We start from the raw sequence: 72,089 nt of genomic DNA, 5'->3' as shown, positions 1-72,089 counted from the left end.
TATAAGGTGAGGGGGAAAGATTTAGCAGGACTTATATTACACAGGTGGTGGTGGATGTCTGGAACGAGATGCCGGAGGAAGTATTTCAGGCCGCTAATATCGCAACGTTTAGAGAATAGACAATAGGTGTAGGAGTGGGCCATTCGGCCCTTCGAGCCAGCACTGCCATTCAATGTGATCACGGCTGTCATCCCCAACCAGTTCCCCGTTCCTGCTTTCTCCCCATATCATCTGACTCCGCTGTCTTGGAGAGCCCTATCCGGCTCTCTCATGAAAGCATTCAGAGAAGCGGCTTCCATCGCCTTCTGAGGCAGAGACTTCAACAGACTCGCAACTCTCTGTGTGAAAAAGTATTCCTCATCTCCGTTCTAATGGCTTACCCCTTATTCTTAAACTGTGGCCCTGGTTTCTGAACATCCCCTACATCGGGAACATGTTTCCTGCCACTAGTGTGTCCAACCCCATATTAATATTGAATGTCTCAAAAGGATACCCTCTCATCCTTCTAAATTCCAGAGTATACCAGCCCAGCCGCTCCATTCTCTCAGCACATGATTGTCCGCCATACCCGGAATTAACCTTGGGAACCTACGCTGCACTCTCTCAATAGCAAGAATGCCATTCCTCAACGTTGGAGAACAAAACTGCATACGATACTCCAGGTGTGGTCTCACTAGGGCCCCGCATAAAGGCAGAAGGACGTCTTTGCTCCAGTACTCAACTCCTCTTGTTATGAAGGCCAACATGCCATTATCTTTCTGCACTGCCTGCTGTACCTACATGCTTAAGTTCAGTGACTGATGAACAGGGACACCCAGATCTTGTTGTACTTCCCATTTTCTTAACTTGACACCATTCAGATAATAATCATGTTCTTGCCACCAAAGTGGATAACCTTACATTTATCCACATTAATTGTATCCGTCATGCATCTGCCCACTCATCCAACCTGTCCAATCCACCGTGCATCCTCATAGCATCTTCATCACAGTTCATACTGCCACCCAGCCTTTTGTCATCTGCAAATTTGCTAATGTTACTTTAAATTTATTCATCTCAATCATTAATATATATTGTGCTTTTTCACCCAGAGGGTTCCGAATTTGTGGAATGCCCTGCCACAGAACTCAGTGGAGGCCAAATCACTGGATGAATTGACGAGAGTTAGACAGAACTCCAGGGGCTAGTGGAGTCAAGGGATATGGAGAGAAGGCAGGCACGGGTTATTGATTGGGAACGGTCAGCCTTGATCGCAATGAATGGCGGTGCTAGCTCGAAGGGCCGAATGGCCTCCTCCTGCACCTATTTTCTATGTTTCTATGTTTCTATGTTTCTATTGTACATAGCTGTAAATTTAGCACCGAGCTCGCAGCACTCCACTAGTCACTGCCTGCAATTCTGAAAAGACACGGTAATTCCTACTCTTTGTGTTTACAAAGTTTGGACAAATAGACTCATAGATTGAAACAGCACGCACACACCGGCCAACTCCCGCCAGCTACACACGTCCCACCTGTCGGCATTTGGTTCATATCCCTCCAAACCTGCCTAATCCATGTACTTAACTAACTGTTTCTTAAACTTTTGGATATCCCCAACCTCAACGACCTCAACTGAGAGCTTCTTCCATAAAAGCGTAATTCCAATATTTTCAATTACGATATCTGCACAGCCAATGTTTACCAAGCACTTTAGCTGCTGTTGTCCCTTCAATTCTCGCTTCTCTTTGCCTACATTTCATTTCACGTTTGGAATTCTAATGTTGGGAGCATGTCTCTCACACTTACCCCAACTTCCACAATTTTTTTCAGAGCACAAATTCAACATTTTGGCGGTTTTTAACAGATAGGAAAGTGCGTGTTTCTAGCATTAATAACATATACTGGAAGTGACGGATGTCTTCCAGATGGATTGAGCGGCTCCGTGCGTCAAGTCCTATGACCTTGTGACCTTACGTGCAACCCCCTATTCACACACCCACACATTCACGCACACATACATATATATTCACACACATATACATATATATTCACACACACATATATATACACACACATCTATCCACGCACACACACACACACATATATATGCGCACACACATATATTCACACACACACACACACACACATATACACACACACACACACACACATTCACACACACACACACACACACACACACACACACACACACATATTCACACACGCACATATATTCACACACACACACATATATACACACACACACACACATATATTCACACACACATACACACACACATTCACACACATATATATATCACACACACACATATATATATTCACACACACACACATACACGCACACACACACACACACACATATATATATATTCAAACACATATATATTCACACACAAACACACAACACTAAAATACACAGTGCAAAACGAATATTCAAATCCTGCTGTAGAGTCTTTTGCTGAAACAAAATGCTGCTTTTATATAACGTCCAACAAACACAGAGAGTTCACGGCAACCCCCGCCTGAAGCTGCCCTTGGCTGCACGACATTTACCACCCATAGGGCAGCGTCTTGAGGTGGGGGATGAGTCTGTGTATGTGTGTGTGATTTAGTCTGTGTGTGCGTGTGTGTGAGTCCGCGTGTGTGTGTGTGTGTGTGTGTGTGTGTGTGTGTGTGTGTGTGTGTGCGTGTGTGTGTGTGTGTGTGCGTGTGTGTGTGTGCGTGTGTGTGTGTGTGTGTGTGTGTGTGTGTGTGTGTGTGTGTGTGTGTGTGTGTGTGTGTGTGTGTGCGCGCGCGTGGGTGTGGGTATGAGTCTGTGTGTGTGTGTGTGGGGTTTTGTGTGAATGTGTGTGTCATTGAGTTTGTGTGTGCGTGAATGAGTCTGTTTGTGAATATGTGTATGAGAATGTGTGTGTGTGTGAATATGTGTGTGTGTCTGTGTGGATGTGTGTGTGTGTACGAATATGTGCGAGTGTGTGTGTGTGTGTACGAATAAGAGTGAATATATGTGTGTGTATATGTATGTGTGTTTATGAATATATGTGTGTGTGCATATGTCTGTGAGTGCTTGTGAATATATAAATGTGTGTGTGTGTGTGTGACAAATAATATCGTATTTCGTAGTTCAGAGCTTATTTGTTAAGTTTAATAGCGTGATGGCTGTCAGGAAGAAGCTGTTCCTCAATGTAGATGTCACTGTTTTCAGTTTACAAAAGTCGGACGAGACTCCAGAAGTCACGCATCGGTCAGTCCACAAGCCGTGAGAGTCAGTCAGTCTAAATGACACGAGTTAATCCCAAGGCGGTGAGTGAGTCCACAGGTCTTGAGTAAATTGCTCACTGCCCCCTCTCCTCCACTGACATCCCGCACCTCAAGATGCTGCCCTCCGTCTGGCTATAGGATGCACCCCGTATTGAAGCTGCCGTCATCCCCTGCATGAGCCCCCCCCCCCCTCATCAGCTGACGAGAACCCCCGCCTGAAGCTGTGCCTCTCCCTTGGCTGCATGATGTGTACCACCCCCCATCCCACCCTGACAGCCCCCACCTCAAAAAAATATGTTTCACAAAATCTTCAGTGTTCATTAACAACTGAAATTGTCTTTAGGCTGCTTTTTCAACATCATGTCAGGAAATGTTAGATGTCAAGGTGATGTGGCTATTGCTATAGTATCCTCTGGGATAGCAGCTACATTTCTGCCTGGTGGAAGAACTACACATTCTCGATTCAAGATACCCATCCAAGTGGCCGAGGATACATTGTGCAACATCGAGCAGAACTCTAGACGGCACATTTCACGAGGCAAGTGAAAGTCATTGTTTGGGATGAATGTCCAATGATTAGGAGAGAATGCTTTGAAGTTGTGGACAGAACTCTTCCAGATGTCTTCAGCAACACTAAGCATTTTGGTGCCCCTCTGCCAGTACAGGCCTCAGTGACTGAGCTGCCAGCCCAAAAATCCATTCCGTCCACAAACTCCATACTAGCCATCTGGAAACTAGTACCTTTGGCCCAACATACTAAATCAACAGAAATATGAAGGGAAATGTCAAAGGTTTCCTGAAGGATGGAACATCGCCCAAGAGTGTTGTCATTAATAGCGTGCTTCGTTGAATGATGACTTCTGAGATAAATTCTCAGATTTTCCTTCTTAAAATTTGACCGCTGACTTTCTGTATATTAAAATTGTGACTTTTTATCAACAGGAAATAGTGATCAGGAGGCAGTGAGCAGAAGAACACAACAAGATGCAACAAGACACAACGAGTAAAACCGCCAGCCTGCCAGGTCCGAGTGATTGTACTGCCAGGCTTCAGTGATTGAGCTGCCAGCCCAAAAATCCATTCGGCCCACAAACTCCATGCTAGCCCTCTGTAAATCAGTACCTTCGGCCCACAACACTCATACTAGCGCCACAGAAAGCCCCCCTCACACTGGCCAGCAATATTGGAATTGCTGCAGAGGTGGAATATTGTGTTGGGTGTCCAGCGCTCCCGTGTGATGCTGGGACCCAACGGGTCCAACCTAGTCTAGTATACACTGGAGTTTAGAAGGATGAGAGGGTTTCTGATTGAAACATCACATTATTAAGATGTTCTACTTGCTAGAGGCAAGACATATGTTCCCGATGTTGGGGCAGTTCAGAACCAGGAGAGCACAGTTTAAGAATAAGGGGTAAGCCATTTAGAACTTAGACGAGGGAACGCTTTATCTGACATAGAGTTGTGAGTCTGTGGAATTCTCTGCCTCGGTTGTCTGTATACTTTCAATGAGAGCTAGATAGGACTTTTAAAGGATATGGGAAGAAGGCAGGAACAGTGGTAGTTATTGGGAATGATCAGTCATGATCACATTGCATTGCGGTGCTGGCTCGAAGGGCCGATGTCTTTCTCCTGCACCTATTGTCTATTGTATATTGTGGCAGAGAATTCCACAGATTCACAAATTTCTTTGTGCATAAACGTTTCCTCATCTAAGTCCTAAACGTCTTAATCTTATTCTTAATCTGTGACTCTTGGTTCTGGACTCCCCCAACATCGCGAACATGTTGTTCTGCCTCTAGCCTGTCCTATCACTTAAGAATTTTTGATGTTTCTATAAGATCCCGTCTCATACTTCTAAATTCCAGTGAACGAAAGCAAAGCCGATGCATTCTTTCATCATATGTCAGTGGCGCCATCCCGAGAATTGGCGTAGTGAACCTACGCTGCACTACATCAATAGCAAGAATGTGCTTCATTACATTAGGAGACCAACACTGCGCATAACTGTCCACGTGTTGTCACACCAGTGCCCTGTAAAACTGCAGCAGATCCACCTTGAAGGCCGACATGCCATTTGCTTTCCAAGGCAGGAACGGGGTACTGATTCTGAATGATCAGCCATGATCACATGGAATGGTGGTGTTGGCTCAAAAGGCCGAATGGCCTACTCCTGCAACTATTGTCTAGTGTCTATTGGCAATCCTGCTGTACCTGCACGATTACTTTCAGTGACCGATAAACAAGACCAAAGTCCCTTTCCTAATCGGATACCAGTCGGATAATAATCTGCCATCACTGTGGACAATTTGCTGTTTCCCAGAAGTAATAATTGAACCTTTCACCCAATGCTCTCTCTCTGTGTGATGTTAAAATGGCATTCTGTTTTTTAACGTGTTATTGTAAATTGCTGATCCCAATAGATGTATTATCCTGGGAGGTTTTGACGTAACTTGTTTTTTTCTTAAACTGTAACTAAAATCAATTATCAGGAGACTGGTCTCGCTCGGGACATCTGTCCTCTATATTAAGAGAAGTGTAGACATCTCCTCACTAGTTTGGCACTGGGCTGCTGTGACACATCAAGCGTGGAATCGTCACTTTTGCGAAAAATGGGAAGTTGGATATTGGATCAAATAATGGCCATTTACTATCCCGTTCTGGCAGTGATTGGTGTTCCCGGTGAGTTGACCTTCACTTCTACTCATGGTCTTCATCTTGTTGACTTTAGTGATGCCGGCGTTTGCCGTCTGCCGCCCTTATGTTAACACCAGAAACTGCAGATTCTCAACCTTGTACAAAGCACAAGGTCCTAGAGGAACTCGGCGGCTCAGGCAGTATCTGGGGAGGGAATGGGGGTTGAGATCCGAAACATCGCCCGTCCATTCCCTCCTGAGATGCTGCTCCCTCGCTGGGTTCCACAGCTAACAACACAGTGGGATGAATATATATTGATTTTATTTCAAGTATACCCTGCATTCTGTATCTCTCCATTCCTCCTCCACACACCTCGTACCGGCTTCAAAATCGTTGTGTTGAGTCATTGGCTGTACTCGTTCTCACTTAAAAAAACAGCTCGCAATGAGATGTTTGCTTTACCGGCATTACATGTTTGCGTGTCCCTCTTTATTTTGTACTTTTTCTCTCTATGTCATCGTCTAAATTTATCGTTTCACTTTCCCCCGACTCTCAATCTGAAGAAACGGTTCGTCCCGTAACGTCACTAGTTCATTCATTTCTCTTGAAATGCTGAGTTACTCCAGTTTTTCTATCTTCGGCTTAAACCATTTATGCGGTTCCTTCCTAGACAAAGTTCCTCCATCACTGCAGAGATGATGTCTGAAATGCTGAGTTACTCCATTTGCGTCTATCTTCGGCTTAAACCATTTATGCGGTTCCTTCCTTGACAAAGTTCCTCCATCACTGCAGTTGAGCCATTGAGTGTTTTGCTGCACTCTCTCTTCATACTGTGATACAGTATTTTCTCAATACTAACGTTGCATTCGAGTTGTCTCTGTGTCATAATTTAAACTATGATCTCAGGCAATTTTTTTTATTGCATTTGTGAATGTGTGAACGAATGCTGGTGCCAGGTCGGCAGTGATATTTCGATTTTATGCGGTACGTTCAGGCAGTGTGAGGAGATCAGAATAGCACGGAGCTGATATAGTCTGCGGAGTAACCACTAAATTAAGACAGAAATTGAGGTCCTCGATTCCCCACCTGTCTGAACACTGACTGGAAATTAGCTTGCTGTACAAGGACGTTCCTTCCCTTTCAGGAAATTTAGATCAGACCACAAAACTGACCTTCGGAACATGGTTGTATGTGTGTTTTCCGCCACGTGCTAGCCTCTCATCTCTATTCAGATGTTTATATGTGGGCACTGTTGAACATTGCCCAGTCCGCGCTGCACCTTTACATTATCTAGACAAACTTCCCCTCACCTTACATAACTGAAGCTGCAGACTACCAGTCTCATCCCAACTACACACAACCCGAACCCCTTTGTATGCGCATTGACGGTCCATCCCCCACACACCCCCCCTACCTTCTGCACTTTGACATTAATTCCTCATGCCCCTCAACCCAATTACAAATGTATCTTGTCCATTCACCAGACTGATTCTTTGGAAGTCAGGACTTTCATATGAAGAAAGACTGGATAAACTCGGCTTGTACTCGCTAGAATTTAGAAGATTGAAAGGGGGATCTTATAGAAACGTACACAATTTTAAGCGATTGGACAGGCTAGATGCAGGAAGATTGTTCACGATGTTGGGGAAGTCCAGAACAAGGGGTCACAGTTTTTAGGATAAGGGGGAAATCTTTTAGGACTGAGACAAGAAAACATTTTTCACACAGAGAGTGGTCAATCTATGGAATTCTCTGCCACAGAAGGTATTTGAGGCCAGTTCATTGGCTATATTTAAGATGGAGTTAGATGTGGCCCTTGTGGCAAAAGGGAACAGGGGGTATGGAGAGAAGGCAGGTAAAGGATGCTGAGTTGGTTGATCAGCCATGATCATATTGAATGGCGGTGCAGGCTCGAAGGGCCGAATGACCTACTCCTGCACCTATTTTCTATGTTTCTATTTAACAGCGCGTGTAGTACTATCCAGTTCCATTAATCCTCACCATTTACTCTATTGATGTCAGCTATACATTTCTTCTTTTTTTAATTCGCTTGCAGTGAACCTGTTGACGATTCTGATCCTGTCCCGGGGGGAGTGTGGTCTCTCCAAATGCATCACTCGCTACCTGGTGGGAATGTCAATGGCTGATCTCCTGGTCATCATTACCGACGTCTTATTGAGAACAGTTATCCTTGAATATTTTCCAAGTTCCTTCTTCAACTTCACGCCTGTCTGCGCCACTAACCTGGTCCTAGCCTTTTCAGCCACGCTAACCTCTGTCTGGTTCACGGTCGCGTTTACATTGGATCGATTCTTGGCCATTTGCTATCTGAATGTGAAAGCAAAGTATTGCACCGAGAGAACGGCGACAGTTATTATGGGGATTGTGAGCGTATTTAGCTGTTTAATAAGTGTGCCTTGGTATTTTACAATGGGTCCTGAATACAATATGAACAATATACCCAGGGGCTGCGTCTGGAAAACATATTTCTTAAACTTAACGTCATGGGCTTCATTTGAGCTGCTGACGTACAGCTTAATTGCGTGGTTCCCGTTCTTTTTGTTGCTGTTGCTCAATACTCTGACCGCCAGACACATTTTAATGTCCGGTCGAGTCCGCAGAGGGCTCCGCGGCCGCAGCACTGGAGATAATGATCCGGAGATGGAGAACCGAAGGAAATCCGTGCTTCTCCTCTTCTGTATATCCGGCAGTTTTCTATTGTTATGGAGTTTAGAAGTAATACATATATTGGCCGTGCGTGTAGTCGGGGCGCCGTTTGTCAAGGGCAGTGACATCGAATCAGTTGCGTTCATGCTTCAAATTTTGAGTACCTGTACAAACACGGTTATATATGTCCTGACACAAAACAAATTTAGAGAGCAGATGAAGAGCGCCGTGAGGTGCCCAATATATCTAATTGTAAAGTTATTGAAACATAGGAATGCTTGTTGATGCGCAGCTGAGAGAGAGAGAGAGAGAGAGAGAGAGAGAGAGAGAGAGAGAGAGAGAGAGAGAGAGAGAGAGAGAGAGAGAGAGAGAGAGAGAGAGAGAGAGAGAGAGAGAGAGAGAGAGAGAGAGAGAGAGAGAGAGAGAGAGAGAGAGAGAGAGAGAGAGAGAGAGAGAGAGAGAGAGAGACGTAGTAAAGGAACGGAGCTAGTGCAGGGTGAGGGAAATGGTAGCTGAAGCGGGGAAGAGATAATCGAGAATACAGATGTGGGAAGATAGAGAGGACACGGAAACACAGGGGGACAAACAGAAAGAAAAAATAAGAGGAGTTCCTAGAATTCAGGAATCCGCACCATCTGACACAAACACTACGGCCCCTCCCCCCATTGATATTATATTAATATTAATTTGCTTTTCGCCAAAAAAGCACAGCAGAGGATGTACTTCATGTGGCATCTGAGGAAGCATAATCTGCCACACGCATTGAAGGTCCAAATCTACTCGGCCATCTTCACCATCATGGTCCGGTTTGGCTCAGCCACAAAACACGATACCCGGAGGCTGCAGCGAATGGTTTGATCAGCTGGGAAGGTTATTGGCTGCAACCTTCCCTCCACTGGCGAACTGTACATTACAAGGTCCATGAAGCGAGCGGGTAAGATCATCTCCGACCCTTCTCGCCCTGGACACAATCTCATTAAATCACTTCCCTCTGAAAGGCGACTCCGGACTGTCAAAGCTGCCACCGGCAGATATAAAAGAAAATGTCCACGAGTATTAGCACTTCTCAATAAATAAAAATCTGTAGCCTCCTTTTGCTCTGGTATTTATTTAATTCACATGTTCAATCAGTAATTTTATATTATTAATGTTTACTGTTTTATGTATCATTCTTAACTGTCACTGCATGTCATGATGTCACTGGTGGGCAGAGCATCAAGGCAACTTATTTGCATGTGAATACTTGGGCAATAAACGTATTCGTTCATTCATTATTTTCCACCATCCCCGACCTATCCACTCACGCATCGCCTCCAACTGCCAGGCGCGGTTGGACAGGGAGGTGGTAAAGAGGGAGGGGGAGTGGTTAGTGAGTGAGGGGATGAGAGGGGTAGAGGGAGGGGGGAGGGGATAGAGAGGGAGAGAGAGGAGATTGAGGGGGCAAAGGGGGGATGGGGGTAGAAGGTGAGGGGAGGATAGGGAGGGGTATAGAGCTGGGTAGAGAGGGGGGCGGAGGGGGTTGAGATGCAGGGGGTAGAGAGGGTAGAGAGGGAGGGTATAGAGAGAGGGGTAGAGAGGGAGAGGTAGATTGGGTAAGGGGGACAAAAGTGTGAGGGATGGCAACTTGTTCTATTTGATCTTATTTGATTGTGGTCAGGTTGATTGCATTCGTGGAAGCACGTGAAATTTGCAATCTCCCACCCCTGTCAAATTGTGATGTTCTATGTAAATGAGATGTATTGAGCTAAGACATGTGTGAGATGGCACTGTGATATTATCAATGGAAAGTGCTGCAAGAGTCTCAATGAAAACCAGTTATTTGTTTTTTAATAAAATGTACAGACGTCGGAAATATAGGTGAAAATGCAACAGGTAAATGTTTATCCCGTCCAGGGGAAAATGTGAGAAGCATGTGTGAAAATGGGAAGACTGTGGCCAAGCATTTTGTGAGAAGATACAAATTAAGGAGTTTAAAATAAAGCCAACATAACCCTGCATACACACCGAGATGTGGAATGTTGAGAACAAAGGGGAGATTTTAATATTTACTAGATCAGATGCAGGCTCGTTGGGTCTGCTCCCCCAATACACGCGTTCCCTACCAGTTGCTCACATTGGAGGTATGGTCCTACTGATTAATGCTCGTCGACCCATTGTAACGTCATCAGTTGAAGCTGGTCTTCAATGACTGATCATTGCTAACCGAACTTTTGTGACGTTATCAGTTGATGCTGGTAGTTTAAATTCAGTATTTTTGTATTTTTTTATTTTCACTGCCTAGAGGGGAATGTGAATCAGAATATGTGAACATCTTGTGAAACATGGCATTTTTAAAGCTTTAATCGCGAATAGCGTGTCAAATATAGGATGACATCTTCAGTGAGGCTGATCACTGCTCGCCGAGCTACTGTGACGTCATCAGTTGAAGGTGGTCTTTTACATTTCAAAGTATTTTGACTTTTTTAGACTTTTAGTCAGTAATGAGTCGAGAATCAGTCGAGAAACGAAGCATAAAATGTTCATTGAAGCTATTCTCGGCCTCAACGGCAAAAATGTCAATTGGAATATGTGCAAATGTTATCGTTACCGCGTAGTGTTTTTGTGAAGATGTAAAGACAACCATTCATACAAACACACATTTACACACGGACAAGATCAAACTTTTAATATGTATATGAGATGATGAGAGATAGCCATGCAATCGCTGTCTCTAAAATACTCTTCCAGATTACACCGGTCATCTGACCTGGCTCTCTTCCCAATCCAAGGTTTAATATTATATTAACGGAAAGCCTCTTGAAAACACATAAAAAATCCGCCACGTCTATTCCTCTCGGTGTGAGCAAGTCAATATTGATGAAGTGAAGTCAACTATGTGGTGATCTTATTCTTCCGTAATCTGTCTACATAGCTGGTCCACTACGGCAGGCTATGAGGTCGTCTATAAGGTAATTCCGGTCGAGTGATTGCTGCTTTCTTATTTTGGTGCTTACACCATATTGTTGCTATAGACGTGCTTTAGACGTTGGTGAGGTCACATGTAAACTATTATGATTAGTTTTGGGCACTATGTTTTAGGATTGATCTTATCAAGCGGGAAAGAGCGCAGAGAAGACTAGCGTGGATGTTGGCCTCAGCAAATGGTAGAGGATGCGCAGGAGGTCGAGGGCTATCTTCTGAGAGCGTAGGAGGACGAGGGGCTATCTTCTAGAACTGCACAAAATCATGAGATTAATATCTCAGATAATTGCACAGTCTGTTGCGCAGATTATGTAAGTGGAGTCCGAGAGGAAAGGGGTATAAGGTGAGGGGAAAAGATTTAGCAGGACTTCTATTACACAGGTGGTGGTGAGTGTCTGGAACGAGATGCCGGAGGAAGTATTTCAGGCCGCCAATATCGCAACGTTTAGATAATAGACAATAGGTGTATGAGTGGGCCATTCGGCCCTTCGAGCCAGCACTGCCATTCAATGTGATCACGGCTGTCATCCCCAATCAATAACCCCTTCCTGCGTTCTCCCCATATCCTCTGACTCCGCTGTCTTTGAGAGCCCTATGCGACTCTCTCATGAAAGCATCCAGAGAAGCGGCTTCCATCGTCCTCTGAGGCGGAGACTTCAACAGACTCGCAACTCTCTGTGTGAAAAAGTATTCCTCATCTCCGTACTAATGGCTTACCCCTTATTCTTAAACTGTGGCCCTGGTTCTGAACATCCCCTACATCGGGAACATGTTTCCTGCCACTAGTGAGTCCAACCCCATATTAATATTGAATGTCTCAAAAGGATACCATCTCATCCTTCTAAATTCCAGAGTATACCAGCCCAGCCGCTCCATTCTCTCAGCATATGACAGTCCGCCATACCCGGAATTAACCTTGGGAACCTACGCTGCACTCTCTCAATAGCAAGAATGCCATTCCTCAACGTTGGAGAACAAACCTGCATACGATACTCCAGGTGTGGCCTCACTAGGGCCCCGCATAAAGGCAGAAGGACGTCTTTGCTCCAGTGCTCAACTGCTCTTGTTATGAAGGCCAACAAGCCATTAACTTTCTGCACTGCCTGCTATACCTACATGCGTAAGTTCAGTGACTGATGAACAGGGACACCCATATCTTGTTGTACATCCCATTTTCTTAACTTGACACCATTCAGATAATAATCCTGTTCTTGCCACCAAAGTGGACAACCTTACATTTATCCACATTAATTGTATCCGTCATGCATCTGCCCACTCATCCAACCTATCCAATCCACCGTGCATCCTCATAGCATCTTCATCACAGTTCATACTGCCACCCAGCCTTTTGTCATCTGCAAATTTGCTAATGTTACTTTAAATTCATTCATCTCAATCATTAACATATATTGTGCTTTTAAACCCAGAGGGTTCCGAATTTGTGGAATGCCCTGCCACAGAACTCCGTGGAGGCCAAATCACTGGATGGATTGAAGAGAGTTAGACAGAACTCCAGGGGCTACTGGAATCAAGGAATATGGTGAGAAGGCAGGCACGGGTTATTGATTGGGGACGGTCAGCCTTGATCGCAATGAATGGCGGTGCTAGCTCGAAGGGCCGAATGGCCTCGTCCTGCACCTATTTTCTATGTTTCTATGTTTCTATGTTTCTATTGTACATAGCTGTAAATTTAGCACCGAGCCTCGCAGCACTCCACTAGTCACTGCCTGCAATTCTGAAAAGACACGGTAATTCCTACTCTTTGTGTTTACAAAGTTTGGACAAATAGAGTCATAGATTGAAACAGCACGCACACACCGGCCAACACCCGCCAGCTACACACGTCCCACCTGTCGGCATTTGGTTCATATCCCTCCAAACCTGTCTAATCCATGTACTTAACTAACTGTTTCTTAAACTTTTGGATATCCCCAACCTCAACGACCTCAACTGAGAGCTTCTTCCATAAAAGCGTCTTCCCTCGTGTACTCTTCAGAATCCTATTAAATAGTTTCCCCTTCACCTTAAACTATGTCCTCTGAACAGGACAGGTTTGGTTGGTTATGGGACAAACGCGGCGAAGTGAGACTATTGTGGATGGGATATGTTGGGCGGCATGGATAATATGGGCCAACATACCTATTTCTAAGCTGCAGAACTCTATGATGATATTGGTCTATGGGCATATCATCGCTGAGTACCGCGGTGAAACTATCCCTCAAATTTGAGTAACACTCCTGCCTCCTTTACTCTGTACCTCCGTGATCATCTCCATGTCGTCTGAAAAGTTACCTTCGGTATGTTAACGTCTGTGCATATCATGTTCCCCAGTAATTTGTGCTTGGATTTAACATGTCAGAACGTTGCGCAAGGTTCTTATTATTTCCAGAATGCAGTACATCAAATTCCCGTTGCAGGTGGGTTGTGCCAAACAAGCCATATTCCATAACACCATATTACATGTTACACAAGATCTCTTCTGGAAATAATTTCTGCCAGTTTATTTATTTTTCTGCCTGCTTGACTTACATGAAGGGCTTCAACTTACTAAATTCATTTCGGTTAAACCAAAATATAACCCAAAATATACATTAAATGTCTGTACAGACATTAATATATGTGATGAAATTATAATCTATAGTTGTACATTATCATTCAGTTCACAGTTCCTGTACCCTTCGCAACGACAGTTCATTTGAAGGTCTATGCTTATACGGTCACTGCGAAAATAGACATCACCCAATTGTCACCGAGATTCGCACGGCAGACAAGTGCAAACTTCGCAGGAATCTCACCTCCCCTTGAAAGCCGAGTCGATTCGTGATACCAGAAATAGAAAGTGCTAACCATGCCAATCAGCGGGAAGAGGCGCCGATTGGGACAATGTCGTATGTCTATGGCCTCCACATGTGCAGCCTGAACCTCTGAGTTACTCCAATGCTAAGCAGGCAACGCAAGTCACCCTGCATTTGCAGTTCTTTGAGTCCACCCAGCATCATCGCATTTTCTCAATCAATCAACCATTTGTGATATAACCCTAATAAAATCCACCCTTTTCTGAATGCGAATAGATGATATCCATAGTCAAAGAGTGATAGAGTGATACAGCGGCCTAACCAGCCCAAACAGGCTAACACGTCCCAACTACCCGTTTTCCAACTCCCCGCGTCTGGCCTATATCCCAACAAGCCTGTTATATCCGTGTACATGTTTAATTGGGTCTTAAACATTTAGCGTGTTCCACCCTCAACCACCTCCTCTGGTAGATTGTTCCAAACACCATTTACCCTTTGTGTTAAAGAGTTGCCCCTCAGATTCATATTCAACCTTTTGCCCTTCACCTTAAACCTTGTATCCAGAGAGAATCTTATCCGATAACTTCCCCACCACCACGGACGTCATCTTCACCGGCATTCATCTTTGGACTATTCGCCATGCTTTTTTTAAACAGGACATCACTTCCCTATTGGACTGGTAGCTCGACAAAGGCCAATGTAGGGGGCGCTGCACTAGCGGCAGCCTGTCGCCAGCGTGTCCGTTTTTTTCAAGTTTTTTTATTTTTCTAGTATGTTTAAAAGTTTGTTTTTAATGTTTCTTTGTGGGTTTTTGGGGGGGGGTGGGGGGGGGGGGTGACGGGTGAGGGGGAAACCGTTTCGGCCGCCTCCTCCATGGAGAGGCGACTTTTTTTCAGGTCGCCTACCCCGTGGCCTAACAGCGAGGATTGGCGCGGCCTTTCCCGGAGACGCGCCCGGAGTTTCAGCGGCGGGCGCAGCGTGGACTCTCGGCGCGGAGCGGGTGAGACCTAGCTGGGGCTCGCCGGAGGGGAGCGCTCGGTTTCGCTGGCCCGGGGCAGCCGGCAGCCTGAAGCAGCGGTCTGCAGAACTCCAGCTGGTGCGGCGTCTACAACCCGGGATCACTCGTGGGGGACCCGGGGGAACAAGAAGCTTCCACCGCCGGACCGCGGCCGTCTTCTACCGCAGACGCGGTATGGACTTACCATCACCCCTCGAGGGGAGCTTCGACCGCCGGCCCTGCGGTCTGCGGTGCTTCCGGCTGCGGCACGGCAGGTACTTTAAAACTTTGACCGCCGGCCTGCGGCCTACACCAGCCCGAAGCCGCGGTCTCTGGTTGGGAAGAGCCGATCCTGGACTGACCTTGACTTTGACTTTGTCCCTTACCACTTGGACGCCCGCAGCAACGGCTGTGGAGGTTGGAGGTCCCGACCACGAGGGAAAATGGAGGAGGACTGGCCAAGTTCTGTGCCTTCCACCACAGTGATGGATGCTGTGGTGGATGTTTGTGTAATTTTTTTATTGTGGTTGTGTGTTCTTTATTACTGTACCGCTGCTGGCAACCCAAATTCCACCGACCTTTGCTGTGTGGCAATTAAATTATATCATTTATATCAAATATATGTGCTTTACGCCCCATGCTCTGTGCTCCGTGCTTTGTGATCCGTACTCTGGGTTCATTTTTCCGTGCTGCCTGCGTACTGCTCTGCGCCCATTTTCCATGCTCCGTGGACTGCGTGCTGTGATCGGGTCTCAGTGCTCGATGTTATGATTTGCCTTCAGTAAAGATATGCGTGCCTACATTTTCTTTAACGTACAAAGCCAGACAAATGTGGGCAGTTCCAGACGAATCTCTTACCTCGTTGCAGAGTTGTGCTTATCATGTTTCATTTATTCGACCAGGTGCCGTCAGTACATCAATTGTTAATGAGAACGGGAATGTGAAAATGTCAATGGGATTAAGCAGGGACAATGGGTGCAAAATTAAAATATAAATGTGGAATTATCCATCAGGAAGCTCACATGGATGATTGAATGTACATTGAACATTACATCTTCATACGTCATAGTGACCTTGACGAACACTACGGAATGTTGTAGCGATGAGGCTTCTGGGGAGCGTAGGCACATATTTCCTTGAAATTGGTACCACCGGTACACAGTTTGGTAATGCAGGCTTTCGGTGCATTGGCCTTCATCAGTCAGGGCAATGCGTATGTCATGGCATTATTCTACAACGCGTTGGTGAGGCCGCATTGGAGAATATTGTTGAGGTCGGTCCACCCTAATGTAGCAATTCTGTTGGTGAGCATTGAATAATTACATGTTGCCAAGACCTGAGGGACTGAAATATTGGGAAATACCTGGGTAGACTTGGACTTACTTCCTTGGAGCGCAGAACAATAAGAGCTGCTCTTGCAAAGGTACCTACAATTGTAAGGCTATTAGAGGTGGTGAAAGCGTAGTGTCTTGTGTCCACACTGGGGGTATCAAAAACCAGAAAAGATAAGCTTAATGTAAAAGAGGAACGAATTATCAGGGACACAATCCTTTTCACACAATGCGTTGTGGGTGTACGAGACGAGCTGCCAGATGAGATGGTTGAGGCAGGTACTGTAAAAATAATGAAAACACATTTGGATAGGTGAATTAATAGGAACGTTTTAGAAATATATGGACCAAACGCTGACAGGTGGGACTGATGGACGAGGAACATTAAACTTTAATGGAAGGTCAGCTCTGCTTAAATCAAGCAAGCCATTTGTTGAATCCGATTTATTGAGGCGATTACGAAACGGTATTTTTTAAAGATACACCCAGATGTTATAACAAAGAGAGCGATCATCAAAGGGAAATGACAAGAAAGAGGCCCATAATAACATCAGCAATGACGAGGCAGAAGCTGAGCGGTATATTTTGAATGATCCAACACTATTTCCTCACCACAAACAACATGACTAGATTAATCTTCCTTGGTCACATTAATGTCACAGTGTGCGTTTAGCAAAATTGAATGTTGTTGGTAACGATATGCTCGAACTTTGGTGGTAAAGTAACATCGGACAACAAACAGGGCAGGGATGAAACATCTAGATATTATTTTGTCAGGGAGATGTTCAGACATGATCGAGAATCAAATGTATTATATTTGTTCCCATTTGGGACTTGTGTTCTGTTGCAGTGGAGCGGTAACAAAAACAACAATGCCATGAATCTGAATGGCATCATTCGTAGTCGTTCAAATTGTGGGTAACATGAAGATAATTTACTCACCTGGGAGTCCACAGGAGAATATAAGTGCGACATGCTGGCTGTTTGGGGAAACCCGGTCTCTTATTGAAGAAAATGCACGGACCAGCAAGTGGGCTATTGTTTGCCATTTACTACCCCTTTCTCGCGATTATTGGTGTTCCACGTAAGTTCAACGGTTGAACGGATCCAAAAGCATTTGCCTAAATGTCATCGTATCCATAACTGTGACTCCTAATGTTGAACTTCATTGCATTGCCGACATCTGACCTGTTAGTCATCCACTGCAATCGCGTATCCAGTCTGCAAGCCTCCAGTGTTTGTTGATCTGTGTGTGATGGAGCTGATACCCAGTGACATCGGTGACAGAAGGTACACAAAAATGCTGGAGAAACTCAGCGGCTGCAGCAGCATCTATGGAGCGAAGGAAATAGGCGACGTTTCGGTCCGAAACCCTTCTTCAGACGGTTTCGTCCCGAAACGTCGCCTATTTCCTTCGCTCCATAGATGCTGCTGCACCCGCTGACTTCCTCCAGCATTTTTGTGTACCTTCGATCTTCCAGCATCTGCAGTTCCTTCTTGAACACAGACATCCTGCTGTTGCTCTCTCCGGCCTGTGACGACTCAATGATGACGGGTTAGGCTTTTGGTAGATGAAATAGGATGCCGTGAATATTAGTGTGCGGCCTCAACTTCCAACTTAAGTTTAACATGAGTGATTATTTCTCATACAATATATACACCCGCTGATTAAGAATAGTTTGTTATAACAAATATGATATCATACATCCATTATCATTATGGACTATTACCGAAAAAGGATGAGGTGCAATCGGGTACATAATTCCGCAGGTACAATAAGTGGCTTTGGGTGGATATTAATTTCCATTTGATGGTGCAGGGCAGTTGCAGAACATATTATATCGAAAACTATGTCCAATGCTGTGATGTTCTCAGGTTGGGTATTTTGTGTTGTATTATTCCTCCTATGTGGCATTAACTGCTTGGGTATTTATTTTCAGAGAGTGTAATTTACTTAATTTAATGTTGTGTGAGATGTTACTGTACTTCACTGTATATTTAAACCTTATCTGGAACAAATCTTTGTTGTGGATTTATTGCATTCTATTGTATTTTGCCATTGCAACACGTTAGTATATCAAAACTGGACGGCCGATTATTGCAGCTGGGGCGGTGCCCGTGCTTGAGAGGTACGTGGCCGGATCAGAAGATGAGGTGATATTTCTGTGAGCTAAGCGGCATTTTCTACTCCATTTTCTGTTTTTAAATAAAACAAAACAGTTTGCAATTGTGCAGGGATGGACTGCAGATGCTAGTTTACACTGAACCCAGACACACAATGCTGGAATCATTCAGCGGGTCGTGCAGCATATATGGAGATAAATAATGGGTGACGTTTCTGGTCGAGACTCTTCGTCAGATTGCGAGTCAGGGGAGAAGAAGACATAGACATATGGAAAGGTAAGGTAGAAATATACAGATCATAGACACATAGACACATAGAAAATAGGTGCAGGAGTAGGCCATTCGGCCCTTCGAACCTGCACTGCCATTCAATATGATCATGGCTGATCTTCCAACTCAGTATCCTGTACCTGCCTTATCTCCCTCTTAAATATAGCCAATGAATTGGCCTCAACTGCCTTCTGCGGCAGAGAATTCCAGAGATTCACCACTCCCTGTGTGAAAAATGTTTACCACATCTCGGTCCAAAAAGATTTCCCCCTTATCCTTAAACTGTGACCCCTTGTTCTAGACTTTCCCAACATCGGGAACAATCTTCCTGCATCTAGCCTGCCCAACCCCTTAATAGGGAATGATAATCAAGGAAATGTACTTTGTTAGCTGAGGCGAAGTCGAGAAAGAGGCATACCATCAGTGGCATTTAATCAGGAGGACAGAAAAACTAGTCGGATAACTGGGATGGGGAGGAATGGAGAGAGAGGAAAAGCAAGAGTTACTTGTAGTTAGCCAAATGCATGTTCATACCGCTGGGGGGGGGGGGGGGGGGGTGTAAGCTGTTCAAGCGAAATACGACGCGTTGGTCCTACAATTTCCGTTGGGCCTCAAGTTGATAGTGGAGGAGGCACGAGATAGAAAGGTCACTGCGGGAATGGGAGGTGGAGTTAAAATGTTAAGTAACCGGTAGATAGCGCCTTGGCGGATTGAGCAGACGTGTTCAGAGAAACGAACGGCAAGCGTGCGTTTAATCTCGCCGATATATTTGAATCCACAACTGGAAAAGTGTTCCGGTAGATCAGATTCAAGGAGGTCCATGTGTTCCTCTGCCTTACCTGGAAGGAATGTCGGGATCCTTGGACGGTGTCGAGGGAGGCGGTATTGGGACAGGTGTTGCATCTTCTGCAGTTGCAGGCAAAAGTCCCTTTGGGTGGTGGTGATTTGGGGAGGATGGGGTGGATGAACCAGGGAGATGTGGAAGGTCCGGTCTCTGCCGACTTGAGTAGGGGTGGAGATGATAAGATGTGGCTAGTGGTGGGATCCTGTTGCAGGTGGGAAAATGTCGGAGGATTATGTGTTGTATACGATGGCTGATGGTGTGAAAGATGAAGGGTACGGGGACTCTGTCCTTGTGGCATGGTGGAGGGGCAGCTAGAGCGTGGCTGCCGGACTTCGAAGAGACTCGTGCGCTGCGCGACACAGAAGAGAGCCATTGTGATGGAAGGGAAATCATAGGTCACAATATCAGATAAGTACTGATTTCAGAAACGAACTGGCTATCTCCCAGTTAATTGTAACTAAATATTCAAAGACGGAATTTAGGATCTTTTCCAGGACTTCAATATCCTGCAAATTTCTAAAGTTAGGATAAAACGGAACAATCCTTCCATGGTCGCAGCATGGTCTTCTTCACATTCAAGAACATATATTGTCCGTTTTTTCAATATCTTACATTTCGCTGATATCACTGACCCGGAGTCTCACCCCTTCAATTTCCGCTGTTTTTGTTTATAACCCAAATTGGGCAGAGCGGGAAGCATCGGACATCGGAAATGGTTCTTTAGGTATGTGAAGCCGAAAAACATAGTTAAGACCAATGTTCGACCCTTGAAGAATTCTTCTTTATTTTTATATTTTTATTAGAAGCAAACAGATATTATAAACATTTCATAGAAACATAGAAACATAGAAAATAAGTGCAGGAGTGGGCCATTCGGCCCTTCGAGCCCGCACAGCCACTTGATATGATCATGGCTGATCATCCAACTCAGTATCCCATCCCTGCCTTCTCTCCGTAGCCCCTGAGCCCTTTAGCCACCAGGGCCACATATAACTCCCTCTTAAATATAGCCAATGTGCCTCAACTACCTTCTGTGGCAGAGAATTCCACAGAACATTCTGTTAGAATATGGTCTCCAATCATTGACTACTTGAAGGGGTGGATCGGTTCAGCACGGGGACCTAACTGTAGCTTGATCTCAGGATTAGATTAAAAGTTATACTTTATAATCCACGAACCTATCTCCCAAGATGTATTTTTAGTAAATCATTCCATTCTTTTTTTTATCTTGTCATCTGTGTGTTTTTCCTCTTTCCCTCTTCCTTACAAAAAAAACAACAAAATAAGCAGAACCAATCCACAATTGATAATATTAATAATGTACAACTGATGTATTATTTTAAAAGTGAATTGTTGTAGTGTATGTACGTTCCGTTATTGGCTTGATTTCACTTTTATTCCAATTACTCCTATATCCCGAAAATTGACCAAATTGAGTTATTAGAATTAGTGAATTTGGAATGCTAGTTTCGAAGACGTCTTCTTCTGTCATTTGTCTATTAGACCTGCAGCTACGCTGAGGTGAGCCAGGCCAACATCTCATCGTCCAGGTCAATCAGACCTCGTTCACCATTCGGAGACCGGTGTTTGGGGCAATTGGTGACGGAGCGCAGAAGGTTAAGGGGGGACTTGATAGAGTTGTTTAAAATGATGAGATGGATAGAGAGAGTTGACGTGGGTACGCTTTTCCCACTGAGAGTAGGGAAGATTCAAACAAGGGGACATGACTTGAGAATGAAGGGACAGACGTTTAGCGGTAACATGAGGATGAACGTCTTTACTCAGAGAGTGGTGGCTGTGTGGAATGAGCTTCCAGTGAAGGTGGTGGAGGCAGGTTCGTTTTTATCATTTAAAACAAAATTGGATAGTTATATGGGCGGGAAAGGAAGGGAGGGTTATGGTCTGAACGCAAGTATATGGGACTAGGGGAGAATACGTGTTCGGCACGGACTATAAGGGTCGAGATAGCCTGTTTCCGTGCTGTAATTGTTATATGGTTATATGGTTATATGGTGTGTTCCACTGTTGGTGTTGGGTCCCCACACTCGCAGGAGGCGCTGTCCACGAGGCACCACCTCTTCATCTCAACTCCATAGCGTCCGATTCCTGTCCTCAAGCGGATGATGGCTGTCCACTGCTTTCGGGGCAGGTCCTGACCAGTGACGTACATGGGGTGACTTATGTAATGTTGTAGACTAGATGGTTCCGCTGACTTCCAATGGTCTCTCCATCCAGTCTTGACCCAGGGCGCGTTACAACCGTCAGCCGGTTTTGTGCACAGCAGCTCTTGGGCTTGCGTGGCAAAGGGTTGCCGTGACTTGTGTTTCCGCAGCCTGATGCAGCCAAAGACCAGGCGCCGTGCCAAGGTGATCGCTCTGCCGAAGCCAAACAAACCCAACGACGACCCCAAGGGATACAGACCCATCTCACTCCTGTGTGTTCCATAGAAGTTCCTGGAATGTCTCCTCCACACACGTCTCAATCCAGCGATCGACACCCAGCTGCCTAAAGAACAGGGTGGGTTCCGACGCGGTAGGTCAACGGCGGACCAGGTGACCCTCCTGTGCCAAGACATAGAGGACAGCGTGCAGGCAGGGAACAAGGCTGGCGCTGTCTTCTTGGACCTCACAGCTGCATATTATATTGTTTGGCTGCGTGGACCACAGATGAAGCTTCTGGAAACTATTCCAGCCAAGCACACGGTGAGCTTCATCATGGAGATGCTGAGTAACCGCAGCTTCAGGCTACACATCAGCAACGGGCAATGCAGCAGGGTGAGGCAACTTAAGAACGGCGTCTCACAGGGCTCACTGCTGCCAGCAATGTTGTTCAACATCTACATCCATGACCTGCCTGAAACCCAGTCAAAGAAGTATGGCTATGCTGATGACCTGGCAATCCTACTCAGTAAGCCATCCTGGGAAGTAGCAGAAGAGGGCTTCTCTGAAGACATGACCATCCTGGCTTCATAACTGGGGAACTGGCGGCTCAAGCTCCGCATGGGTAAGACTACATCTTCAATGTTCCACCTCAACAACAGAGAAGCGACCAGCGACCAGCCCGTTCCCACGTATGTCGGTGTGGAGCTCGACAGGACGTTGTCAATCAAACAACACCTGGAAGGTGCCAAGGCAAACACAAGCGCCCGTGCAGCACTGATAAGCTGCCCAGCCCGCACCACATGGGGAGCCACAAGGAAGACACGGCGCATGTCCACAGTGGCCCTGGTGTTCTCAGCCGCCGAGTACTGCGCCGTAACGTCATGTTGCCGTAGCCTTCATGCCAAGAAGCTGGATGCTGCCCTCAACAGCATCCAGCTTTATTAGAAATTAGAAATACGTGCGACTAAGGCAAAACAGTTATAATGGGCGACTTCAATCTACATATAGATTGGGTGAATCAAATTGGCAGGGGTGCTGAGGAAGAGGATTTCTTGAAATGTATGCGGGGTAGTTATCCAAATCAACATGTAGAGGAACCAACGAGAGAGCAGGCTATTTTAGACTGGGTATTGAGTAATGAGGAAGGGTTAGTTAGCAATCTTGTTGTGCGTGCCCTCTTGGGCAAGAGTGACCATAATATGGTTGAGTTCTTCATTAGGATGGAGAGTGACATTGTTAATTCAGAAACAATGGTTCTGAACTTAAAGAAAGGTAACTTTGAGGGTATGAGACGTGAATTGACCAAGATTGACTGGCAATTAATTCTAAAAGGGTTGACGGTGGATATACAATGGAAAACATTTAAAGGCTGCATGGATGAACTACAAAAATTGTTCATCCCAGTTTGGCAAAAGAATAAATCAGGGAAGGTAGTACATCCATGGATAACACGGGAAATCAGGGATAGTATCAAAGCGAAGGATGATGCGTACAAATTAGCCAGAAAAAGCAGCATACCGGAGGACTGGGAGAAATTCAAAGACCCGCAGAGGTGGACAAAGGGCTTAATTAGGAAAGGAAAAATAGATTATGAAAGAAAACTGGCAGTGAACATAAAAACTGACTGCAAAAGTTTTTTATAGATATGTGAAAAGAAAGAGATTAGTTAAAACAAATGTAGGTCCCTTGCAGTCAGAAACAGGTGAGTTGGTCATGGGGAGCAAGGATATGGCGGACCAATTGAATAACTACTTTGGTTCCGTCTTCACTAAGGAAGACATAAATAATTTGCCGGAAATAGCAGGGGACCGCGGGTCAAAAGAGTTGGAGGAATTGATTGAAATCCAGGTTAGCCGGGAAGTGGTGTTGGGTAAATTGAATGGATTAAAGGCCGATAAATCCCCAGGGCCAAATAGGCTGCATCCCAGAGTACTTAAGGAAGTAGCTCCACAAATAGTGGATGCATTAGTAATAATCTTTCAAAACACTTTAGATTCTGGAGTAGTTCCTGAAGATTGGCGGGTAGCAAACGTAACCCCACTTTTTAAGAAGGGGGGGAGAGAGAAAATGGGGAATTACAGACCAGTTAGTCTAACATCGGTAGTGGGGAAACTGCTAGAGTCAGTTATTAAAGATGGAATAGCAGCACATTTGGAAAGTGCTGAAATCATTGGACAAAGTCAGCATGCATTTACGAAAGGTAAATCATGTCTGACGAATCTTATAGAATTTTCCGAGGATGTAACTAGTAGCGTGGATAAGGGAGAACCAGTGGATGTGGTGTGTCTGGACTTCAAGAAGGCTTTCGACAAGGTCCCACATAAGAGATTAGTATACAAACATAAAGTACACGGCATTGGGGGTTCAGTATTGGTGTGGATAGAGAACTGGTTGGCAAACAGGAAGCAAAGAGTAGGAGTAAACGGGTCCTTGTCACAATGGCAGGCAGTGACTAGTGGGGTACCGCAAGGCTCAGTGCTGGGACCCCAGCTATTTACAATATCTATTAATGATCTGCATGAGGGAATCGAAGGCAATGTCTCCAAGTTTACGGATGACACTAAGCTGGGGGGCAGTGTTAGCTGTGAGGAGGATGATAGGAGACTGCAAGTTGATTTGGATAGGCTGGGTGAGTGGGCAAATGTTTGGCAGATGCAGTATAATGTGGATAAATGTGAGGTTATCCATTTTGGTGGCAAAAACAGGAAAGCAGACTATTATCTAAATGGTGGCCGACTAGGAAAAGGGGAGATGCAGCGAGACCTGGGTGGCATGGTACACCAGTCATTGAAAGTAGGCATGCAGGTGCAGCAGGCAATGAAGAAAGCGAATGGTATGTTAGCTTTCATAGCAAAAGGATTTGAGTATAGGAGCAGGGAGGTTCTACTGCAGTTGTACAGGGTCTTGGTGAGACCACACCTGGAGTATTGCGTACAGTTTTGGTCTCCAAATCTGAGGAAGGATATTATTGCCATAGAGGGAGTGCAGAGAAGGTTCACCAGACTGATTCCTGGGATGTCAGGACTGTCTTATGAAGAAAGACTGGATGGACATGGTTTATACTCTCTAGAATTTAGGAGATTGAGAGGGGATCTTATAGAAACTTACAAAATTCTTAAGGGGTTGGACAGGCTAGATGCAGGAAGATTGCTACCGATGTTGGGGGAAGTCCAGGACAAGGGGTCACAGCTTAAGGATAAGGGGGAAATCCTTTGAAACCGAGATGATGAGAACTTTTTTCACACAGAGAGTGGTGAATCTCTGGAACGCGCTGCCGCAGAGGGTAGTCGAGGCCAGTTCATTGGCTATATTTAAGAGGTAGTTAGATGTGGCCCTTTGTGGCTAAGGGGATCAGAGGGTATGGAGAGAAGGCAGGTACGGGATACTGAGTTGGATGATCAGCCATGATCATATTGAATGGCGGTGCAGGCTCGAAGGGCCGAATGGCCTACTCCTGCACCTAATTTCTATGTTTCTATGTTTTAAGTGTAATTGGCAATATAGCAGCTGTGCTTCAGCTATGCAAATTGGGTTTTTGCATTATCAGAACTTACAACGTGCAAAGTAGTAACCTCTCAGGTCATTGTTAACAGACCGATGCTCTTACCAGCTGAAGCTACCTGAGTCATAATGGTGCACGACTAGTATTCAGCATTGCTCCAGTAGTTTTTGTCACTAAATCTTCAGGTATATTACAAACTGATGCTTGTGCTCAAAGATGGATACTTACGAATGCCATCTCTAGTCACGGAGGCAGATGGGATTTGCATGAGTTACCAATTGTCCAGTTGCTGGTATCAACTACCTATAGACACTGTGTGCATTCTATGGGTTAAAGGGTTATTGTGCGAATATGCATAATTTGAATGTATCATTTGAATGATACACTGTGGTGGTGGCAAATGTTTGTCACGTAGGTGCAACCCAGTCAAAGTATCCTGTCATATTTACATAACCTCATTTGGCGTTGGTGTATGATCACGTAAAAATAATGGCAACACAGAATGGATGTTGGATCACAAAGCACTTTATGATATTATGGCTCGCTGAAACACCGAATATCGATATGTTTGTAACCAGGCTCATTCACCGGATGCAAAAATATGTGGTTCACTGTGGCGAGAGATACATTCTCGCTACACGGGTGAGGAATTGTCTTGTATGTCTGTCCTCCATTTTGCCTCAATAGTCGGGTATTGCAACAAATTCAGCAAGATCCCTCTTCAGGGATTTCGGACTGTCTGACTGGCCTATGCAGCCATGGTTCCCGTTTATGTTGGGAATATAGTAGAAACGTAGAAACATAGAACATAGGTGCAGGAGAAGGCCATTCGGCCCTTCGAGCCTGCATCGCCATTCAATATGATCATGGCTGATCATCCAACTCAATATCCTGTTCCTGCCTTCTCTCCATACCCCCTGATCCCTTTAGCCACAAGGGCCACATATAAATCCCTCTTAAATATAGCTAATCAACTGGCCTCTACTACCTTCTGCGGCAGAGAATTCCAGAGATTCACCACTCTCTGTGTGAAAAAAAAATCCTCATCTCGGTCCTACAATATTTCCCCCTTATCCTTAAACTGTGACCCCTTGTTCTGAACTTCCCCAACATCGGGAACAACCTTCCTGCATCTAGCCTGTCCAACCCCTTAAGAATTTTGTAAGTTTCTATAAGATCCCCCCTCAATCTTCTAAATTCTAGCGAGTACAAGCCGACTCTATCCAGTCTTTCTTCATATGAAAGTCCTGACATCCCAGGAATCAGTCTGGTGAACCTTCTCTGTATGGCAAGAATGTCTTTCCTCGGATTAGGAGACCAAAACTATACGCAATACTCCAGGTGTGGTCTCACCAAGACCCTGTACAACTGCAGTAGAACCTCCCTGCTCCTATACTCAAATCCTTTTGCTATGAATGCTAACATACCATTCGCCTTCTTCATGCCTGCTGCACCTGCATGCCTACTTTTAATGACCGGTGTACCATGACACCCAGGTCTAGTTGCATCTCCCCCTTTCCCAATCGGCCACCATTCAGATCATAATCTACTTTTTGCCACCAAAGTGGATAACCTCACATTTAATCACATTATACTGCATCTGCCATGCATTTGCCCACTCACCCAGCCTATCCAAGTCACCTTGCAACCCCCTAGCATCCTCCTCACAGCTAACACTGCCCCCCAGCTTCGTGTAATCCGCAACCTTGGAGATGTTGCATTCAATTCCCTCGTCCAAATCATTAATATATATTGTAAATAGCTGGGGTCCCAGAACTGAGCCTTGCGGTACCCCACTAGTCACTGCCTGCCATTCTGAAAAGGACCCGTTTACTCCTAATCTCTGCTTCCTGTCTGCCAGCCAGTTCTCCATCCACATCAATACTGAACCCCCAATACCGCGTGCTTTAGGTTTATATACTAATCCCTTATGTGGGAACTTGTCGAAAGCCTTCGGAAAGTCCAGATATAACACATCCACTGGTTCTCCCTTATCCACTCTACTAGTTACATCCTCGAAAAATGCTATAAGATTCGTCAGACATGATTTACCCTTCATAAATCCATGCTGCATATGCCCAATGATTTCACCACTTTCCAAATGTGCTGCTATCCCATCTTTAATAACTGATTCTAGCATTTTCCCCACTACCGACATTAGACTAACTGGTCTGTAATTCCCCGTTTTCTCTCACCCTCCCTTTTTAAAAAGTGGTGTAACATTAGGCACCATCCAATCCTCAGGAACTACTCCAGAATCTAAAGAGTTTTGACATTTTTTCACTAATGCATCCACTATTTCTGGGTTTTTTTCCTTAAGTACTCTGGGATGCAGCCTATCTGGCCCTTGGGTTTTATCTGCCTTTAATCCATTCAATTTACCTAACACCACTTCCCGGCTAACCTGGATTTCACTCAGTTCTTCCATCTCATTTGACCCCCTGTCCCCTGCTATTTGCGGCAGATTATTTATGTCTTGCTTGGTGAAGACAGAACTAAAGTAGTTATTCAATTGGTCTGCCATGTCCTTGTTCCCCATGATCAATTCACCCGTTTCTGACTGTAAGGGACCTACATTTGTTTTAACTAATCTTTTCTCTTCACATATCTATAAAAGCTTTTGCAGTCCGTTTTATGTCCCCTGCCAGTTTTCTTTCATAATCTATTTTCCCTTTCCTAATTAAGCCTTTTGTCCTCCTCTGCTGGTCTCTGAATTTCTCCCAGTCCTCTGGTAGACTGCTTTTTCTGGCTAATTTGTACGCTTCATCTTTTTTTTATACTATCCCTGATTTCCCTTGTTATCCATGGATGCACTACCTCCCCTGATTTATTTTGTTGCCAAACTGGGATGAACAATTGTTGTAGTTCATCCATGCAGTCTTTAAATGCCTTCCATTGCATATCCACCATCAAACCATTAAGAATCAATCGCCAGTCTATCTTGGCCAATTCACGTCTCATACCCTCAAACATACCTTTCTTTAAATTCAGGACCCTTGTTTCTGAATTAACGATGTCACTCTCCATCCTGATGAAGAACTCAACCATATTATGGGCACCCTTGCCCAAGGGGCCACGCACAACAATACTGCTAACTAACCCTTCCTCATTACTCAATACCCAGTCTAGAATAGCTTGCTCTCTCGTTGGTTCTTCTACATGTTGGTTTAGAAAACTATCCCGCATAAATTCCAAGAAATCCTCTTCCTCAGCACCCTTGCCAATTTGATTCTCCCAATCCATATGTAGATTGAAGTCACCCATTATAACTGTTTTACCTTTGTTGCACGCATTTCTAATGTCCTGTTTGATGCCACCCTCAACCCCACTACTACTGTTAGATGGCCTGTACACAACTCCCGCTAGCGTTTTCTGCTCCTTAGTGTTTCGCCGCTCTACCCATATCGATTCCACATCCTCAAAGCTAATGTCCTTCCTTTCTATTACGTTAATCTGCCCTTTAACCAGCAACGGTACTTGACATCCTTTCCCTTTCTGTCTATCCCTCCTGAATATTGAATATCCCTGGATGTTCAGCTCCCAGCCTTGGTCACCCTGAAGCCATGTCACCGTGATCCCAACTATATCATAGTCATTAATAGCTATCTGCACATTCAACTCATCCACCTTATTACGAATGCTCCTTGTGTTGAGATAAAAGCCTTCAGGCTTGTTTTTACAACATCATTACCTCTTATACTATTACCCCTTTTACTATATAATATAACCTCATATGGTTATTCTAAACTTGAAACTTTGCTGGTTCAGCCTGTGACTCAGGAAAACAGCCCCTGCATGATAAATCAATTAATTGACTTGCAGACTCGGAGAAGACTGCTCCTGTGGCTCGGATTGTCTGACCGATCCATGTATGTGCTCGCTGCATAGTGCAGAGATAGCACCACGACATCAGTACATTTCCTCTTCTGGAGATGGGGAGCGTTTTGTTTAAATACTATGTTACATATAATACGGCACGGATAACTGGCGTCTTGAAGTTCATTTCAAATGGGTCCTTGACAATAAAGTATGTATAAAGCCAATAACTGAGCCCAGCGTGCCTTCTCATAAGATTTGCTGCAGAGAGTGGGACCCACTCCTTCGGGTCTCACACGCTGATATCCAGTTTATAAAGGATATCATTTACACGTTCTCCCAGGCTAAGCACACGGAAGGATGGGATATCAGGGGGCTCCAGTTACATCATTATCTTTGGCCTGGCTCTCATAAGGTAGTTATCCTCAGGGCGCTGGTCTCGGCGCAACGGGTTCACTCACTACATAAATAGCGATTGGGCAGGATGTTTACACCTGCAATCAATATAATATTTTACTATAGGGGCGTCAGGTCTCAAGCTAGTTCTCATGGCATAGCCCATGGACCTTCGGTCATGTGTGGCCACACATTTACAACAATACGTCAAGGTCACCTAGAACCTTAAAGGCTCTGATACTAGCAGTGTTTGTTAGTTACGACAAACCTCATAAGAAGGTATGAGTTCAGACCATCTCCAGGTGCTTGAAACGGGGTTGACTAATGAAGGAGTAGATACTATCTTCTAATCTCACTTCACCAAGGCTGCCACATCATCAGCAGTAAGGGTTATGTACGGTCGGCTGTAACACATCCTAACGACTGCAGGATGGTTTACCGAACGAGCTTTCCAAACATTTTATAATAACCCATAGCCAGACCGGGGGTATTTGCAAACTCTATTTTAGGTTATATTTTATTGTTCTTCCCGGATGAGAGGGGTTACTATTATCATTATTTGTTCATTAAATAGCATCAGCATGTTTTAAACTCCCTCTTCACCTATGACTGCACACCTGTACATGGTACTAACACCATCATCAAGTATGCAGATGATACCACGGTGATTGGCCTCATCAGCAACAACGATGAGCTGGCCTACAGGGAGGAGGTCCAGCACTTAGCAGCATGGTGCGCTGACAACAACCTGGCCCTTAACTCCAAGAAGACCAAGGAGCTCATTGTAGACTTCAGGAAGTCCAGAGGCGGCACGCACACCCCCATCCACATTAACGGAACGGAGGTGGAACGTGTTTCTAGCTTCAGGTTCCTGGGAGTCAACATCTCCGATGACCTCTCTTGGACCCACAATACCTCTACTCTGATCAAGAAGGCTCATCAGCGTCTCTTCTTCCTGAGGAGACTGAAGAAGGTCCATCGTCTCCTCAGATCCTGGTGAACTTCTACCGCTGCACCATCGAGAGCATCCTTACCAACTGCATCACAGTATGGTATGGCAACTGCTCTGTCTCCGACCGGAAGGCATTGCAGAGGGTGGTGAAAATTGCCCAACGCATCACCGGTTCCAGGCTCCCCTCCATTTGGTCTGTCCAAAGCAAGCGCTGCCTACGGAGGGCGCACAGCATCGCCAAGGACTGCTCTCACCCCAACCATGGACTGTTTATCCTCCTACCATCCGGGAGGCGCTACAGGTCTCTCCGTTGCCGAACCAGCAGGTCGAGGAACAGCTTCTTTCCGGCGGCTGTCACTCTACTCAACAACGTACCTCGGTGACTGCCAATCACCACCCCCCCCCGGACACTTATTATTTTTTTATTCAAATCGTTTGCTATGTCGCTCTTCAAGGGAGATGCTAAATGCATTTCGTTGTCTCTGTACTGTACACTGACAATGACAATTAAAATTGAATCTGAATCTGAATCTGAATCTGAAAACCATGTCATGTCTGCATGCATTATCAATGTTCCCCTAATCTGTGGTCAATTGCTGCAATTGTGCTTGTGTTAGACTTTTCCACGGCATGAAATCACAGAGCTTTGAAACCTTCACGGAATCACTGACGTGACTCCGATGTAAAATAGTATGATTAAACGAGACCTTGTCAGTTTGAAGTTTGATCTTTATTTTATGAGGAGTTACGATCAGCGATTACGTGCCATCCGTTCCCAACCCTGGTATCATAAAGGTCATCTGGTAGTTCTAGCTGTCTCTAATCTTACTATGTCGCTTCAATTTATTTTATCTGTGATTTCACACCGCTGCTTTGTAGATTGACGCGCATGCGCACTGGCGGGCTTTTATTCACGTAATCGCTCATCATAACTCCACATAAAATAAACTTCAAACTGGTAAGTTCTCGTTTAATCTTACAATTTTATTACATCAAGCATTATTTTATCGTTACTCCTTTTCCCTTACCGTTGTTTCTCTTAACAGCGAACATAGCGGCCGTTGTGATCCTATCGCGAGCGAGGTGTGGACTTTCCAAGTGCGTTACTTATTACCTCGTGGCCATGGCGGTGGCGGATCTACTGGTTATCGTCTCCGCCGTGATACTGAATCGAATCACCGGCATCTACTTTATTAACAGTTTGTTCTCCACCACTCCCGCCTGTAGTTTCAGCACGGTGATGATTTATACAAGCAGGGATTCATCGGTGTGGCTGACGGTTGCTTTCACCTTCGATCGATTTGCGGCCATTTGCTGCCGGCAGCTAAAAGATAGTTACTGCACCAAGAAAACCGCGACTGTGGTGATAGCTGCTGTGTGTGTCCTGAGCGGTGTGAAAAATGCCCCTTTCTACTTTACATACCAACCATTGTATACAGTGGACGGAGTGCCATGGTTTTGTGACATTAAGTTAAGCTTCTTCACTGAACCTGTCTGGAAATCATACGATTGGCTGGATCGCATTTTGACACCTTCTGTTCCTTTCCTTCTGATCTTTTTGTTCAATGTTCTGACTATCAGACACATATATGTGTCCAACAGAATCCGCAACGCACTTCGTGGTAACAAGGAGGGCGAGGATGGGAAAGATGCTGAAATGGAGAGCCGGAGAAAATCCATCATTTTACTTTTTAGCATCTCCACCAGTTTTCTGCTCTTGTGGGTGACGTATGTCATTAATTTTATGCTCGTTCGGATTAAAGGCGGTTCCTATATCTCCGGTTTCAGTTTCAGAAACCCACGTTACATTCTCCAAGAAAGCGCCAACATGCTCTCGACCCTCAGCTTCTGCACGAATTCCTTTATTTACGCAGTGACCCAGGCTAAATTTCGACTGGAGTTGAAGAAGGCTGTGAAATATCCTCTGGTGGTGGTTCATAACTGCCTCAGACGATGAAAATAAATTATTCCCAAACAATGTATACTTCTGTCCCGGTTTTAACGTTCCGTTATTTGTGCTAAAAATGTGATCTCCCTATTGCCAATATCCCAGCTAGTATAGCGGGCACCACATCCAAAGCACCGCTCCATCCAGTTTCTCCCGGACAACTGAATCATTTGTAGTATAAAGGTAGAGATAGACACGAAATGCAGGAGTACCACGACGGGTCAGTCATAGAACTGGCGGCTTTACAGTCACCATTCAACACTCAACATTCCTCGTCAGATATTGCCGTATGTTCGTAATAGAGTGAAGGTGGGATGTCTGTATAAGCAAAAATGCGTGAGCCTTGCAACCAAATCAGTGTGCGTCATTTTGCACGTAACGGGGAAAATACTATAGGGGATTATGTGTTTATCTTTGGGGTATTGATGATGTATGATGAACAACCCGTGAAAATATTCGAGGTTTGCCGAAAGTCCATTCATAATATATTCGTCCGCTCACTTGACGTCAGCTCAAGGATTATTTTTAGATTTAATTGCAATGATCATGAAGCACAAAATTACTGTTAGAGAAAAACCGCAAATATTTTGTTCTCTCATCATCCTTGCAGCGATAAATTCTAAATTTCCATCAGTTATAGAGGTTACGCTTTTCATTTTCGTTCTGAGAAAACAGTCTAGCAACACATGAAAAAGGAATACAAAATGGACTTCATCCTATTGTGGTTTTAATGAACCGTGCAGTTGCGCAGGAATTAGGACGACAACTGCAGAGACACTGTATACGTCACAGAGGGAGACACAGTTCGACGGGGATGTGGGCAGCGTTCGGCCAATTTAAAACTGGCCTGATGGAGTCATAGAGGAATGAAACACAGGAGAGAATTAAATAGACAGATACAGAGTGAGAGGGAGAGAGCGAAGAGGTGGGAGGGAGGGGGACAGGGGGAGAGAGGGAGACAGAGGATGAAAGGCAAAGAGAGAGAGGGAGAGATAGAGGGGAAGACGGACGGGAGACAGAGAGAGGCGGTTTCATAAAATGAGAGAGAGAGTGACAGAGAGATAGATAGATAGATCGGGAGAGAGATGAAGAGAGAGATAGGATAGTTACAAGGAAATATAATGGGAGGGAGAGAGGGGGAGAGGGAGAGAGGGAGAGAGAGAGAGGGGGAGAGGAAGACACACGTAGAGAGAGACAAGCGAGATGGAGAGAGAGAGAGGGGGGGAGGGAAATCTTTAATCTCGAAAGAAGCACAGTAAAATACAGATACTGTAAACACAAGCTTGAGAGAGACCGCGATGGGTAGAGAGAGGGGAATGCACACATACAGAGTGGGGGAAGAGGGAGACAGGAGGAGAGAGGGAGACGGATAGAGGGAGTTGAAAAGCGAGATGGAGGGAGGGAGAGAGGGAGAGAGGGACAGATACAGAGTAGCCAGGCAGAAATACATAAGGAAAGACAGGGGGAGAGAGCAAGGGTGGGAAAGAGGGTATAAAAGTTCGTTTCTTAAAAAGCAGATAACAACAAAAACAGTTAAATGTAAAAGGTGGCAGCCTTTAATTGATTCGTCAGACGGGAGTCGTAAAGATCTAGAATGCGCACAAACGTTGCTCAGCGCTTCTCGGGCTCCCACTCACAGTACAATGGAAAGTTGGCAGAATTATACATTCTTCTTATCCGTAAAACACTCCTACCAAGTCTGAATATGGCACGACTGAAAGATTCTGCTGTCTTTCACAATTTACAAAAATCTGGGTCCAAATCAAGCTCATCCAATGACAAGTAATTGCTTATCTTTGGACCGTCAGCTATTTTGTCAATCTTGGCTTCTTAATGGCCTTGAATGAAGCAAATGTTATTTCTGCAGGATTTCATCTTAATTTCTTTATTTAAAATGACAACCTGCCCTCCATGTTGTGTTCCATATAATTTACAAAGTTATTCAGACTTGGCACCGCGCCATTCTTTTGTTTTAGTAGACCATGCATTTGCAGAAGAACGACCCCAATTTTAGATTTAACTATTCGATTTGACTACTAGCTATTTCATTCCCTCCTTCTTATCAATCATGATAACAGGCACAGCCTTCGGTAGGTACACATAATGGTCGGACGCATTAGATCAATATTTAGCAGAACGATAGTCACAATGTATCACAGTGTCATATATAACCGTATAACAGATAACCATATAACGATTACAGCACGGAAACAGGACATCTCGGCCCTTCTAGTCCGTGCCGAACACTTACTCTCACCTAGTCCCATCTACCTGCACTCAGGCCATAATCCTTCATTCCTTTCCCGTCCATATACCTATCGAATTTATTTTTAAATGATGAAAACGAACTTGCGTTCACCACTTCCACTGGAAGCTCATTCCGCACAGCTACAACACTCTGAGTAAGGATGTTCCCCCTCATGTTGCCCCTAAACTTTTGTCCCGTAATTCTCAAATCATGTCCTCGTGTTTGAATCTTCCCTACTCTCAACGGAAGATGCTTACCCACGACAACTCTCTGTATCCCTCTCATAACTGTTTAGACCTCTATCGTCCCCCTCAAATTTCTGCGCTCCAAATAATAAAGACCTATCTTGTTCAGCCTGTCTCTGTAAGTTAGATGCTGAAACCCAGGCAACATTCGTGTAAATCTCCTCTGTACTCTCTCTATTTTGTTGACGTCTTTCCTATAATTTGTTTTATCCTACAATAAGTATTTGGCGACCAGAATTGTACACCATATTCCAGAATTGGTTTCACCAATGACTTGTACAATTTTAACATTACAACCCAAGTTTTATACTCAGTGCTCTGATTTATAAAGGCCAGTACACCAACATATTTCTTTACCACGCTATCTACATGAGATTCCATCTTCGGGGAACTATGCGCAGTTGTTCCTAGTTCCATCTGTTCAACTTCATTCCTCAATTCACTACAATTTACCATGTACGTCCTATTTTGATTTGTGTTGCCAAGATGTAGCATCTCACACATATCAGCATTAAACTCTATCTGCCATCTTTCAGCCCACTCTTCCAAATTGCCTAAATCTCTCTGTAGTTCGAAAATCGACTTAATTATCAACAACACCACCTATCTTAGCATCATCTGCATACTTACTAATCAAATTTACCACACCATCATCCAGATGATTGATGTATATGACAAGCAACAATGGACCCAACACAGATCCCTGAGGCACCTCACTAGTCACCGGCCTCCAACCTGACAAACAGTTTTCCACCATTGCCCTCTGGTATCTTCCATTCAGCCACTGTTGAATCCATCTTGCTACTCCACTATTAATACCCAACAATTGAACATTCTTAACCAACTTTCCAAGTGGAAACTTGTCAAAGGCCTTACTGAAGTCCATATAGATAGCATCCACCGCTTTAACCTCAGTAATTACCCTAGTAACCTCTTTAAAAAAATCAAGATTATTAGATAAACATGATCTTCCAGGCACAAAACCATGTTGACTGTTCCTAATTAAACCCTGTTTATCCAGATGATTATATATATTATCTCTAAGTATCCCTTCCATTAATTTGCCCGCCACTAACGTCAAACTACGAGGTCGGAAATTGCTAGGTTTACTCTGAGAACCCATGTTTTAACAATGGTAGAACATGCGCAGTACGCCAACCCTCCGGCACCATTCCGATTTCTAATGACATTTGAAGTATTTCAAATCCCTAAGTCCACCAAACCAAAGTCATGCCCACTAGTTCAATTGTACCCCAAAGTCCATCAAGCCGATGGTATGGTAACCAGTTCTCACACAATTCATTGACAGCAATCCTGATGAAGCTGTTTTAGGGTCGATGGCTGTTGCTACCTGTAGGCGGTGTTATCATTTCAGCCGATATTGGGGCTGTGCCCTAAAGTTCACACCTCTCCGAGGGTGTTGCCAGTCTCTTCCTAGATCGTTGCACAGATGAGGTGCTCCCCCCTTCTCATCCAGTGTTGGGGTCCATCATCTTGATCTAGACGATATCGTATGCCTGGGATTGGACAGCTTCTTTAGGTATGTAAAGAGAAAAAAAAATCGTTAAGACCAAAGTTGTTTCCTTAAGGACTGAAAAGGATGATTTATTATGGGGACCAAGGACATTGGGGATAAGTTGCACAGGTACTTTGGATCTGTCTTCACTAAGGAGTACAAACAATTGCTGCCCATTATCTATTGCGGACAACATTTGACCCTGCCCTTTAGTCTAAGCGGCCAATCAGTGCCCTCCCGCCACTGGCTGGCACATAGCAGCCATTCTCCCGGCCGACCAATCAGACGACGGGACTCCCCCATAATGACGGCGTATAAATAGCGCGACCGGCGGCGTCAGCCAGTCATTGTCGAGGGCTGCGGTGATCACTGGACATTGTGGTGGGTGACGTGGTGGAACTCTGAGGATTGATTGGTGAACGGGAGCCCTCTGTAGGCGGCGTGCACCAATCGGAGAAATGCGAGCGGTGCTAAGAGAACCATGTTATCGCCGGGAGACCCTGTTAACAACGGGACGTGCACACAGACGAGGGTGGGTTTCTTGGGACGGCATCGGGGGAGGCGGAGGGGGAGGGGTTATACTTGGAGCATAGGAAGAAGCGCCGGGTGACTTTACGCCCCACCTCATTTTCTCCGTCTCTCAAAACATATCCACATCCGATACTAACCCCGTGCCTCCCCCCATCTCCAGCGTGAGTGTATTTCAGTTCACGTCGGCCAGCCGGGTGCCAGATCGGCAACGTTTGCTGGAAGCTGCATTGCCTGGAGCACGGGATCCAGCCAGATGGACAAGACCAGCGAGACGGGGACGGGCAAGCACGTCCCGCGGGCTGTGTTCATCGACTTGGAGCCCACGGTGATCGGTAATTTGGAGTGGCGGGCGAAGGCTCATGTGTCTGGGTTTGTCTCAAAAGCTCCCCGCGTCCGGGAAGGAAGGGCATTTGTGGCGCTGATTAATTCTCTGTTCCCTCTTCCCTCCCCTGCAGACGAGGTGCGGACCGGCACCCACCGGCAGCTCTTGCTGGCCTTTATAAATCAAAGCATTGAGTATAGAAGTTGGGATGTAATGTTAAAATTGTACAAGGCATTGGTGAGGCCAATTCTGGAGTCTGGTGTACAATTTTGGTCACCTACTTATAGGAAGGATGTCGACAAAATAGAAAAAGTACAGAGGAGGTTTACTAGAATGTTGCCTGGGTTTCAGCAACTAAGTTACAGAGAAAGGTGGAACAAGTTAGGGCTTTATACTTTGGAGCGCAGAAGATTAAGCGGCGACTTGATAGAGGTCTTTAAATGATGAGGGGGACAGACAGAGTTGACGTGGATAAGCTTTTCACACTGACAGTAGGGAAGATTCAAACAAGGGGACATGACTTGACAATTAAGGGACAGAAGTGTAGGGGTAACATGAGGGGGGACTTCTTTACTCAGAGAGTGGTGGCTGTGTTCAATGAGCTTCCAGTGAAGGTGGTGGAGGCAGGTTCGTTTTTATCATTTAAAAAAAATTGGATAGATATATGGACGGGAAAGGAATGGAGGGTTATGGTCTGAGCGCAGGTATATGGGACGAGGGGAGAATACGTGTTCGGCACCGACCAGATACTCGAGATGGCCTGTTTCCGTGCTGTAATTGTTATATGGTTATATGGTTGTATCGTATTTGCATAAATATCTATCAGGCCTCCGAAATGAATCATCGAGATTTGGCCCAGCATCCGCATAAATCCACTATTCCAGTTTCCATACAGTATCACTCCATGATTCCATGAATTACATTATTTTGAATAAATATTCATCGTCTTTAAACTAGAATGGTTGGGGCGAGGGACTCAAATAGCGAAAGCTAGTAGACAGAATGGGAGGCAGGAAGCAGAAAAGGGAAGCACTCGGACACAAGAGGAGAAAGAAAAAAAGGAAATAGACAGAGAATAAGAGACGGGGGGTTTCTTAAATGTGCATATTTTAATGCTAGGAGCATTGTAAGAAAGGTGGATGAACTTAGAGCCTGGATTGACACCTGGAAGTATGATGTTGTGGCGATCAGTGAAACGTGGTTGCAGGAGGGCTGTGATTGGAAACTAAATATTCCAGGATTTCGTTGTTTCAGGTGTGATAGAATTGGAGGGGCAAGAGGTGGAGGTGTTGCATTGCTAGTCAGGGAAGATATTACAGCAGTGCTTTGGCTGGATAGATTGGAGGGCTCATCTAGGGTGGCTATTTGGGTGGAATTAAGAAGTGGGAAAGGTGTAGCAACACTTATAGGGGTGTATTATAGACCACCAAACGGGGACGGAGAATTGGAAGAGCAAATATGTAAGGAGATAGCAGATATTAGTAGTAAGCACAATGTAGTGATTGTGGGAGATTTCAACTTTCCACACATAGACTGGGAAACACATTCTGTAAATGGGCTGGATGGGTTGGAGTTTGTAAAATGCGTGCAGGGTAGTTTTTTTGCAGCAATACATAAGGTACCTACTAGAGGAGGGGCAATGCTGGACCTCCTGTTAGGAAATGAGACGGGACAGGTGGCGGAGGAATGCGTTGGGGAACAGTTCGGGTCCAGTGATCACAATACTATTAGTTTCAATATAATAGTAAGATTAAACGAGAACTTACCAGTTTGAAGTTTGATCTGTATTTTATGAGGAGGAACGTTGAGAGAACACGTGAAGAACCCGCTTCCAACGCATGCGTGTATTCTTCAAAGCAGCGGTGTGAGGTCGCAGAAAACTATAATGACCTAACATAGTAAGATTATCAAAGAGATCACAGTTTTTGATATGATCATAGGAGGGTGGGAGCGGAGGGCACGTATTCCCTCAACGTTCCTCCTCATAAAATACAGATCAAACTTCAAACTGGTAAGTTCTCGTTTAATCTTATTATTTTACTTCGGAGTCACGTGAGTGACTACGTGAAGATTTCAAAGCTCTGTGACCTCATGCTATGGAACGAGTCCATGCTTCACAACTGCCTTGGGTATTGGGAGAGAGCATCATTAGTAATTTTACAACACACTTATACAAAGACTTGTGTGGTATAACGAAAACAAAAAATTATTAAATGAAATCATAGCCCTGTAACCTTTCGGGCAAATTATATTGTTGAACGTAAAATGGTTTCCGAAAACGATGATGGCTCCAAAACTGGTTTATTATAAAACCTTTGGAAAGCCCTTTCGGATGACCATCCTGCCATTCTGAGGATTTGGTCTGTGGGTACCTCCAGAATTTTTGCTGCGGATGTTGCTGCAGCCCTGGTGGAATGAGATTTAAAAACATTAGTGTCTATTCCAGCCATCTTTAGGACATATTTGAGCCACCTTGATATAGTTTGGGTCGTGACCCTTTTGTGCGGTTTCTTGTAAAAGATTAACAACGCCATTTTCTGACCTCGAATGCTCTTCGTATATTCTATGTATAATTGGATGTGTCTTGCTATACACAGTCGTTCGTCATATGGATATGCCATAAATTCAATCACTTGACCCGATGAACCTGGTCTGTTTTATTTTATTAAATCCTGTATGACAAACACCAGTTTCTCGGGTGAGATGATCAGGGAGTCCAGGCTCAGTTTGCTTAATGACTGGACTCGTTGTGCGGTAACTAACGCCATGAGCATAACCATCTTCATGGTCAGTTTATGAAGTGACAATGCTGTTATGGGCGACCAGCTCCCCAGCATGTTTAGAACGACACCCACCTCCCAGATTTTAGAGTACCTGGTTTTAGGGGGATTTGCATTGAATATGCCACTCATAAGTTTTGTTACCAGGGGGTGCGTTACCACCGTGTGCCGCTCCGTTCCTTGTGATAGGTAATTGGAGAGTGCACTTCTGGCACTATTGATGGCACTGTAGCCCAATCGATTATCATAATGGAGGCTTGTTAAAAATTCCAATACGGCCGGAATGTTCGTGGCCCTTTGGTCGAGGTTGTTGTCCAAGCAGTATATGCCCCATTTCTTGATGTGTCCAAGGTACTGCTTCCGTGTTGACAGTCTTTGTGCAGATGAGATGAGATTCATCGTCCTGTCTGACAGCCCCATGCCGTGTAGTGGGTCTTTCAGACTCTACAAATCAACAAACACATCCATAGTCTTATGGCATGGATGACTGCCCCCAGTCACGGGATGAATTAATAAATTCGGGCTATGTCCAATAAGGCAACATGGTTCTAACACCATCCCCTGTATGACCAAATACCACGGTTGAGTAGGCCAATCGGGTACTATGAGAATCCCAGATGCCGAGTTGCTGAATTTCCCTTAGTACCCGATTGATGAGGCAGAACGGGGGAAATGCATCACACTATGGCTTTGTTTACGTAACAAAGTTGGTTTAAGAATTTTAGTAAATAATCTGGGGGCTGATGTTAGCCCATTTGGTAAGGCTCTATATTTTCAAAGTTCCCCCATCCAGTTAAATTTCAAATACCGTCTGTGATCCCCTCTGATGGCTACTGTATAGTATGCATCTTTTAAGTCAATGCTTGCCATATAGAACCCAGCTGACACTAAATCTTTAGCAGTAATAAAAGTATCCATCTTAAAATGAACATATTGAACGAATGTGTTTAGGGTTGAAAGGTCAATGATAATCCTGCAACCCCCATCTTTTTTATTTTTAATAAATATGTTTGATAAAAATTCTTTTTTTTCCTTTTTTTCATGAATAGTATGCTCAATCACACCCTTTGTGTACAATCATTGTAGCTCCATGTGGGCTTTAGATTGTTCGGTTTTTGTAAGGACAAAATGCCTTTCTGGTGTATGTTGTACTGGGGGGTTATTGGGATAAGTAAATTCTATCAGATAACCCTGAATACTGCTTAGAATATACGAGTCTGTAGTGATTTTACAGCATTCATAACTGTAGTATTGCAACCTCCCCCCCGTCGTGGGGCCCTTTTTTACAGAAGAACCACACCCATCTACCTCCATGGTTACTGGTGGTTGTGTTATTTCATCGTTTTTTTTTAAAAAGGGGGGTTCTGGTTTCATATCTCTTGTTCGGGGTTGTGTGGGAGGTTGAGGCTTCCGCATCTTCCAGGGTGGCCGTTCCTGGCCATACCCTAAAAAAGGCTGCTGCGGGTAATATTGATTTCTGGCACTGCCACTGGTATGAGCCACATTTTCTGGTCTTGCATGTGGCTGGTATCGTGCTCCAAAATAGGCCTTTGCGCTGGCCTTGATGAGCCCCAGTGTCTTGGCTTCGTCATCCAGTTTTTTGACTTGTGCGGTCAAGTCTTGTCCAAACAAAAGGGTTGAGGTATTTGCGGTTCTTCGTTTGCAAATGGTAGCATATTTTGGGTCCAGTGCTGGCTGAATGGCAGCCTTCCGCATGTTGTTCAGCTCATATTGAACATTGCAAAACAGAGTTAGTGCGTCTTGATGGTCTTTGGTTAGTTCTGTTTTGTCCAGGGTGCGGGTGTATGCTGTGATCCCTGCCGTCAGTCCCTTTAAGGTTTGTCTGGATCTTGAGGTCCTGGTTCCTAATGTTCCTCCCCATATGCTGCCAAATGCATTGGTTTACACTGGGCACCTGTAATGCCTCACGGTTGCCAGGTGGCAGATGTCTGGCCAGTCTCTGTAAATATTTCTTGTTGGAGTTTGTGGCCAGACATATAGTTAATACAACTGCCATCCTGGGATCCAAGTCTGCCCCTGTTTGACTTGGCTTAAAGTAATCAGCCACTGTGTCCAGCAGTGTCCCTGCTGTTTTAGGATCATGGGACGCTGTATTACCAGGCTCTGGCCCATCAGGGTCTACACCATTTTCCCACATACCTATAGTAAGGGTCCTAGCAACATAGAAAACATAGAAATTAGGTGCAGGAGCAGGCTATTCAGCCCCTCGAGCCTGCACCGCCACTCAATTCAATGGGGTCCGTGGGGTTGTACCCGATTCGTCGGGATTTTGCTGTGTAGCCGGTCAAAACCGGCTCCAACACTCTCAGCGCTCCTGGCTGCTCGTTTATCTCAGACCGCTGGGACCGACCCCGGTGTTCACGGGACTGGTCCCTCGCGGCAGTTCCGCAGTCGGTCAAACCGGCTGTTAATCTTAAACTTAAACCGCTGGGACCGACCCCGGTGCTCACGGCGCTGGTTTGCAGCCGGTTAGACCGGCTCAAATGCCCTCAGCACTGGCCGCTCCCGGCTGGTCCCTACGAGCACTTGATAATGGTCCTTAAAATGATGGGAGGAATAGACAGAGTTTATGAGGACAAGCTTTTCCCTTTGAGAATAGGGAAGATTCCAACAAGAGGACATGACTTCAGAATTAAGGGACAGAAGTTTAGGGGGAACATGAGGGGGAACTTCTTTACTCAGAGAGTGGTAGCGGTGTGGAATGAGCTTCCAGTGGAAGTGGTGGAGGCAGGTTCATTGATATCATTTAAAAATAAATTGGATAGGCATATGGATGAGAAGGGAATGGGGGGTTATGGTATGAGTGCAGGCAAGTTGTTCGGCACGGACTTGTAGGGCCGAGGTGGCCTGTTTCCGTGCTGTAATTGTTATATGGTTATATGTTTTATGGTTATAAGTCTCCGACAACAAAAACAATCCAGGTATTTGTTTTGCTAAAAGCCTCAAACCCGGGCATAATTCTAGAGAAACTCATCTGCGCCCTCATCTAAGTCTGCACGCCCTTTCATAAATGGAGCAACCGGAAAACCACATAATGCTCTCAACACAGAATTGCCAGAGCTGTATATCTTTATTGACATTTCAATCCAAATTGAGCTCAACAGTCCCTTGCTGTAACATGTCGGAGGCCGATAAACGATCAGAATTTCGGAAGTGATTTGGACAGTAATGTGGATGGGAAGTGTCCACACGTATGGCGACTCAATATAGACAAACCCTCCCAGCCCTGACTGCCAACCAGATTAGCATTTAGGTGTTGGCATAGGTTATGAATAAACCATGTCGCGCGATCGCTCGAGTCCTATTTTCGTGCGCTAAACCTCAGATGCAGCTTGATAGCGTTCATCAGTAACGTCACATCCAGTCGTCTATTGATGATTTTCGTTTGAATTCCACCCTAGGCCGACCAGTGCACCGGACTCCAGGGGTTCCTCATCTTCCACAGTTTCGGCGGCGGCACCGGCTCGGGCTCCATCTCCCTCCTCATGGAGAGATTGTCCGTCGACTACGGCAAGAAATCCAAGCTGGAGTTTTCCGTCTACCCGGCGCCGCAGATCTCCACCGCCGTGGTCGAGCCCTACAACGCGGTGCTAGTCACCCACTGCACCCTGGAGCACTCCGACTGCGCCTTCATGGTGGACAACGAGGCCATTTACGACGTGTGTCGGCGGAACCTGGACATCGAGCGCCCCACCTACACCAACCTCAACCGCCTGTTGGCGCAGATCGTGTCGTCCATCACCGTCTCGCTGCGCTTCGACGGCGCCCTCAACGTGGACCTGACTGAGTTCCAGACGAACCTGGTCCCATACCGGCGTATCCACTTCCCGCTCGCCACCTACTCGCCGCTGATCTCGGCCGAGAAGGCTTACCACGAGCAAATGTCGGTCCCCGAAATCACCAACGCCTGCTTCGAGCCGGCCAACCAGATGGTGAAGTGCGACCCCCGCCAGGGCAAGCACGTGGCGTGTTGCATGTTGTACCGCGGGGACGTGGTGCCGAAGGACGTCAACGCCGCCATCGCCACCATCAAGAGCAAGCGCTCCATCCAGTTCGTTGCCTGGTGCCCGACTGGGTTCAAGGTAAGTGAAGGGTGTGAGACAAAATCGTGTATACTCGGTGGAGGAGGGGCATTAGCTCTGTTTGTCCGATACCTCAAGTAAACTGCACAGCTAGAAATGTTAAATAGATGTCTCTGTATTGATCGACGATAATTGAACAAGTACCTCCCCCTCTCTCATCACTGAGCCCTCACTACTCAATACCCCAACGCTATGTAGTTATCCAATGGGAACGTTCTCATCGGGTCCTAAAATTTGCAGGAGACATCCTGTCCAAATGCGGGCGCAAGGGATGGAGGAGAGTCGGTAGATTTCTAGGAATTCATGTGCCTGGAAACGGTGGTCCGAAGTATCTCTTGCTATCCGGTAATCGGTCTGTAAAAATACTCCAGTGAACATTGAGCTTCTGATAGGGGAAGAAGTAAAGAATTGGGATAATCTCTTAATTGATACATTCCCCTTTCCAGCGCCCTCGCCCGAGGAACAGGGGCTTTGCAGTTCACCCAAAAACACGGGTTCACACTGCGAAGGGGTTGGGAGGAGCTCGCTTGTTCACATGGGCCATGGAAGTGAAATTCAATGTCTACACTTTCCCTACTCCCGCAGGTGGGCATCAACTATCAGCCCCCGATTGTGGTGCCGGGGGGCGACCTGGCTAAGGTGCAACGCGCCCTCTGCATGCTGAGTAACACCATCGCCATCGCCATGGCCTGAACCCGCCTGGACCTGAAGTTCGAAAAGATGTACGCCAAGCCCAAGTCCACTGGTACGTGGGAGAGGAGGTGGAGGAAGGACAGTTCCAGGACGCACGGGAGGACATGGCGGTGCTGGACAAGGACTACCAAGAGGTGGCCATGGATTCCACCGAACTCGAAAGGGCAGACGAGGAAGGAGAGGAGTAGACGCAATATGTTAAAATTGAAATGTTTAATCAAATGCTACATTTATGCGACAGAGCAACTTTAGATTTAGAAAGTAGGTTTAATAAGACAGCATTGTAATTTCGAAAATATTTTTTTTTTAATTAAAATTCCATTTGGAAGTCCATCTGCTTGTCTTTGGAAACTCCCGAGGACATTTTCACCCTATGACAATGAGAGACGCTGGCTGGCGGCAGAATAACGATTGCCACATATATTTCTAGCATAGGGCGGTCATATCAGTGCAAAACTGACTAATATAAACCATATAACCATATAAACCATATAAGAATTACAGCACGGAAACAGGCCATCTCAGATTCAGATTCAGATTATACTTTAATTGTCATTGTCAGTGTACAGTACAGAGACAACGAAATGCATTTAGCATCTCCCTGGAAGAGCGACATAGCATATCTCGGCAATACAAGTCCGTGCCGAACACTTATTTCCCTTAGTCCTATCTACCTGCACTCAGACTATAACCCTCCATTCCTTTCCCATCGATATACCTATCAAATTTATTTTTAAATGATAAAATCGAACCTGCTTCCACCACTTCCACTGGAAGCTCATTCCACACAGCTACTACTCTCTGAGTAAAGATGTTCCTCCGCATGTTACCCCTAAACTTCTGTGCCTTAATTCTGAAGTCAAGTCCTCTTGTTTGAATCTTCCCTACTCTCAATAGAAAACGCTTATCCACGTCAACTCTGTCTATCCCTCTCATCATTTTAAAGACCTCTACCAAGCCCACCTTAACCTTCTGCGCACAAAGAATATAGACCTAACTTATTCAACCTTTCTCTGTAACTTAGTTGATGAAACCCAGGCAACATTCTAGTACATCTCCTCTGTACTCTCTCTATTTTGTTGACATACTTCCTATAATTGGGCGACAAAAAATTGTACACCATACTACAGAATTCGTCTCACCAATGCCTTGTATAATTTTAACATTACATCCCAACTTCTATACTCAATGCTCTTTTATAAAGTCTAGCACACCAAAGCTTTTTTTTTACCGCACTATCTACATGAGATTTCACCTTCGAGGAACTATGCACAGTTATTCCAAGATCCTTCTGTTCAACTGCATTCCTCAATTCGCTACCATTTACCATGTTCGGCCTATTTTGATTTGTTCTGCCAAGATGTAGTACCTCACATTTATCAGCATTAAACTCCATCTGCCATCTTTCAGCCCATTCTTCTAAATGGCCTCAATCTCTCTGGAGACTGGAAATCTACTTCATTATCCACAACACCGCCTATCTGAGTATCATCTGCATACTTACTAATCCAATTTACCACACCATCATCCAGATCATTGATGTGAATGACAAACAACACTGGACCCAGCACAGATCCCCGAGGCACCCCACTAGTAACTGGCCTCCAACCTAACAAACAGCCATCCACCATTACTCTCTGGCATCTCCATTTCACCCACTGTTGAATTCATCTTGTACTCCTGCATTAATATCCAACAATTGAACCTTCTTAACCAATCTTCCACGACGAACCTTTTCAAAGGCCTTACTAAAGTCCATATAGACAACATCCACTGCTTTACCCTCATCAATTTCCATAGTAACCTCTTCAAAACATTCAAGAAGATTAGTCAGACATGACCTTCCAGTCACAAATCCACGTTGACTGTTCCTAATCAGACCCTGTTCATCCAGATGCTTATATATATTATCGCTTAGTATCCTTTCCAGTAATTTGCCCACCACTGAAGTCAAACTAGCATATCTATAATTGCTAGGTTTACTCTTAAAACCCTTTTTTAAGCAATGGAACACCATGCGCAATACGCCAACCCTCCGACACTATTCCCGTTTCTAATGGCATTTGAAATATGTCTGTCATAACCCCTGCTATTTCTACACTAACTTCCCTCAATGTCCTAGGGATTATCCTATCAGGACCTGGAGACTTATCCACTTTAAAATGTTTCCATTGTGTTAGTTCTTCTTCTTCTTTGAATCTCATAGTTTCCATAGCTAATCTACTTGTTGCCCTTACCTCACATAATTCAATATTCTTCTCCTTGGTGAATACCGAAGAAAATAAATTGTTCAATATCTCCCCCATCTCTTTTGGCTCTGCAGAACAATAGAAGGGGGTGGGAGGCCGAAGGGTGGGGCCTAGGGTGAAGGGCGAGGGGGTTGGGCAAATCTGGGGGGGGGGGGGGGGGGGCTATGCAAGGGAGAGGCAAAGGGATGGGGAGGGGAGAGGATGGAGCGGGAATTCGGGCTGTGGAGGATTCCACATACTCAGTCACAACTTTCTTTAAAGCACAATATTATAATATCACATTAAGAGGACTTTAATCGTTTTAAACGATCTAGCGGCGGCTCGTGTTGTCGACCTCCCCGTGGTGAGCCTGGTCAACTGACCTCAGCCGGGCGAACGACAACGAACAGAGACAGCTTGGCGCCAACCCGGATCATGCGTCCTTTTAAGGCGGTCACCGACGGATGTTGAACCGGATGGCAGCATCCTGCTCCAGACTTCTGCTACCTCAAACGCAAGAAGAAGGAACAATTTACCTATCCCTATCCCTATCCCTTGTTGTGCAATGATGAATTGCAAAGCGTCAAGAAGACAGCAAGGGATGGGGATTGGTAGATTGCTTAAAAATGGTTAAGTCCTCTTCATGTGATATTATATTTATGGGCTTTAAAGAACAATGAAACTGAGCATGTGGAAATTATACTCACTTTCGTCTTCTACAGTCAGATTGTGTTCCCTGTTGCCAAGGGACAAAGGGCAATCGTAAAAAAATATGAAATAAAGTCGAAAAGCTAACATGACCTTTGCTTATCTGTAATGGTGTGGAATTAGGCATTGTCTTTCGGTGGTGCATGATGTATATTTTCTTCCAAGACCATTTGGAAGATGTAAGCGTTCTAAAGTGCCTTTTGCAATACACAAATCATCAAATGAAAATTCTGTGCATTAGGAGTAGATTAATCCTTTGTTCGTTGAACAATCTCCCAATGATCACTGTATTTGGGATTGAGCTGTGTTTGCTCTGTTGTGTCTTTCGGTGATGCCTGATTTATATTGACTTACAAGACCATTTTTAAGACATTGATGGTACGTTAAACTGCATATCTGCCTGTACGTATTACACATCACCCCTTGAATTTTACTAAAGCTAGTGTATCTGCAGTTGGGAATGACAACGTGTGTGTGTGTGTGTGTGTGTGTGTGTGTGTGTGTGCGTGTGTGCGTGCGTGCTTGTGTGTGTGTTTGTGTGTGTGTGTGTGTGTTTTTGTGTGTTTGTGTGTGTTTTTTTGTTTGTGTGTGTGTGTGTTTGTGTTTTTGTTTATATGTGTGTATATGTGTGTGTGTGCGTGTGTGTGTGTGTGTGTGTGTGTGTGTGTGTGTGTGTGTATGGGTGTGTGTGTGTATGTGTGTGTGTGTGTGTGTGTCTGTGTGTGTGTCTGTGTGTGTGTGTGTCTGTGTGTCTGTGTGTGTGTGTGTCTGTGTGTCTATGTGTGTGTGTGTGTGTGTGTGTGTGTGTGTGTGTGTGTGTGTGTGTGTGTGTGTGTGTGTGTGTGTGTGTGTGTGTGTGTGTGTGTGTGTGTAAATACTTTTGACTACATCGTCTTTCAGTCACAGCAGTACTCATATATACCCTTGACCATACAGATCAGATACTCTAACATTAACTCGTGAGCGCCCTCGTTGATTTCTACTTTCATAAACATGGACAATAGGGACAGTAGTAGGCCATTCGGCACTTCGAACCAGTAACGCCATTCAATATGACAATGGCTGTTCATCCAAAATTGGTACCCCGTTCCTGCTTTCTCCACATATCCCTTAATTCCGTTAGTCCCCAGTGATACATCTACCTCTCTCTTGGCACATCCAGTAAATTGGCCTCCACAGAAAATTCCAGCGACTCACAACGCACTGGCTCAAAACGTTTTTCGTCATCTCTGTCCGAAAAGGACTACTCCTTATTCTTAAACGGTGACCCCTGGTTCTGTGCTCCCCGACATCGTGAACATTTTCCCTGCATCTAGCCTGTCCATGCCCTTTCAGAATTTTACATGTTTCTTTAATATCCCCTCTCACACTTCTAACGTCCAGTGAACATAAGCCCAGTCGATCCATTATTTCAACATATGTCTGTCCCGTCATTCAGGGAATTAGTCTGGGGAATCTACGCTGCACTCCCTCAGTAACAAGAATGGCCTTCCTCGAATTAAGCGACCAAAACTGCACACAATACCACAGGTATGGCCTCACGGGGCCCTGTACAACTACAGAAGTCCTCCTTGCTCATATACTTAAATCCAGTCGCTATGGCCGACGTGTTATTTGCTTTCTTCACTTTCTACTCCACCTGCATGCTTACTTCTAGTGATTGTTGTACCTGGACATCCCGGTCACATTGCCGCCCCCCTCCCTCCATTTCCTAATCTGACAAGATTCAGATAACAATCTGCCTTCTTGTTCATGCCACCAAAGTGAATAACTTGCTCTTGCCCTGAAGTGACCTTTGAACCGTCTGCAATGCCAAAATGGCATTCCGTTGTTTAACCTTTTATTGTAAATTGCTGATCCCAATAGATGATATTATCCCGGGAGCATTTGACGTAACTTGTTAATTCAGTAAGTGTAACTTAAATCAATTATCAGGTGACTGATGTCGCTCAGGACTTCGGTGATTAGTAGATGTGTGACATCTCATCGGTGGTTTAACACTAAGCTGCTGTTGCACATCACGCGCGGAATCGAAACTTTTGCGCAAAATGGGAACCTGGATATTTGATCAAATAATGGCCATTTATTATCCTGTTCTGGCAGCTATTGGTATTCCCGGTGAGTCGAGATTCAGATATACTCATAGCCTTCACCATGTTGAAACCAGCGATGCCGGCATTTGCTGCCTGACACACATACGTAAACGCTAGAATCTGTAGATTCTGGTGCCTTGAGGAAGGCACTAAGTACTGGAGGAACTCGGCGGCTCTGGCAATATCTGTGCAGGGAAAGGAGGTTGTGACCCAAAATATCGTCTGTCCATTCCCTCCTGGGATGCTGCCTAACCCGCTGAGTTCCTCATCTTGCAACCCTTTAATCTCAAGTAACCCCTCTTGTCACTCCATACCTCCCCCACCCACGTCGCAACAGCTTTAAACACGTCTTGTAAAGTCATTGTCTATCGTTCACCTAACGAATGGCTGTTCCATGAGCCTGCGACACCATGCGGCAAGCGCGACCTAAAGGGTCTGTCCCACGAGCATGCGACTGCATGCGGCAAGCGCGACCAAACCGGAAACGGGGGCCGCGCGGAGGTCGAGTGAGTGACATGAAGTTCGAGCGAAGTCCGCGGGAAGTTCGCGCCAGGTGTACGGCGTCAAGACGTCGCGTGCGGCGTCGAGGCGGCTGTGGGCCGGCAGGCCGTTGCCGCGCGGAATTTTTGGACAGTGTCAGTTTTTCTGAGCCCCGCACGATGTCGGGACGAGCTCCGCACAATTCCATACGGTTCCGTAGATCGAAGTGGGAACGACCCCGCGAGGCCGTACGGCTAAAGCGACCACGTTAGATTGCGCTTGCCGCATTAAGTCGCATGCTCGCGGGATAGGCCATTAACAATGAGCTGCTTGCTTTATCATCGTGCGTAGGAAAGAACTGCGGATGCTGGTTTAAATCGAACATAGACACAAAATGCTTAAGTAACTCAGCGGGACAGGCAGCATCTCTGGAGAGATGTGTGACGTTCCGGGTCCTTATCATCGTTTTATTATTATTTATTCGAATGTTTTGTCATCGTTCCTTTTTTGCATATCTATCTTTCATTAGTTCTTATTCTCTCTATACCACCGTCTATGTCTCTCGTTCTCCTTTCCCTTGACTCTCAGTCTGAAGAAAGGTCTCGACCTGAAACGTCACCTATTCCTCTTCTCCAGAGAAGTCGTGACTCCTGACCAGCAGAGTTACTCCAGCACTGTCCATCTTCGGCTGAAACCAGTATCTGTTGTTCCTTCATGCACAGAGCACCTTCAACAGTTCAGACAATGGTGGTTTTGCTGCACACTGCTTTTACATTGCGATACAGTATTTACTCCATCCTAACGTTTACTTCGAGTTAACCTCGTGTCGCAATGTAATGTATAATCTCAGGCAAAGATTTGTGTTGCAATTGTGAATGTGTGAATGTGTGAATGTGTGAATGAACGCTGGCGTCATGTCGGCAATGACTTTTAATCTTACGCAGTAAGTTCGGGCAGTGTGAGGAGAGCAGAATAACACGGCGAGGTAACCACTAAATTAAAATAGCAATTGAGCTCCAAGATATCCCGCCTCTTGTCTGAACACTGACGTGAAATTAGCGTGCGGTACAAGGACAACCCTTCCGTTTCAGGAAATGTAGATCAAAACACAAACCTGACCTTTGTATTAAAAAACGTTTCACATTCGTGAAATAAATTCCAATTAGTTACTTGGCTGTTTGAGCTGTGCCTCAAGGAAATTAATATGTTTTATGCTCTGCTCTGGTTGGCACTGTGTTCATCAAGGTGTTTCCAATAAATACATGTCATTCAATCTTTGAGCAAACTGCATTATGGTCGCATGGTCACATAGAAAATAGGTTCAGGAAGAGGCCTTTCCGCCCTTCGAGACAGCACCGCCATTTATTGTGATCATGGCTAATCGTCCCCTATCGCTCCTGCCTTCTCCCCATATCCCTTGACTCCACTAGCTTCTCTAGATCTCTATCTAACTCTCTCCCAAATCCATCCAGTGACTTGGCCTCCACTGCCCTCTGTGGCAGGGAATTCCATAAATTCACAACTCTCTGGGTGATAACGTTTTCTCTCGCCTCAGTCTTAAATGACCCCCTTATTCCAAGACTGTGGCACCTGGTTCTGGGCTCGCCCAACATTGGGAACATTTTTCCTGCATCTCGCGTGTCCAGTCCTTTTATAATTGTATATGTTTCTATTCTGTAGGGGGGTAAGTTCCTTTTCTTTAAGACCCCCCCCCCCCCCCTCGTCCTTCTAAACTCAAGTGCATACAAGCCTGGACTTTTCAATCTTTCCTCATATGACGGTCCCGCCATCCCAGGGATCAATCTCCTGAACCTACGCTGCACTGCCTCAATCACAAGGATGTCCTTCTTCAAATCAGGAGACCAAAACTGTACACAATACTCTAGATGTGTTCTCGCCAGAGTCCTATATAACTGCAGAAGAACCTCTTTATTCCTATACTGAAATCCTCTTGTAATGAATGAAATTCTCTTGTTATGAAAGACAGTGAGTACATCAGGACCGCATGTACTCAGCTGCTACCTGCCACATTTTGACTTGCAACTCCTCTCTTCCGCCATTGCTTTCCCCCTGCAATCAGTCTGAAGGCGCTGACCGGAGACGTCACCTCTCCAATTTCTCCAGGAATACTGCCTGACAGGCGGAATACTCCTACAGCTAGTCCTTTTTAAAATTATGGTAAATCAGTTTCTGTGGCACTTTGTTTCTACAAGTCGTTGTTGGGCTCGGGTATGAATTTCTTATTTTTTGTTCTTTCACTTGCAGTGAACATGCTGACGATTCTGATCCTGTCCCGGTGGGAGTCTAATCTCTGGAAATGCATCACTCGCTACCTGGTGGGAATGTCAATGGCCCATGGCTGAGGAAGAGGAGCAGACATCAAGAGCAAACTAAATTGCGATAATTCAATGTTCATGTCCGCAGGATGCAGACTCCGCAAGCGGAATATGAGGTGCTGTTCCTCCAATTTCCGGTATTGCTCTCTCTGGCCCTGGAGGAGACCCAAGACAGAGATGTCGGATGGGGAATGAGAGGTGCAGTTGATGTGCTGAGCCACCGGGAGGTCAGGTTGGTTATTGCGGACCGAGCGGAGGTGTTCGGCGAAGCGATCGCCCAGCCTCCGTTTGGTCTCATCGATGTAGATCAGCTGACATCTAGAGCAAGTCAAGACAAGTCAAGTCAAGTGTATTAGTCACATACACATACTAGATGTGCAGTGAAATGAAAGTGGCAATGCTCGCGGACTTTTGTGCAAAAAGCCAAACAACCAAACAACCAAACAAACTATAAACACAATCATAACACACATATTATTTTACGTAATAAATAATGGTAGGAACAACGTTCAGTAGAGTTAGTCCCTGGTGAGAAAGGCGTTTACAGTCCGAATGGCCTCTGGGAAGAAACTCCTTCTCATCCTCTCCGTTCTCACCGCATGGCAACGGAGGCGTTTGCCTGACCGTAGCAGCTGGAACAGTCCGTTGCAGGGTTGGAATTGGGTCTCTCATGATACTGTTGACTCTGGAGTGGCACCTCCTGATGTATAGTTCCTGCAGGCTGGTCAGTGAAGTTCCCATAGTGCGTTCGGCCGAACGTACTACTCTCTGCAGAGCCTTCTTGTCCTTGGCAGAGCAATTCTCTAACCAGATGGTAATGTTCCCGGACACGATGCTTTCCACCGCCGCTGCGTAGAAACACTGGAGGATCCTCGGAGACACTCTGAATTTCCTCAATTGCCTGAGGTGGTAAAGGCGCTGCCTTGCCTTACTCACGAGTGCTGAGGCGTGTGATGCCCATGTCATATCCTCGGAGATATGGACTCCCAGATATTTAAAACAGTTCACCCTATCCACAGGAGCCCCATTTATCCTCAATGGAGTGTGCGTCCTCTGATGATGTGCCCTCCTAATGTCCATGATCAGCTCCTTCGTTGTTTTGATGTTCAAGAAGAGGCTGTTATCCTGGCACCAGAGTGCTAGATCAGCCACCTCCTCCCGGTTGGCCTTCTCAGCGTTGTCTGAGATCAGGCCCACCATCACAGTGTCATCAGCAAACTTAATTATTGAGTTGGAGCTGAACCTAGCAACACAGTCATGTGTGTACAGGGAGTACAATAGGGGGCTGAGGACGCAACCCTGGGACGACCCTGTGCTCAGGGTGAGGGACGTCGATGTATTCCGTCCCATCTTGACTACCTGGAGCCTGGAGGTGAGACAGTCCAGGACCCAGGCACACAGGGAGGTGTTGAGCCCCAATTCCAGTAGCTTCCCGGCCAGTCTGGTGGGGACTATCGTGTTGAAGACTGAACTGTAGGCTATGAACAGCATCCTCACGTAGCCCCCCTTCTGGCTGTCCAGATGTGAGAGAGCGGGGTGCAAGACCTGGGAGACCGCATTGTCCGTGGATCTGTTCGGACGGAATGCGAACTGCAACGGGTCCATGTTCCGAGGGAAGAAGGCGCAGATGTGTTTCTTCACCAGCCTCTCAAAGCATTTCATGGCTATCGAGGTAAGGGCCACTGGACGGTAGTCATTCAAACAGGCTGGGGAGGCATGTTTTGGTACCGGTACAATGGTGGATTTTTTGAAACAGGCAGGGACCACGGACTTGTCCAGGGAGAGGTTGAATAATGTAGCGAGCACTGGAGCTAGCTGCGTAGCACAAAACTTGAGTACTCGCCCCGAGATGCCATCGGGGCCTGCAGCTTTTCTCGTGTTCACCCGTGTCAGAGCCCTCCTCACGTCGTGCTCAGACAGCGAGAATGTGTGCACATTCCTCCCTTCAGCTTCGGTTGCCATCCCGCTGGCGGTATTGTCGATAGTCGGCAGACCTGGGGTGGTGTTGCCCCTCTCGAAACGAGCGTAAAAGGAGTTCAGGTCATCAGCTAGGGAGGTGCCGGCATTTGCGGATGAGGGAGGGGTGCTTCGGTAGTTAGTTACAATCCGTAGCCCCTGCCACAGGCTTCTGGTGTCCAGCTGCTCCATCTGTAACTCCATCGTGTCTCTGTACCTCCTCTTTGCGTCCTTCACCGCCCTTCGTAGTCGGTAGGACTCTGCCTTGTAGACGTCCATGTTTCCTGATGCCAGGCCCGAGTTATAGGCAGCGGTGCGAGCATTCAGGGCCACACGAACATACCTGTCTGCCCAGGGTTTTTGGTTCGGAACGGTGCTTACCCTTACCGTGGGGACGATGTTCTCGGTTACTTGTGCGGTGAAGTCCGTGACTGCTTCCGCGAACTCACTGACGTCACTGGAACTTGCTTCGAACATATTCCAGTCGACATCACTCAGTGCATCTTGCAGCATGGCCTCTGACAGGTCGGACCACCGCTTTACGTCCCTCGTCTCTACCGCTTCCCGAACTATCATCTGTTTATACACTGGCAACAGGAAAAATGGCAGCGTGGTCAGATTTTCCTAGAGGAGGGAGTGAAACGGCCTTTTGGCCTTTCCTGAACGGTGTGTAGCAGTGGTCCAAAGTTATCTCCCCCCTGGTGGCACACGCGATGTGTTGGTAGAAGTTTGGCATGACATTCTTGAGATTTAATTTATTAAAATCCCCACCCACCACCATAGCCGCATCCGGGTACTTGTTTTGATGTCGACATAGCACATCGTGTAGGGCCGATAGTGCCATGTCGGTGTCCGCCTGCGGTGGAATGCACACAGCTGTGTCGATCACTGAGCCGAACTCCCGGGGAAGTTAGAATGGGCGGCATGAGATCGCCAGGTGCTCCAGATCCGGCGAGCAGGAACGGGAAAACATCTTGATATTTCCAGGGTTGCACCAGTTGTTATCGGTCATGAACAAGACTCCTCCACCCTTTGATTTCCCGGATGCTTCTGTTCTGTGGACAGTGAAGGACTCGGTTGGACAGATTACCTGATCCGGAATCAGCGAGGTCAGCCATGTTTCAGTCAGGCAGAGGATCTTGCAGTCCCTTATGTCCCGCTGGAATCTGACCCTCGCCCTGAGGTCATCCAGTTTGTTTTCCAGGGACTGGACATTCGGCAGAAGAATGCTGGGCAGAGATGGACGAAAGGCTTGGGCTTTCAGCCTATTCCGAATCCCCCCCCCCCCCCCCCCCCCCCCCCCCCCCCCCCCCCCCCCCCCCCGCTTCCCGCGATGTTTTCTCCGGGTTTTCCTTACAGCCGAGCTCCCATTGTTGCAGCAGCTTCTGCTGATCTCTGCTGGCCATGCTGGATCAGTGAGTACAGAGTTTAAAAAGTCTCCGTTTGCCCTGTAGTTTAGATTTAAGAGGGTTTCCCTGTCATACTTTGTTAGTTCTATGGAGTTAGAACTTTGAAATAAGTTAAAACGGACATAAAAGTTAAAAACACACAACATTTTCGCGGAGCTGCCACAACGGCGACTTGACAGGGCCGCGCCATTTGTTTTCCAGAAGTCCAGTTACCTATGGGATTCAGTAGGTTTATAGTGGATATCGGTCAGAAGTCTATCACCTGCGATTGAGAAAGTGAGGTCAAGGAATGGTTGGGAAATGTAATAGATGAGCTTGGAGGAGATGCAGGTGAACCTCTGTCGCACCTGCAACGACTGCTTGGGTCCTTGAATGGAGTCGAGGGGGGAGGTAAAGGGACAAGTGTTGCATCTCTTCCGGTAGCAAGAATCGTCAGCATGTTCACTCCTCATTCCGAAGAATTAGGCCAGTTCATATGCCCTGGTGTGGAACGCCTCATTCTGGGAGCAGATGCGGCGTAGACAGAGGAATTGGGATTAGGGGATGGAGTCCTTACAGGAAGCAGCATGGGAAGAAGTGTAGTCCAGATAACCATGGGATTCAGTAGGTTTATAGTGGATGTCGGTCAGAAGTCTATCACCTGCGATGGAGAAGTGAGGTCAAGGAATGGCAGGGAAGTGTCGGAAATGGTCCAGGTGTATTTGAGTGCCGGAAGGAAGTTAGTGGTGAAGTGGAAAAGTCAGTCAGTTGTGTGTGTGTGCAGGAGGTGGCAGCAAAGCAGTCGGCGATGTAGCGGAGGCAGAGGTCGGGTATGGGGCCCTGGTACGTATTGAACAAGGATTGTTCGACGTACCCGACAAAGAGGCAGGCGTAGCTGGGACCCATGCGTGTGCTACGACTTCAATTTGAAGGAAATGGGAGTAGTCAAACGAGAAGTTATTGAGGTTAAGGACCAACTCCGCTAGGTGGAGAAGAGTGTCAATGGCCGGGTATAGGTTGCTTCTCTTGTCGAGGAAGAACCGGAGGGCTTTGAGACCATCCTGGTTGGGGATGGAGATGTAGAGTGACTGGATGTCCATGGTGAAGATGAGGAGTGAGGGCCTAGAGAATGGAATGCGCGGAGGCGACGGAGAGTGTCTGATGTGCCTTGAACGTAGGTAGGGAGGGATTTAATCAAGGGGGATATGATGGAGTCAATGTATGTGGAGACGAGTTCGATGGGGCACAAACAGGCAGAATCAATGCGTCTACCGGGACAGTCAGGTTTGTGGATGTTAGGTAGAAGGTAAAATCGGGCCGTGCGGGCTGGGGAACGATGAGGTATGAGGCTCGGTCGGGCAGGGAGTGGGAGTTGATGAAGTCGGTGATTGTGCTAGAGATGGTGGCCTGGTGCTCGTCAGTGGGGTCATGGTCCAGGGGTAGGTAGGAGGAGGTGTCCCTGAGTTCGCGCGTGGCCTCAGCTTTGTAGATATCAACGCGCCAGACTACCACGGCACCTCCCTTGTCGGCTGGTTTGATAAGCCAGTCTGAGTTGTTGCTGAGTGAGTCGATGGCTGTACGTTCAGGGGGGGGGGGGGGGGTATTGGAGTGAGACAGGAGATTGCAGAGGTTGAAGCTGTTGATGTTGCGACGGCAGTTTTGGATAAATAGTTCTAAAGCCGGCGGGCCACGAGGAGGGGGTGCTTTGGAGACGGGAAAAAGGGATCATCAATGGGGGCGAGGACTCCTTCCCATAGAAGAACGCTGTGAGGCGGAGGTGACGGTAGAAGAGCTCCAAGTCGGGGTGGGCACGAAACTCATTGAGGTTGGGACGGAGGGGGACAAAGGTAAGAAATCTGCTGAGGACCGACCGTTCGGTGTCGGGGAGGGAGAGGTCGGGGGGAAGGTGAAAACCCGGCAGGGATAGGGGTTGGGGCCGGAGGAAGGCAGGTGGGTGGACTGGGGACGTGGCGGTGTGTGGTGGAGGGGCGGTGGGTGGTGGTTAGTTAGGGGGTGGGTGAGAGGGTTGTAGTGTGAGTGGGGAAGAGCGGGGGTCCCGTAGTTAGAAGGGGATGGGGACGACTCAGTGGAACTGCCACTAAGGCTACGAGTGCTGGGCAGACTTGCACTAGGACACAGTGGAGTCAAACCCAGGAGAGTGGGAGTTAGCAACGTGGAAGCTTCAGGCCCAGTGCAGAGTCCGGGCTCCAGGTAAGGCGACCGCTGTGGGTTGCTGGAGGGAGGTGCCGTCGCGAGGGTCGGCGGACCCGATGGTAGGAGTCCGTGGGTAGTGGAGTTGGGGTCCGCGGGCGATGCGTGGGAGGTCCCGATGGGCGGATGGTCGGTGGGGCGGCGCGGTTCGGCCAGCTCTGTAAGGCGACGGGATGAGTCGGGTGCGGTGCGGCAGCCATGTTCTGGGAGCCCCGGTCCGGCGACGATGCCCGGTAGGTCCTGCCCGGCGGCGTTGTAGGATGGGCAGCGTGCGTCGGCGATGTCGGGTTGGCCGCATGCGGCTGTGATGTTCGGCGGGCCCCGTGCGACGGCGCTGTCGGGTGGGCCCGGTGCTGCTATGAGGCTAGGCGGTCCCGGGGGGCGGCGAGGGTCGGACGATTCGGCGAGGTGGAGAAAGTCCGAGTTACCGTCGAAGCGGCGAGGCTGGGCGTCATCGGTGGGCAGCTGAAGGTTGGCGGCAGCATCGACGTGGAGGTCGGTGAAGGTGACGTCCAGGTAAGTACTGGAGGCGCTCCTCGTGGCCAAGATGGCGTCGCGGGACTCGGGCAGGCGATGAAGGCCAGAGTTGGGGCCAGGGGCCTGCGGGCTCGAGTCGAGGATGTCGGCGACAGGAGGGGCCTGGAGGCGGGATAATTTCAGGTCCTTGGTGGAGTTAAGGTGGGCCAGGAATCTTTGATTGAAGAGGTGGATGAAATATAGTTGTGGTCCTTTGCAGGTCTGGGTGAGTGAGGCCCGAAGTTCCGGGTGAGTCAATGCGAGGTCCTGCTGGTGCCGGCGCATCGCCCGGATGGAGAATTGTTGAGTGCCGGTAGATAGCCAGTCGGTACCGATGATCCGTCTGGGGTGCGAAATGGGAGGTAGGGAACTGGAGCTGGGAGCCTTGAGGTATGAGATGGAGGCGCAGGCATGCACCATGGAATCAATTGTGGCTGTGGTATCTAGTCTGGGTAAGGATGTGGTCGTAGAGTTGGAGGGCAGGGGGGGTCACAGGGGGGATCACAGAGAGGGAGCAGTTAGTGAGGAGGTTGTGAAACTGTCTCCGGAGAGAGGAGGAGAACTTCTTCAAAGTAGGCATGCCTTGAGGAGATTTCGCAGTGGAGTAGACAAAGTGTTTAAGAACGAACTGCAGATGCTGGAATATCGAAGGTACACAGAAATGCTGGAGAAACCCAGCGGGTGCAGCAGAATCTATGGAGCGAAGGGAATAAGCAACGTTCCGGGCCGAAATCCTTCTTCAGACTGGCGCGTTGATCTGTATAAAACTACTGACTCCAACGGCTATCTGGACTACACATCTTCCCACCCTGCTTACTGTAAGGACTCCATCCCTGTAGTGTATTTTGGGTACTTGGAACTGACTCAAAAGAACTCTCAGATACAGGAGTAAACTTGCAAGCTTCTTTATGCCAGGACGCCACCATGAGTCTTCTCCACCGCATGCGTCCCCTCGCACAATACATAACATATATGCTAATCACATTATATACATTACACTGCTCCCACTTTAGATTGGAGGCGAATAACACCATTTCTAGTACACGAAATATAATTGATTAACACACAGTTGCAAAATTATATTATTGCAGCCATCTTACATTACATCCTCAGAACTGTAAACTGTTTGTAACTTAGCACTTTTAATGGTTCATTTCACTAATCTTTCTAATCACTCTAGCTCTACCGGTATTTCTGCCTCTTCCCTTTTTAAATATCCTAATCTAATTTGCAGATCTCTTCCTGTTCTTGATATTCTGCTAAAGTTAACATTTCCTCTGTTTCTGTTCCTTATTTGTAGGGGGGATCTGACGCATGACTGCACGTTTTCGTTTTTCAGTCGCTCTCTGTCGCTCAATTTCCTGGCACTGCGTATTTATCTGCTCTTGTTGTATAATGACATTCTGCAATGCATGAACACGTGTCCATTGCTCAGTGAAGGAAGCTCCATGCTAGACTATACTCAAGTGTCCTAATCGCAATCGGTCCTGCATACTTTTGTTTCGACCGACAAGCCTCTCTTCTTTAGACTTTTCTGTTAACAGTTTTTTTTGCTCATCGTCACACATTTATTTAACCGTTCTTTGCAACGTTTAAGCCTTTTCTGCTGTTCGTCTATTTGTCTTCTTAAATCACTTTTCTGGTTATTCATCGAGAAGTAGGACCTATATTATCCTTGCAATACAGCAGTGGCTTTGATTTGCGCTCTGTATATTTCTCTTACTACATAAGCACGGTAGTGAGACTGCACTACAACTGCTGTATAAATCGGTTTGAGGAAGTCTTTCCTATATCGTTTAAGCCTTTTGTATCGTGTCAGCTTTTTTGTTGTGCATGTATTTGTCTCCTTAGGTCTTGCCTATACCAACTCATACGGAGTACTGACTGCACGTTTACAATAGCTCTCTATTGCTTAACCACCATGCTGTTGTAGGCAGTTTGAATGGTAATGATTGCATCCCTCATTGACTGATGTTGCACAAACTGGGAATGCCCTATTTTGCATGCTTTGTACCATTTCTGGATCGAAATGACTGCTTGTCGAATAGCTCTGTACCGTACCCTTAATCGGCACCACGGTATGCAGCTTGCATAGTGACCACAGCCGCCTTGTGCATCAAGAAATGCTTTCTTGTAATGCACATTCTTATGAATGACTTAATACAGCGTGCTGCCTTGGTTTTCTCTACCAATACTCTGGCTTTGATCCCGCGATATAACGCCTGAATACACACCACTGCTTCTCTCAAACTCTTATACTGTCTCACGTGGACATCTCTTATCTGGCATACTCTGTATCGTTGCTGTACCGAAATGGCAGACCAGCGTTGGTTCTTAAAATACGGACGCTGTTTATACATCTGATAATACGTCTGTATGACCTTGACAGATTTATGCATGCCCTGCAGTTGCCTTCGAACAAACATTCCACGGTAGGCTGCCTGAAGCAGTACAACGCGTCTGCGTACCTTCATGTAAGTTTTGCGATCACTTTCCATTTGAAAGTGTGCCCTATAATGGGTTTGTACTATTATAGCTGCCAATGTCATTGTCTTGTGTTGACGGTATACTCTGTGCCTTCTAAATGCTGCTTGTATTGCCGTTGCTGCTTTCTGTTTGGTCCGGATTTCTCTCCGTACATTCATACCCCTGAATGCAGCTTGAATAGCTAGGGTTGCCCTTTGGATGGCAATTTCTCTTTGCCTTTAACTTCTGCCGCTTTGCATTTGCCCTTTGCCCCTTAGCACTTGACCTGTGTCATTTTGCACTTGACTTGTGTCCCTTAGCACTTGACTTGTGTCCCTTAGCACTTGACTTGTGTCCCTTTGCACTAGACCTGTGTCCCTTTGCACTTGACTTGTGTCCCTTTGCACTTGACGTGTGTCCCTTTGCACTCGACTTGTGTCCCTTTGCACTTGACCTTTGTCCTTTTGCACTTGACCTTTGTCCTTTTGCACTTGACCTTTGTCCTTTTGCATTTGACCTTTGTCCTTTTGCATTTGACCTTTGTCCTTTTGCATCTGACCTTTGTCCTTTTGCACTTGACCTTTGCCTGTTTGCACTTGACCTTGGTCCTTTGAGAGACTATCTGCCCTCTTTAGTTCAGGCTCCTTGCCTCTGGATACCCTTGGAGGTTTTGGTGAGAAATGAGCCAATAAAGCCTCCTTACACTCCTCATACAATTTATCTGTGGGCTTTGCTGGCAGGAGTAACACACGTAAGGTTTGATAACCCTCTCTTCCTATGCCTAATGTGGACCATACTCTCTTCTTCTCCTCTGCAGCAATATCGTTGGAAATGAAACAAGCCTCCAAGACTTTGGTCCTTTTCTCAAAATTACACCCAGAATCTAACTGGGGCACGTTTCCAACAATTTGAATAGCCATGCTACCTGTTGCTATTAAAGTGCACTGTCTTCTTTTCTCTCACTGTGTATTCTGCACTAGACTTAATCCTTCTACACACTAAGACGTGATCCAGCCCACTGACTATTACTAATTCTTAAAATAATAGATTTATACTATCAACCAACATTTCATGTTAATAAACATTTAGAACATTTTAACCATATTCCTGCAATGCACACAGATTTACTATTAATAACAGTGACCAATGCATCACATCCAAACTATCCCGCTTTTGCTGTGAAGGAATAGTGAACAACGCATTACATTCTACAGTCCTGCTTTTACTTTGATGGATTTCACTTGTCCAGCTTGTCGGCCTATGGACACCGGTGCCTTCTCGACCTCTCGAGCTTTCCCCACAGGTACTTTTGCTGCTGGCCTCGCCAGACCTTCACGTTTGCTGCTTTTCCTGGCTCCTCCGGGCTTCACCGTTACTTGTGCTGCCGCTGGCTCGCTGCCAAGTCGGCTACTGCTGCTCTGCTGACTTGCCTGCCCGCTGTCTCCACAGCCCTCCCGCTGATCTCCACTGGACCCGCTGCTCGGCTCGTCGCTGGCTCCGTGGACACCATGCGGAAGGTGTGTCGCTGCTAGTTACTGCTGCTAGACGGGGGCTGGCTAAGCGCTGTGTCCCGCTTCTCTCGCGCGGAGCCCCTTCTCCCTCGGCCGGCTTTCTCTCGCGACCGGGCTTTCTCCACTTTCTGCTCACGACCGGGATGACTCTACTCCCGACCGGGCTGATGTGCTTGAGTGCTGTCCTGCTTCTCTCGTGCGGACCCACTCTTTGCTCGGGGCTGGACTTCCTCTCACGACCTTGCTTTTCTTTGGCGCCAATTCAAAATCATTTGGCGCCAAATCTTTTGGCTTGGTGCCGTTCCACTTTATTTCCAAACACAACCTTATTTTTTTTGACAGTCCGTCTTCTTTCCTTTTCTGTTATGTTATCCTCTTCGTGCTGTTGTTGTGTGTTTTGGTGTAACAATTCACCTAAAACTTATACAAAGACTATTCAGCTTGAGGAATTTGACAAAAGGAAAACGGAGTAACAACCCGAAGGACGACATCTTGCCACGTAGACACAACATATAGATAGCCTTACAAAACTCGCCGACTTGTACAGCCTATGTTCTAAATGCCGTCCCCGGCATAGATGGATCTGCAGGCCTCTCTTGTCCGGCTCGCAAACAACTGTGACACAACTTCGTATCTACTGTTTAAATTGTTAAACAATCCTACAACAACTCTATTCCATCCTCGTCTCCAATTGTAGTTTATTTTGGGTACTTGGAACTGACTCAAAATATCTCTCAGATACAGGAATAAACTAGCAAGCTTCTTTATTCCAGGACGCCACCATGAGTCTCCTCCAGCGCATGCGTCCCCTCGCACAAGACATAATATATGCTAATTACATTGTATACATTACAATCCCATATAACCATATAACCATATAACAATTGCAGCACGGAAACAGGCCATCTCGGCCCTACAAGTCCATGCCGAACTTTTTTTTTCTTTGTCCCACCTGCCTGCCCTCATACCATAACGCTCCATTCCCTTCTCATCCATATGCGTATCCAATTTATTTTTAAATTATACCAATGAACCTGCCTCCACCACTTCCACTGGGAGCTCATTCCACACCGCCACCACTATCTGAGTAAAGACGTTCCCCCTCATATTACCCCTAAACTTCTGTCCCTTAATTCTGAAGTCATGTCCTCTTGTTTGAATCTTCCCTATTCTCAAAGAGAAAAGCTTGTCCACATCAACTCTGTCTATCCCTCCTCATCACTTTAAAGACCTCTATCAGGTCCCCCCTTAACCTTCTGCGCTCCAGAGAATAAAGACCTAACTTATTCAACCTATCTCTGTAACTTAGTTGTTGAAACCCAGGCAACATTCTAGTAAATCTCCTCTGTACTCTCTCTATTTTGTTGACATCCTAACTATAATTGGGCGACCAAAATTGTACACCATACTCCAGATTTGGTCTCACCAATGCCTTGTACAATTTTAACATTACATCCCCTACTAATTCTTCCGTCTGCGCCGCATCTGGTCCCAGGAGGAGGCGGTCCACACCAGGGCATCTGAAATGACCTCATTCTTCACGGTACGGGGGTTCCCCATCTCCACCATGGTTGAGGCTCGCACTATGGTCTCTTCCATACCCCGCAACACTGCTCTCTTTCCACATCCCCGCACTCGCAACAAGGGCAGAATCCTCTCCTTTCACCCCATCAGCCGTCACCTCCAACGTGACCCCACAACTCGCCACATCTTCCCACCCCCCCCAGTTTGACTTCCGGAAAGACGGCTCCCTCCGTAACTCGCTTGTCAATTCTTCACTTCCCTCCCGTACCACCATTCCCCAAGCACTTTCCGTTGCAACCAGAAGAGAAGCAACACTTGGCCCTTTATCTGCCCCTCGACTCCATTCAACGACCCAAGCAGTCGTTCCAGGTGCAACCGAGGTTCGCCTGCATCTCCTCCAACCTCATCTATTGCATATGCTGTTCTAGATGTCAGCTGATCTACATCGGTAAGACAAAGCAGAGGCTGGGCGATCGTTTCGCCGAACACCTCCACTCGGTCCGCATTAACCAACCTGACCTCCCGGTGGCTCAGCACTTCAACTCCCCCTCCCATTCCGTTTCCGACCTCTCTGTCATAGGTCTCCTCCATGGCCAGAGCCAGCAAGACGGGAAATTGGAGGAACAGAACCTCATATTCCGCTTGGGGAGTCTGCATCCTGGGGGATTGAACATTTAAGAAGGGTTTCGGCCCGAAACGTTGCCTATTTCATTCGCTCCATAGATGCTGCTGCACCCGCTGAGTTTCTCCAGCATTGTTGTGCACCTACGAATAAAACTTGACTTGACTTGACTTGGCTGGGAACCCGGGGCTCACAAAAGGTATTCCCAATTGGGCCCCGCACCTGCTAAGGCCCTGGGGCAGGGTGGCTTCAGTGGGTGCAGGATTTTCTGGAGCTCCTTCCAAATGGCAACATTTTGCATGTTCAAAGTTAAAAAGGAGCACTTGGCAGGAATATCAAAAATGATCATTGGACATAGAACATAGAACATAGAAAATAGGTGCAGGAGGAGACCAGTCGGCAATTCGAGCCAGCACCGGCATTCATTGTGATCATGGCTGATCGTCCCCAATCAATATCCCGTGCCTGCCTTCTCCCCATATCCCTTGACTCCACTAGCCCTAGAGCTCTGTCTAACTCTCTCTTAAATCCATCGTGATTTGGCCTCCCCTGCCCTCTGTGGCAGGGAATTCCACAAATTTACAACTCTCAAGGTGAAAACGTTTTTCTCACATGGAGATAAGAAAAAAAAAAGATGATTTGTGCATACAGAAGCTGTGACCAAAGTAAATATATTACAGCGGAGGCGGAAGCCGGTTACGGAAATGGTGCTGAAGATTACCCATGACCCTACTACGACTTTTTCGTCGAGTGGACTATCTTGCTCCGCGAGAGAATCTTTGGTTTCCAGTCTCCACGAGATGAAGAATGTGGAGGAAACTGGCGCTTTAAGGGCAGTCCACCTCTTTCACCAGCCCATTGGATATTTTCCCTATTGCATAATGACTATCTAAGAAGTTGGCCCTCATTAGACCTGGTGTCTCTCCGCCATAAACGGATTTCACCTCCTGGACGCTGAACTCGTAGACCACCCTCTCCTTCCTGACGCAGATATCAAAGAGCTATAAACCGGTGGCGGGACGGTGGCGGATCGCGAAGTCCCAGTCTAAGTACGAACGTGGTTGTTTACAACGAGGCATCTTGGTCCACATGGTTCGAACTTGAGGGGACCGTAGGTTTGAAACCCTTGGCGAGGTCTCAGCGAGGCGTAGTTGGGATCCGAATCCGTCCTTTTGATCTCTCTCGCTCTCTCATTTCCTCTCACTCACCGTCTTGCCTCGGCATTCCTGGAATTTTGCGTTTTGCGGGGACGGCTGCATCTGCGGTTCCTTCCTGTCCCGTGGCGGCTCCTGATCCGTTCCCTTTACGGGTGCCGCCTGGCCCGAAACAACTCCTAATCGATTCCCTCCACAGATGCCGGCTAGCCCGCTAGAGTTCCTCCAGCAATCTATGTTTTAGTTTGGCTCTGGAGTTGAAGGTGGACAATTAAATTGTACTTGCTGATTGGACGGAAGGAGACCGATTTGTTTATTGGACGGGAATTTTAAGGGAAGCTTGTCGGTGATTGGACGCAACCTCCTTAGAAAGAGCGGTTGATTGCCCGTCAAATACTCGGGCACAACAACGGGGGGGGGGGGGGGGGGGGGGGGGGAGGTGGCTCAGCGGGTTGGGCGGCGGCTCTGGAGATAAGACCCTTCTTCAGACTGAACTGAACTCTCGTCAGTGAGTAGTTTTGATTATCTGCAGTGGGTAGCGCTTCGATCGATAATAGATAATCACAGATAATTTGCAGATTAACTGTGATTATTCTTTCTGCAGATAATGTTTCTGCAGATAATCAAAACTACTCACTGACGAGAGTTCAGTTCAGTCTGAAGAAGGGTCTTGTCTCCAGAGTCGCTGCCTGTCCCGCTGAGTTACTGCAGCTTTATGTCTAACTTCAATTTCACGAGTTAAATTAAAAAAAAAAAAACAGTGTGATGGACGAACTCAGGGGGCAAGGCGGCATTTGTGGAGGGAATGGATTAGGCGTTGTTTCGGGCCAGTGTTCTTCTTCAATAGGAATGAACTGCACATCAAAGATACCAGAGCGGATACTGCTATCTTTGGTGCAGACCAGGCATGCTATTCTTCCGATTTAAATCTTAATTCCGATGTTATTGTTCTCCCATTTTTCAATTTGTTGTGCCCGATTATTTGGCGGCCAATCAACCGCTGTCTCTAAGGGGGTTGCGCCCAATCACCGACCACCTTCCCTTAAAATTCCCGTCCAATCAACAAATCGGTCTACTTCCGTCCAATCAACAAGTAGAATTTAATTGTCCCGTCCGGGACATATGACAATAAAACACTCTTGACTCTTGACTTCTCACCATGCGCGTGCCGCAAAACTAGTCGATTAGGTCGAATATACTTGCACAAGTTTAATGCACCTGATGTGCCCTCAACCGATAATAAGCCGTTTACCTGAGGTCAGTTAAGACTTTGATAACTTGTCCACGTTTCCAGTGATCCCAAGGACGGTGGACGCAGCTTTGTTGTTTTTTTTTAATGATTTGACCTGTTCGATTCTTTTGAGATAATGTATGAGGTGAACCGTCGATATGAAATGCTCGGTGACAGTATATGAAGGCAATATATGCCATATACATATATTTTACTAGAATGTTGCCTGGGTTTCAACAACTAAGTTACAGAGATAGGTTGAATAAGTTAGATCTTTATTATCTGGAGCGCAGAAGGTTAAGGAGGGACTTGATAGAGGTCTTTAAAATGATGAGAGGGATAGACAGAGTTGATGTGGACAAGCTTTTCCCTTTGAGAATAGGGAAGATTCAAACAAGAGGACATGACTTCAGAATTAAGGGACAGAAGTTTAGGGGTAATATGAGGGGGAACGTCTTTACTCAGAGAGTGGTAGCGGTGTGGAATGAGCTTCCAGTGGAAGTGTTGGAGGAAGGTTCATTGGTATCATTTAAACATACATTGGATAGGCATATGGATGAGATGGGAATGGAGGGTTATGGTATGAGTGCAGGCAGGTGGGACCAAGGGGAAAAAAGTTGTTCGGCACGGACTTGTATGGCCGAGATGGCCTGTGTCCGTGCTGTAATTGTTATATGGTTATATGGTTATATTGCCCTTGGGCTTTACAATTATTTATAAAATTTGCAATTGAGTCTGAATGTCTACGATAGTTTGGAATGGTTCTTAGTCCTGGGAAAATCTGTGTTGTGACATATTAGTGTCGTAGATCAGTGAGAGAGGGGGGGGGGGGGGGTGCGCAGATGCGATGGGGAGGGCACGGATTCCTAAACCCCGCGGCGCTGAGTGCATTTTACAATCAGACTAAAGGGCGATTTCATCACTTGTTTGAACTGATGCCTGAACTTAGTCTGGGTGACGGCGTAAAGAGCCGTGTTTGTGCAGCAACTCAGGATCTGCAGCATGTAGGCGAGTTCGCCGATGGCAGGTATCGGATACTTCCTGCCAGGAATTAATCCAGCTAGTCTGAACCACACAACAAATACCGCATGGACCACCCACAACACGATGAAATTCCCCGAGATGGCCAGCAGTAGAATGAGGGATTTCCTGCGGCTCTCCATTTCCGGGTCTCTGCCACTCTCCCCACTGCTGGCACCCCGGAGTCTCCTGCGGGCTCTGCTCGCCACTAACACGTATCTGATGGTCGAAGTGTTTAACAGAACAATGAGGACAAATGGGATCACGGGGGTGATGAGATGCTGGAGAAACTCCCCGATTCCCCAGGCCAGTGAGGATCGAACACCGTGTCTTGCCCAACAAAACCAGGGAGCATTAAATAGCAAGTACGTACCGCTCAACATAAAATACCAGAACGTGTTCTTTAAACAGCACAGCACAGTCACGGTCCCCAGAACCACAGTCGCCGTTCTCTCGGTGCAATAGTTTGTTTTCAGCTTCTGGCAACAAATGGCCACAAATCGATCAAATGGTGAAGGTGACGGTGAACCAGACAGAGCAGTCCGTGACGGCGTAAAGCAACACGGCGTGGATATTGCACACTGGGATATCAATCACGAAGAGAAATGCATCCCTGTAAGCAATGGGAATCTGCCTCAGTATCAGGTCGATAATAATGACCAGTAGATCGGCCGTTGCCATGGCGATCAGGTAGCGAGTGACACCTGTGGAGATACCGCACGTTCCCCGGGACAGGACCACAATCGTCAGCGTGTTCACTGTGAGGAAGGAAGTAAACAGAGACATGACAGCGGACAAAACAAACTCCGCAGATTCATCTAGGGGCAAATCAAATGCACAAACCAGTTCCGGGATTCAGAATTGTAGAATGCATTTTAACAATGCTGTCTAGTAGTATCTATTCAACAAAATAAATTACTAATGCTAAAAGTAACTGCATCTACTCAAGTACTTAACAGATGAGAAGTAGCAGTTGCGACAGTTCGGATAAAGAATCTGACCGGTATCTGACCATTGCTCACTTCACCATGGGAGTTTAGCTCATCGGTTCACTGTTTCAGTTTGGACTGGAGAACAGACACTCGCCCTGCTCTCTATGCAGGGACGTTGTGTTGGTGTGAATCAATCATGCCACGGTTCTCCCTCTAATCATTGGCCAATGCGCCAGTGTCAGGCTGTTGGCGGCAGTCATGGTTCCGAGCGTTGCGCAGACACAGTGGTATTGGGCGAAACTGGGCCAGATCCCAGCAGGAACCGTTCGCTTCAGTCGCACCTGGGAGGAGGAGTGAGGCAAAGCAAAGCGTGACAATATATTTAGATTGCATTACACGTGTAAAAACATGTAAAACCTGTAAAAACCTAATATAATTAATTTACTGTTTGCAGTGGACAGGTTCTACAGCTGCATATAGATCGCCAGGCGCACGGCAGCAGTGGATTACAACAGGAGAGTGGATTACTGGGACTGGAATGCCGTTAACGATTGTTTACCGTATTAATATAGATATTTATACCGGATCCCGTAACTGCCGCTTCTCACCTGTTATTGCGCGGGAAGGGAACTTACCTGGAGAGGCAACAAGGGCTAGGAAGGGATAAAAGACAGGCTGAATAGTCATGAGTAGACTGTAGATCCGCAGATTTAAGTTGTTCGCAGGATTAAAAATATCGCCAGCCCAGAGGAAGACTCCCTTCTCCATCGCGGTAACATCCCAGTCTACCGTTTTCAGAGACGGAACCATTTCACCGCACTCACTGTTTGCCCGATTGCACTCAGTAACAATAACTTCACTCTCTAATATTCTCACATTCCTAACCGCCCATCTAACATCCCACTTTATTGTTCACAGATTCCCAATGGTTTTCTTCGTCTGTGGAGCTGCTGCTCTGTGTCGGTGACGGGCGGGATGCTCTCACTAACACTTTCATATCCCATCAACAGGAATCGTTTTTATTGGAACTTTTATATCCCCCGTGACACAACCGGGCTCCGTGCGGATTGATGTTAATTATACTCACTGAACAAACATCTACTGTTAACTCTTTTGTGTCCGGGCACAAATTGCCGCAAGAATAGGGGGAGAATGAGGGCCAGAGCAGTTTACTGTTCTGGATGTCAGATGTGGGAGGTCATGGAGTCTGAGTGCTTTCCAGACGTCCACATCTGCGCCAGGTGCGTCGAGATGGGGCTCCTAAGGGACCGTGTTAGGAACCTGGAGCAGCAACGCGATGACCTCTGTCTGCTCAGGGAGAGCGAGGAGGTCATAGAAAGGAGTTACAGGGAGGTGGTGACTCCAAGACCACGGGAGACAGAAAACTGGGTCACAGTTAGGAAGGGCGATGGGCAGAGGCAGGAACTGGTGGCTGTAAACCTTAAAAATAAGTACTCATGTTTGAGTAAGGGTGGGGGAGACAGCCTACACGTGGGAAGCGACAGCGGCCGGGCCTCTGGCACAAAGACCGGTCCTGTTGCTCAGAAGGATAAGGAAAAGAATAGGAGGGCAATTCTAATAGGGGACTCTATAGTCAGGGTGTCGGATTGGCGATTCTGTGGACGTAGACAGGAGAACCGGATGGTAGTTTGCCTCCCTGATGCCAGGGTCAGGGATGTGTCTGAACGTGTCCAATAAATCCTGAAATGGGAGGGAGAGGAGCCTGAGTTTGTGGTACATATCGTCATGGTCAACCAGGTAAGACCGTGGTGAGCCGGCATCGCCGACCACCGTGGCGAGTTTGGAGTGGCCAGAGGCAGTCTGCATCCGGACGATCTGGCCGGGAAACAGACGTGGCAGGGGGCGGCAGGAGTGGTCGTGGGAGCGCTTCTGCAAGTCGTGCTTAGCGGCAATACGCTCCTGGACAGTAGCGGGCGGGAGAACAGAGGGGGCAAGGGCTTGTTGGGCAACAGGGAGGGTGGGGCGAATTCTGCGAGCCAGCAGGCGCTGTGCCGGCGAGCCCAGGGCAGGGTCGCGGGAGATGTTGCGGAGATTGAGGAGGGCTAGGTGGAAGTCCGAATTGGACAGACGACAGTGCTCCAGCGAACCCTTAGCACTGCGGACGGCACGCTCCGCCAAGCCGTTGCTTTGCGGGTACTCAGGGCTGCTGGTAAAATGTTTAAAGTTCCACTGAGAGGCGAAACGCTGGAACTCGGCACTGGTGAACTGGCTGCCGTTGTCAGATTGGAGGCGAGCAGGGGAGCCAAAAGTGGCAAAGTGGCGACGCAGCCTCCCGATGACAGCCGAGGAGGAGAGAGAGTGGAGTTGGTCGACCTCAAACCAGTTAGAATAGGAGTCGACGAGGACCAGGAAGTGCTTCCCACGCCACTCGAA

The 72,089-nt window shown here is 46.6% G+C and overlaps 1 protein-coding gene and 1 pseudogene across 1 annotated transcript; both read left to right on the top strand.

Annotated features, from left to right (window-relative positions):
* The first annotated feature begins 22,885 nt into the window (after nt 1-22,885).
* Nucleotides 22,886-32,890, top strand: LOC129693592 (probable G-protein coupled receptor 139). Its single transcript, XM_055630386.1, has 2 exons — nt 22,886-23,156; nt 31,980-32,890. The coding sequence occupies exons 1-2, from the start codon at nt 22,886-22,888 to the stop codon at nt 32,888-32,890; spliced, it is 1,182 nt and encodes a 393-aa protein (XP_055486361.1).
* Nucleotides 32,891-33,081: 191 nt separating this feature from the next.
* LOC129693591 (tubulin alpha-1D chain-like) lies at nt 33,082-45,522 on the top strand (annotated as a pseudogene).
* The last annotated feature ends 26,567 nt before the right edge of the window (nt 45,523-72,089 follow it).

Source organism: Leucoraja erinacea, unplaced genomic scaffold, assembly GCF_028641065.1.
Source record: "Leucoraja erinacea ecotype New England unplaced genomic scaffold, Leri_hhj_1 Leri_360S, whole genome shotgun sequence".
Taxonomy (NCBI): domain Eukaryota; kingdom Metazoa; phylum Chordata; class Chondrichthyes; order Rajiformes; family Rajidae; genus Leucoraja; species Leucoraja erinaceus.
The sequence above is the reverse complement of the archived record's forward strand: the minus strand, read 5'-3'. Positions and strand labels throughout refer to the sequence as shown.

What these genes read in the sequence shown, in the direction of transcription:
- LOC129693592 (XM_055630386.1), top strand. Translation starts at nt 22,886, where the DNA reads ATGGGTAAGACTACATCTTCAATGTTCCACCTCAACAACAGAGAAGCG. An exon ending in CGCCGTAACGTCATGTTGCC is followed by an intron (nt 23,157 to 31,979) that starts GTAGCCTTCATG and finishes TTCTCTTAACAG; the next exon opens with CGAACATAGCGGCCGTTGTG.